The 72,089-nt window shown below is 45.7% G+C and overlaps 2 protein-coding genes across 6 annotated transcripts in view; one reads left to right on the top strand and one right to left on the bottom strand.

The window, feature by feature from the left end:
- The window catches only part of LOC115123072 (nucleoporin p58/p45-like), a 21,292-nt gene extending 3,230 nt beyond the window's left edge, over window positions 1-18,062 (bottom strand). For 2 of the 5 annotated variants that reach the window (XM_029652370.2, XM_029652368.2), the window contains exons 1-10: window positions 17,647-18,061; window positions 16,497-16,636; window positions 14,236-14,481; window positions 12,920-13,079; window positions 12,739-12,804; window positions 12,456-12,630; window positions 12,244-12,323; window positions 11,973-12,091; window positions 8,356-8,438; window positions 8,056-8,254 (exon numbers count right to left, since the gene is read on the bottom strand). In XM_029652370.2, coding sequence (XP_029508230.1) covers window positions 8,056-8,254; window positions 8,356-8,438; window positions 11,973-12,091; window positions 12,244-12,323; window positions 12,456-12,630; window positions 12,739-12,804; window positions 12,920-13,079; window positions 14,236-14,481; window positions 16,497-16,636; window positions 17,647-17,717 — 1,339 coding nt within the window. In that variant the 5' untranslated portion in view covers window positions 17,718-18,061. Of the gene's footprint in view, window positions 1-8,055; window positions 8,255-8,355; window positions 8,439-11,972; window positions 12,092-12,243; window positions 12,324-12,455; window positions 12,631-12,738; window positions 12,805-12,919; window positions 13,080-14,235; window positions 14,482-16,496; window positions 16,637-17,042; window positions 17,142-17,646 lie in introns of those variants that run through there. The other 3 variants (XM_029652367.2, XM_029652372.2, XM_029652369.2) reach the window with 3 other exon arrangements.
- Window positions 18,063-30,402: 12,340 nt separating this feature from the next.
- On the top strand, window positions 30,403-51,551 carry LOC115123073 (myotubularin-related protein 6-like). The gene is given in 15 exon segments (XM_065019285.1): window positions 30,403-30,662; window positions 41,807-41,926; window positions 45,137-45,299; window positions 45,725-45,882; window positions 46,025-46,153; window positions 46,869-47,003; window positions 47,100-47,232; window positions 47,313-47,422; window positions 48,294-48,419; window positions 49,004-49,147; window positions 49,228-49,334; window positions 49,452-49,586; window positions 50,147-50,273; window positions 50,995-51,263; window positions 51,265-51,551. Coding segments are annotated over 15 exon segments (1,914 nt in total). The 5' UTR covers window positions 30,403-30,638; the 3' UTR covers window positions 51,299-51,551.
- The last annotated feature ends 20,538 nt before the right edge of the window (window positions 51,552-72,089 follow it).

Raw genomic sequence — 72,089 nt, 5'->3', positions numbered from 1 at the left:
CTGACAGAGCTCCAGAGTTCCTCTGTGGAGATGGGAGAACCTTCCAGAAAGACAACCATCTCTGCAGCACTCCACCAAATCAGGCCTGTATGGTAGAGTGGCCAGAGGGAAGGCACTCTTCAGTAAAAGACACATGACAGCCCACTTGAAACAAGATTCTCTGGTCTGATAAAATCAAGATTGAACTCTTTGGCCTAAATACAAACCGTCAAATCTGGAGGAAACCTGGCACCATCCCTACGGTGAAGCATTGTGGTGGCAGCATCATGCTTTGGGGATGTTTTTCAGTGGCAGGGACGGGGAGACTAGTCAGGATCGAGGCAAAGATGAACGGAGAAAAGTACTGAGAGATCCTTGATGAAAACCTTATCCAGAACGCTCAGGACCTATGACTGGGGTGAAGGTTCACCTTCCAACAGGACAATGACCCTAAGCACACAGACAAGAGAATGCAGGGGTGGCTTCGGGACATGTCTTTGAGTGGCCCAGCCAGAGGCCGGACTTGAACCCGATCGAACATCTCTGGAGAGACCTGAAAATAGCTGTGCAGCGACGCTCCCCATCCAACCCGACAGATCTTGAGAGGATCTGCAGAGAAGAATGGGAGATACTAAGTACTTTTTACTGAGTTAATGGTCTGAATACTTATGTAAATGTGATATTTCAGTTTTGTATTTTTTTTAAATAAAAATTTCAAACATTTTTTTTTAAATTTCTTTGTCATTATTGGTGGGGTATTGTGTACAGATTAATGAGGGGGAAAAACAATTTAATACATTTTAGAATAAGGCTGTAACGTAACAAAATGTGGAAAAAGTCACACACAAAAAAAGTCAACTTTCCGAATGCCCTGTACTTGAAGAACAGTGGAGATGGTGGAAGTTGTTAAGTCGTCCTTGTGCAGAGAGTTGTATGGTTTGTTTAACTTTGCAATCAATGGTTTTTGTTTGACATCCATTTTGGAAAAATCAGAGTCTCAGCATCACCCTTACAATGGAATTGCCTTAAAGTAGATGTGATAGAAACATGGCAGTTAGGACCTTCACTCAAATCTCAGGGCACCAGTCTTGTTTCTTTTTAGCGGTTCTCAAATAGGATTTTAGAGATTCAGCCTCCGCTATAGTATTAGTTAATTCTCTGAAATCCAATTGGATTTCTAAAATGAGTGATTCACCAGTCAAAAAGAAACAAAGACAAGGTCGCTCCTTTAAAAACAAATTTATTGTCAAATGAAAGCAATTCCACTTACATAAACGAGACAAACAGTTGAAGGACACAACCGACTGTTAATTCCTAGCTGCTATGGTTGTATTTGATAAGTTCTCCAAAATGGTTCAAGATTCCACGAGGGAGGGAAAAAATGCAGCGCAAACAATTATTCATATATGTCAAGTTTCAAAAGGCACACAATAGTATTTAGTGTCAGATATATGCATCAACAATAACAAGCATTGGTTTAATATATAAATATAAACTGGGTGGTTCGTGCATTGAATGCTGATTGGCTGACAGCCGTGGTGAATCAGACCATTTACCACGGGTATGACAAAACAGCTAATTTTTACTGCTCCAATTACGTTGGTAACCAGTTTAGAATAGCAATAAGGCACCTCGGGGGTTTGTGGTATATGGCCAATATACCACGGCTAAGGACTGTGTCCATGCACTCCAGGTTGCGTCGTGTTTAAGTCGTAGTACATTGGACATATACCACACCCCCTCGGGCCTTATTGCATGCGCATATATATACAGTGGGGAGAACAAGTCTTTAATAACCTGCAAAATCGTCAGTGTTTCCTATTTACAACGCATGTAGAGGTCTGTAATTTTTAATCATAGGTACACTTCAACAGTGAGAGACGGAATCTAAAACAAAAATCTAGAAAATCACATTGTATGATTTTTAAGTAATTAGTTTGCATTTTATTGCATGACATAAGTATTTGATACATCAGAAAAGCAGAACTTAATATTTGGTACAGAAACCTTTGTTTGCAATTACAGAGATCATACGTTTCCTGTAGTTCTTGACCAGGTTTGCACACACTGCAGCAGGGATTTTGGCCAACTCCTCCATACAGACCTTCTCCAGATCCTTCAGGTTTCGGGGCTGTCGCTGGGCAATACGGACTTTCAGCTCCATCCAAAGATTTTCTATTGGGTTCAGGTCTGGAGACTGGCTAGGCCACTCCAGGACCTTGAGATGCTTCTTACGCAGCCACTCCTTAGTTGCCCTGGCAGTGTGTTTCGGGTCGTTGTCATGCTGGAAGACCCAGCCACGACCCATCTTCAATGCTCTTACTGAGGGAAGGAGGTTGTTGGCCAAGATCAAGCGATACATGGCCCCATCCATCCTCCCCTCAATACGGTGCAGTCGTCCTGTCCACTTTGCAGAAAAGCATCCCCAAAGAATGATGTTTCCACCTCCATGCTTCATGGTTGGGATGGTGTTGTTGGGGTTGTACTCTTCTTCTTCTTCTTCTTCCTCCAAACACAGCGAGTGGAGTTTAGACCAAAAAGCTCTATTTTTGTCATCAGACCACATAACCTTCTCCCATTCCTCCTCTGGATCATCCAGATGGTCATTGACAAACTTCAGACGGGCCTGGACATGCGCTGGCTTGAGCAGGGGGACCTTGCGTGCGCTGCAGGATTTTAATCCATGACGGCGTAGTGTGTTACTAATGGTTTTCTTTGAGACTGTGGTCCCAGCTCTCAGGTCATTGACCAGGTCCTGCCGTGTAGTTCTGGGCTGATCCCTCACCTTCCTCATGATAATTGATGCCCCACGAGGTGAGATCTTGCATGGAGCCCCAGACCGAGGGTGATTGAACTTCTTCCATTTTCTAATAATTGGGCCAACAGTTGTTGCCTTCTCACCAAGCTGCTTGCCTGTTGTCCTGTAACCCATCCCAGCCTTGTACAGGTCTACAATTTTATCCCTGATGTCCTTACACCCTCTCTGGTCTTGGCCATTGTGGAGAGGTTGGGGTCTGTTTGTTTGAGTGTGTGGACAGGTGTCTTTTATACAGGTAATGAGTGGAGAACAGGAGGGCTTCTCAAAGAAAAACTACAGGTCTGTGAGAGCCGGAATTCTTACTGGTTGGTAGGTGATCAAATACTTATGTCATGCAATAAAATGCTAAAATCATTTTAAAAATCATGCAATGTGATTTTCTGGATTTTTGTTTTAGATTCCATCTCTCACAGTTGAAGTGTACCTATGATAAAAAATTACAGACCTCTACATGCTTTGTAAGTAGGAAAACCTGCAAAATCTGCAGTGTATCAAAAAACCTTAGCCAAATACATTTAAACTGAGTTTCACAATTCCTCACATTTAATCCTAGTAAAAATTCCCTGTCTTAGATCAGTTAGGATCACCACTTTATTTTAAGAATGTGAAATGTCAGAATAATAGTAGAGAATGATTTATTTCAGCCTGTATTTCTTTCTTCACATTCCCAGCGGGTCAGAAGTTTATATACACTCAATTAGTATTTGGTAGCATTGCCTTTAAATAGTTTAACTTGGGTCAAACGTTTCGAGTAGCCTTCCACAAACTTCCCACAATAAGTTGGGTGAATTTTGGCCCATTCCTCCTGACCGAGCTGGTGTAACTGAGTCAGGTTTGTAGGCCTCCTTTCTCACACACTCTCAGTTCTGCCCACAATTTTTGTGATGGCCACTCCAATACCTTGACTTTGTTGCCCTTAAGCCATTTTGCCACAACTTTGGAAGTATGCTTGGGGTCATTGTCCATTTGGAAGACCCATTTGTGACCAAGCTGTAACTTCCTGACTGATGTCTTGAGATGTTGCTTCAATACATCCATGCAATATTCCTCTCTCATGATGCCATCTATTTTGTGAAGTGCACCAGTCCCTCCTGCAGCAAAGCATCCCCACAACATGATGCTGCCACCCCCGTGCTTCACTGTTGGGATGGTGTTCGTCGGCTTGCAAGCCTCCCCCTTTTTCCCTCCAAACATAACGATGGTCATTGTGGCCAAACAGTTCTATTTTTGTTTCATCAGACCAGAGGACATTTCTCCAAAAACTACAATCTTTGTCCCCATGTGCAGTTGCAAACTGTAGTCTGGCATTTCTATGGCGGTTTTAGAGCAGTGGCCTTTCAGGTTATGTCGATATAGGACTCGTTTAGATACTTTTGTACCTGTTTCCTCCAGCATCTTCACAAGGTCCTTTGCTGTTGTTCTGGGATTGATTTGCACTTTTCGCACCAAAGTAAGTTCATCTCTAGGAGACAGAACGCGTTTCCTTCCTCAGCGGTATGACGGTTGCATGGTCCCATGGTGTTTATACTTGTGTACTATTGTTTGTACAGATGAACGTGGTACCTTCAGGCATTTGGAAATTGCTCCCAAGGATGAACCAGACTTGTGGAGGTCTACAATTGATTTTTCTGAGGTCTTGGCTTATTTCTTTTGATTTTCCCATGATGTCAAGCAGAGGAACTGAGTTTGAAGGTAGGCCTTGAAATACATCCACAGGTACACCTCAAATGATGTCAATTAGCCTATCAGAAGCTTCTAAAGCAATGACATCATCTTCTGGAATTTTCCAAGCTGTTTAAAGGCACAGTCAACTTAGTGTATGTAAACTTCTAACCCACTGGAATTGTGATACAGTGAATTATAAGTGAAATAATCTGTCTGAACAATTGTTGGAAAAATGACTTGTGTCATGCACAAAGTAGATGTCCTAACCGACTTGCCAAAACTATAGTTTTCTAACAAGTAATGTGTGGAGTGGTTGAAAAACAAGTCTTAATGACTCCAACCTAAGTGTATGTAAACTTCCGACTTCAACTGTATGTATATATATATATATATATATATATATATATAAAATATGTCAAACCATCCAGAACAGGCCCCAGTACTGCCATCTGTGTTAGTAAAGTAATCCAATCGGGAAACTACACCTCTCCAGCCAATAACATCAGTGTTGTACATACTACATCCCAGAGCAGCTCCCTGGCTCTATGTAGCTAGCCCTGAGTCCGTACACTGAGTGGAGGGACTGTCTCAGCCAGTCAGTCCAACCACTACCAGTCTTCTGATCTCATTGAAGCCCTCAAAAAGGCCCAAGATTCATCATAGTCCTGTTAGCCATCACTGTTATACACTAACAGGAGTCTGCCATCTGCAGCAGCCCTATGAGTTCCAGAACCAATCAGAGTTCCAGTTCCACATTATGTACTCATTCTAGAATATTTCAGAGTGGTTCTGGAAGGTTAGCGTGAGAGGGTGGACAGACAGGTCAGAGCAGCAGTTGATTATCTCAGAGCACAAATTGTCACTCAGAATACAGAAAAATACTGATTCTTGGCACCAATGTTCCCACTGGCCTTCCCCAAGCAGTCGATACGAGCAGCAAGATCACGGTCTCTCCCTTGATAAACTAGTGAGTGATGTAATACTGAAGCCCTTCTATTGAATAGATAATGAAACTAAAGAAAACTAGGTTCTGTCTGTACAGAAGGGCATCAGCCCCTCTGCTATCCATTTCCTGGAGCCAGCTAGGCCTGCATGGTAGACCAACCGCCAGTGTTAAGTAGTGTGTGTAGGAAATACTGATAAATCATTCTCTCAAAAGGTTAATGGAGAACACACAGTGATACATTCAAAGTTGGATGGACTGTCAGGTAGAAGTGTGTATTTAGACCAGGGGTGTCAAACTCATTCCATGGAGGGCCTAGTGTGTCTGATTTTTTCCTTTCAATGAAGACCCAGACAACCTTGTGAGAGGAGTGCCTTACTAATCAGGGACCTTAATTCATCAGTCAAGTACAAGGGAGGAGTGAAAGCCCCGACACTCGGCCCTTCATGGAATGAATTTGACACGTGTTTTAGAATAGTGGATCCCAACCTTTTTGGGGTACTTTACCACCAACTGAATTGTGTTCTGCCCGGAGTACCCCTGAAGTACCCCCTCATGCATTTGACCAGTAACTCTATGGTCTCATGAGTCTTCCTCCAGTACCCCCTGTGGATAGTCCTAGTACCCCTGGTTAGGAAACCCTGGTTGGGATACTCTGGTTATACCCAATGACCATTACCAGCTACGGCAGTCAGTCAATGTTCTATCTACAATGCAAATAAAGTCATACATACATACATACATACAATACATCTGGCCACTTTGGTAACCAGAGCCTGCTATTATTGCCATGACAACTCCATGGTAACTTTAAGAAGCTGCCATGGTTACAAAAAGGGATTAATTTCATTAACACTTCAAATCTTTAAGTGAAATGAACACAGAAAACAACCTCTTCTGCATGACCTGTACAGTAAGTCAGTGTTCCCCCACTCTGGTACCCCAACAGTACATATTTCTGTCATGTCCCCGGACAAGCACACCAGATCCTACCTGTCAACTACTCATCAAGCCCTTGACCAGTAGAATCTGGTGTCCAGGACTACAACACAAGCGTACTGTTGTGGGCACTGAAGGAACGGAGTAGGGAACCACTGCAGTGAGTAACACTATGTTTGTAACACTAGGCTATACACCCATCAAATTACACTCTGGACCTTGAAGCCAGTCCCACTGCCTTGTTTCATTGTTGCCCTCTAATCAGGGACTGATTTAGACCTGGGACACCGGGACAATTAACTATCAGGGACTGATTTAGACCTGGGACACCGGGTCAAATAACTATCAGGGACTGATTTAGACCTGGGACACCGGGTCAAATAACTATCAGGGACTGATTTAGACCTGAGACACCGGGTCAAATAACTAATCAGGGACTGATTTAGACCTGGGACACCGGGTCAAATAACTATCAGGGACTGATTTAGACCTGGGACACCGGGTCAAATAACTAATCAGGGACTGATTTAGACCTGGGACACCGGGTCAAATAACTAATCAGGGACTGATTTAGACCTGGGACACCGGGACAATTAACTAATCAGGCAGAACAGAAAACCTGCAGACACTCGGCCCTGGAATGAGACTGACACGTCGGTCTAACTTGTAAGTGTGCATCAAGGCATACACACGCACACACGGTCCTCATCTAAACCAGTTGGTACAACACCCCCCCCCAAAAAAAACAAGTTGAGGCTCAGTTTTGGAACTAAAGCGATTGGACTCCTAAAGGATGCCAGAACACTCACTTGGCAGCACCACATACTATACGATGTGTTACTCTCAATAAAACCAAACTAATTCAGCTTCACCACAAAGCACCATCATTAAAACTATCTTCAAATAGAGACTGAACCGATAAGACATTCAGCCTCCAGGTTATTGAAGGGATTCTAGTCTGTCTGGGACAGATCTGAGAGCTGTGAATGAACACCCCAGTGTGTCCAGTAATCTGAACCCTCTACACTTCTTTATTCGTCCTTCAGGTCCCATCTCTCCTTGTTTCCAGTAGAGGAAGAGCCTTACTGAGATCATGTTAAGTGCTTCTATTTTAGATATAGATCGATAGAGAGAGATAGAGATAGAGAAGAAAAGCATAGCCATCTGAATATAATAATCATTTGGTGGATGCTTAGGTTTGTTCCATTTCATATATAGATCCCAACTCTCCCTGAGACACCCTCAGAGTAGAATCACAGCCAGGGAATGGCATTATCAAGTAGGGTCAGATTCCAACTAGCGACCTTTCAGTTACAGGCCCAACGCTCTAACCACTAGACTACCTGATGAATAAATGGTTGCTAGGTTTATGGACAGGCGGTTTCAACAAACAGCCTGCTAGAGACACTTCTGGTAACTTCTGACACATTTAGCGCCAAACCACAGAAAGAAATGACTAAAAATGGTTTGGCGCTGGCTATGCTCCTTTCATGTTTTCTTCCTCCAATCCTCCAGCTCTCCCCCTTTCCAGAGAAAGAAAAGAAACTAAACTAAATGTTTGGCACTGGCTACATTGCTTTTCATTCTCCACTTTCTCACTCCACCCCTCAGTCTCCCTCCTCCCCCTCCCTCTGTCAGACTGAGGGGTTGGTAAGGTGAAAGGTCAAATATGAAAGGTCAGGGTTCTAGAACTTGAAGGCGGAGTTCACACCTGGGCCGGGCTGCTGCTGGCTCAGCGTGGCTGCCATGGCGACCGCTGCTGCGTTAGGGACACTGCCGAACGGGGCGGGACCGATTGTGATGCGTGGGGCGCTCTTCCACTTCTTACTGGCCGCCCGCTTGGACTCGAAAACATCAGTGGAGTCCTCCAGGAAGGCCCGGCGGTATCCCAGGTACTGCTGCTTCAGGATCTACCATAGAGGAAGAACCCCAATCGCTTCATTCTAAATACTTTATATATAGCTCTTGGTGATTGGTCAAGGTGATGTTGTTAGCGGTCTGTAGGACTTACCTTGACGTTCTCGTGTACTGACTGGAGCTGAGCAGCCAGACAAACAAACGTCTGGTACAACTTCTGCATGGCCAGAGACAGATCTACACATGCAGTATGAAGAGAGACACACAACAAACACAGAGTGTCAAGTCAGGAGTCCTGTGGTGTGATGTGTGATCCACTGCCCTGTGTAGAGAGGTGATTCTCACCCTGTGGTGTGTGATCCACTGCCCTGTGTAGAGGTGATTCTCACCCTGTGGTGTGGTGTGTGATCCACTGCCCTGTGTAGAGAGGTGATTCTCACCCTGTGGTGTGATGTGTGATCCATTGCCCTGTGTAGAGGTGATTCTCACCCTGTGGTGTGATGTGTGATCCACTGCCCTGTGTAGAGAGGTGATTCTCACCCTGTGGTGTGGTGTGTGATCCACTGCCCTGTGTAGAGAGGTGATTCTCACCCTGTGGTGTGGTGTGTGATCCACTGCCCTGTGTAGAGAGGTGATTCTCACCCTGTGATGTGTGATCCACTGCCCTGTGTAGAGAGGTGATTCTCACCCTGTGATGTGTGATCCACTGCCCTGTGTAGAGAGGTGATTCTCACCCTGTGATGTGTGATCCACTGCCCTGTGTAGAGAGGTGATTCTCACCCTGTGATGTGTGATCCACTGCCCTGTGTAGAGAGGTGATTCTCACCCTGTGGTGTGATGTGTGATCCACTGCCCTGTGTAGAGAGGTGATTCTCACCCTGTGGTGTGGTGTGTGATCCACTGCCCTGTGTAGAGAGGTGATTCTCACCCTGTGGTGTGATGTGTGATCCACTGCCCTGTGTAGAGAGGTGATTCTCACCCTGTGGTGTGATGTGTGATCCACTGCCCTGTGTAGAGAGGTGATTCTCACCCTGTGGTGTGATCCACTGCCCTGTGTAGAGAGGTGATTCTCACCCTGTGATGTGATGTGTGATCCACTGCCCTGTGTAGAGAGGTGATTCTCACCCTGTGATGTGTGATCCACTGCCCTGTGTAGAGAGGTGATTCTCACCCTGTGGTGTGGTGTGTGATCCACTGCCCTGTGTAGAGAGGTGATTCTCACCCTGTGGTGTGTGATCCACTGCCCTGTGTGGAGAGGTGATTCTCACCCTGTGGTGTGATGTGTGATCCACTGCCCTGTGTAGAGAGGTGATTCTCACCCTGTGGTGTGGTGTGTGATCCATTGCCCTGTGTAGAGAGGTGATTCTCACCCTGTGGTGTGATGTGTGATCCACTGCCCTGTGTAGAGAGGTGATTCTCACCCTGTGGTGTGTGATCCACTGCCCTGTGTAGAGAGGTGATTCTCACCCTGTGGTGTGGTGTGTGATCCACTGCCCTGTGTAGAGAGGTGATTCTCACCCTGTGGTGTGATGTGTGATCCACTGCCCTGTGTAGAGAGGTGATTCTCACCCTGTGGTGTGATGTGTGATCCATTGCCCTGTGTAGAGAGGTGATTCTCACCCTGTGATGTGTGATCCACTGCCCTGTGTAGAGAGGTGATTCTCACCCTGTGGTGTGTGATCCACTGCCCTGTGTAGAGAGGTGATTCTCACCCTGTGGTGTGGTGTGTGATCCACTGCCCTGTGTAGAGAGGTGATTCTCACCCTGTGGTGTGATGTGATCCACTGCCCTGTGTAGAGAGGTGATTCTCACCCTGTGGTGTGTGATCCACTGCCCTGTGTAGAGAGGTGATTCTCACCCTGTGGTGTGTGATCCACTGCCCTGTGTAGAGAGGTGATTCTCACCCTGTGGTGTGGTGTGTGATCCACTGCCCTGTGTAGAGAGGTGATTCTCACCCTGTGATGTGTGATCCACTGCCCTGTGTAGAGAGGTGATTCTCACCCTGTGGTGTGATGTGTGATCCACTGCCCTGTGTGTAGAGGTGATTCTCACCCTGTGGTGTGGTGTGTGATCCACTGCCCTGTGTAGAGAGGTGATTCTCACCCTGTGATGTGTGATCCACTGCCCTGTGTAGAGAGGTGATTCTCACCCTGTGGTGTGATGTGTGATCCACTGCCCTGTGTAGAGAGGTGATTCTCACCCTGTGGTGTGATGTGTGATCCACTGCCCTGTGTATAGAGGTGATTCTCACCCTGTGGTGTGGTGTGTGATCCACTGCCCTGTGTAGAGAGGTGATTCTCACCCTGTGGTGTGATGTGTGATCCACTGCCCTGTGTAGAGAGGTGATTCTCACCCTGTGGTGTGATGTGTGATCCACTGCCCTGTGTAGAGAGGTGATTCTCACCCTGTGGTGTGTGATCCACTGCCCTGTGTAGAGAGGTGATTCTCACCCTGTGGTGTGATGTGTGATCCACTGCCCTGTGTAGAGGTGATTCTCACCCTGTGGTGTGATGTGTGATCCACTGCCCTGTGTAGAGAGGTGATTCTCACCCTGTGGTGTGGTGTGTGATCCACTGCCCTGTGTAGAGAGGTGATTCTCACCCTGTGGTGTGATGTGTGATCCATTGCCCTGTGTAGAGAGGTGATTCTCACCCTGTGGTGTGGTGTGTGATCCACTGCCCTGTGTAGAGAGGTGATTCTCACCCTGTGATGTGTGATCCACTGCCCTGTGTAGAGAGGTGATTCTCACCCTGTGGTGTGATGTGTGATCCACTGCCCTGTGTAGAGAGGTGATTCTCACCCTGTGATGTGTGATCCACTGCCCTGTGTAGAGAGGTTATTCTCACCCTGTGGTGTGGTGTGTGATCCATTGCCCTGTGTAGAGAGGTGATTCTCACCCTGTGGTGTGGTGTGTGATCCACTGCCCTGTGTAGAGAGGTGATTCTCACCCTGTGGTGTGATGTGTGATCCACTGCCCTGTGTAGAGAGGTGATTCTCACCCTGTGATGTGTGATCCATTGCCCTGTGTAGAGGTGATTCTCACCCTGTGATGTGTGATCCACTGCCCTGTGTAGAGAGGTGATTCTCACCCTGTGGTGTGATGTGTGATCCACTGCCCTGTGTAGAGAGGTGATTCTCACCCTGTGGTGTGATGTGTGATCCACTGCCCTGTGTAGAGAGGTTATTCTCACCCTGTGGTGTGTGATCCACTGCCCTGTGTAGAGAGGTTATTCTCACCCTGTGATGTGTGATCCACTGCCCTGTGTAGAGAGGTGATTCTCACCCTGTGGTGTGATGTGTGATCCACTGCCCTGTGTAGAGAGGTTATTCTCACCCTGTGATGTGTGATCCACTGCCCTGTGTAGAGAGGTGATTCTCACCCTGTGGTGTGGTGTGTGATCCACTGCCCTGTGTAGAGAGGTGATTCTCACCCTGTGATGTGTGATCCACTGCCCTGTGTAGAGAGGTTATTCTCACCCTGTGATGTGTGATCCACTGCCCTGTGTAGAGAGGTTATTCTCACCCTGTGGTGTGATGTGTGATCCACTGCCCTGTGTAGAGAGGTTATTCTCACCCTGTGGTGTGGTGTGTGATCCATTGCCCTGTGTAGAGAGGTGATTCTCACCCTGTGATGTGTGATCCACTGCCCTGTGTAGAGGTGATTCTCACCCTGTGGTGTGATGTGTGATCCATTGCCCTGTGTAGAGAGGTGATTCTCACCCTGTGGTGTGGTGTGTGATCCACTGCCCTGTGTAGAGAGGTGATTCTCACCCTGTGGTGTGATGTGTGATCCACTTCCCTGTGTAGAGAGGTGATTCTCCAGCTCCTCTATCTGCTGTCTGTACTGCTGCAGCTGGACCTCAAACTGATCCACTAAACACCGGAAATAACTAGAGAGAAAGACAGAGAGACACAGAAAGAGAGAATGACAGAAGAGAGAGACAGGATTCAACTTATTAGGGATAAAATGCAGTAGATGAATCTGTGTGGATCTAAAGGATAAGGTAAGTTCAGGGGGGGTGACGATGATGGGACTACTCACTCATAGGGAGCTGTGTTTTCATGTTGGAGTCCAGGGGGTGTCTTCTGAGTCCGTAGAGCTATGTCTGCATTCTTCAACTCCTACACACACACACACACCCACACACACACACACACACAGGGAGACCCCCACTATCAAGCCCAGCAACACTAAGGGCAATTTAGTTTTGATCCTGAATTCCTCAAAGGACAATGTGACTTCAGTGTGTGTACCAGCGCAGCCTCCATCTTCAGGTGACCTATAGCCAGGGTGTTTCTCTGTAGTCCCGAGGCGCTGACAGACAGCAGCTGTTTGAGACTCCTGATGTCGTCCTGAACCTTCAGCATGGCTTTAGATGACATCCTGCTGATCTCCTCGTGAACCTGCTTCTGCTCCTTCACAAACTTCCTACAGGACGGTAGAAACTCACACGTCAACACAATGGATATTCATGACCACCGTGTTAGAGATGTGCGTAGACACACGCACATGACGATGCACGACTTCTTCACTTACTGGAAATGGTCTACATCCTGACAGATGACTGGAGGCAAGTTTTCATCTTTCAACGCTTTACTGTCCCTGAAAGAGAGAGCGAGAAACTCATTATGACAACCATAAGGGGCAACTGCAATCCGTCATTGGTCACACTGCGGAATCTTATTGGTCCAGACAGGTGTCAGTCAGTAGTACTTACTGTGGGCTGGCCCCTAAGGATTTGTCGCTCTTTTTCTCTGAGGAAGTGCTGAAGTCAACTCCGCCCAGTCCAAGGCTGGGGGCTGTTGAGATCGCCGTCGAAGTAGAGACTAGAGAACCTAACGTCAACCCCCCTGAACCAAGAGTGGTCTGGGCCAAACCTGGAAACACACACAAGAGTTAACACAAATAAACCCGATGACACAAACACACATACAGAATCAAGCTCGCACACGTGTTAGTCCCATACAAGCGTAATGCTGACCCCAGTCCTCCCAGAGTGGACTGACACAGACCGAAGACTATTACATCACCAGAAAGGTGACACACACACAAAGAAAACAACTGACAGATCATACACTACCTCTAAATAAGGAGAGATAACAGGTCATACACTACCTCTAAATAAGGAGAGATAACAGGTCATACACTACCTCTAAATAAGGAGAGATAACAGGTCATACACTACCTCTAAATAAGGAGAGATAACAGATCATACACTACCTCTAAATAAGGAGAGATAACAGATCATACACTACCTCTAAATAAGGAGAGATAACAGATCATACACTACCTCTAAATAAGGAGAGATAACAGGTCATACACTACCTCTAAATAAGGAGAGATAACAGATCATACACTACCTCTAAATAAGGAGAGATAACAGGTCATACACTACCTCTAAATAAGGAGAGATAACAGGTCATACACTACCTCTAAATAAGGAGAGATAACAGGTCATACACTACCTCTAAATAAGGAGAGATAACAGGTCATACACTACCTCTAAATAAGGAGAGATAACAGGTCATACACTACCTCTAAATAAGGAGAGATAACAGATCATACACTACCTCTAAATAAGGAGAGATAACAGATCATACACTACCTCTAAATAAGGAGAGATAACAGATCATACACTACCTCTAAATAAGGAGAGATAACAGGTCATACACTACCTCTAAATAAGGAGAGATAACAGGTCAGGTCACACTACCTCTAAATAAGGAGAGATAACAGGTCATACACTACCTCTAAATAAGGAGAGATAACAGATCATACACTACCTCTAAATAAGGAGAGATAACAGATCATACACTACCTCTAAATAAGGAGAGATAACAGATCATACACTACCTCTAAATAAGGAGAGATAACAGGTCATACACTACCTCTAAATAAGGAGAGATAACAGAACGATGTAGTTAACCAACCAACTAACAGTAGGAGTCATGTTAGAGAACACACCGATGTAGTTAACTAACCAGTAGGAGTCCTGTTAGAGAACAGACAGATGTAGTTAACTAACCAACTAACCAGTAGGAGCCATGTTAGAGAACATACTGGAACCCAACGATAGACCTGTGGATGGGGCCACACCCCCTAGGTTGAGAGCAAATCCTGTGGCTCCTTGTTGTGGAGCGGTGGAGGTGAGGACGGAGCCTAGCGTCAGTCCTGCCCCTGAGGGGGCCGAGGAGGCAGCAGTGAGGGAGAAGGGTTGGGCCGAGGCAGACGGTTTATTGAAGGCCATACTAAAGCCCGTGGTAGAGGCTGCTGGGGCACCTGGGAGAGACCAGGAAAGAGCTGGGTTAAAGGTAGATTCAACCGTATGACATCAACGAGAACGAATTCATCTGCAGAGACTGCTACTATTGGTTTGTCATGCTAAGGCTCAAATTGGGATCAGCCAATGGTAGACGTGGACGTCATGACCGATGTGTCGCTACGTTGACAGAACATTTGCCTAGCGTACGGCCTTTAGTGGGGGCAGCAACACCTGCAGTGAAACAAGAACACAACTCCATAACTACAATAATCACCTACACCTATGGTGATGTCTGTGTATTTCTTTGTGCGTGGGTGAAAGAAACAAGCATGAGGCAGGTCTGCAGAGGGAGATAGACAGACAGTCGTAAAAACGTGTGTGTGTGGTGTATTAGAGGTCGACCGATTAGGATTTTTCAACGCCGATGCCAATTATTGGAGGACCAAAAAAAGCCGATACCGATTAATGAGACGATTTAAAAATAAATGTATTTGTAATAATGACAATTACAACAATACTGTGAATGAACACTTATTTTAATTTAATATAATACATCAATAAAAATCCATTTAGCCTCAAATAAATAATGAAACATGTTCCATTTGGTTTAAATAATGCAAAAAAAAAAAAAGTGTTGGAGAAGAAAGTAAAAGTGCAATATGTGCCATGTAAAAAAGCTAACGTTTAAGTTCCTTGCTCAGAACATGTGGTTCTTGGTGGTTCCTTTTAACGAGTCTTCAATATTCCAAGGTAAGATATTTTAGGTTGTAGTTAATATAGTATTTATAGTACCATTTCTCTCTATACCATTTGTATTTCATATACCTTTGACTATTGGATGTTCTTATAGGCACTTTAGTATTGCCAGTGTAACAGTATAGCTTCCGTCCCTCTCCTCGCCCCTACCTGGGCTCAAACCAGGAACACACCGACAACAGCCACCCTCGAAGCAGCGTTACCCATCGCTCCACAAAATCCACGGCCATTGCAGAGCAAGGGGAACAACTACTCCAAGGCTCAGAGCGAGTGACGTTTGAAAAGCTATTAGTGCGCACCCCGCTAACTAGCTAGCCATTTCACATCGGTTACACCAGCCTAATCTCGGGAGTTGATAGGCTTGAAGTCATAAACAGCTCAATGCTTGAAGCATTGCGAAGAGCTGCTGGCAAAACACACGAAAGTGCTGTTTGAATGAATGCTTACGAGCCTGCTGCTGCCTACCATCGCTCAGTCAGACTGCTCTATCAAATATCAAATCAGACTTAATTATAACATAATAACACACAGAAATGCGAGCCTTAGGTCATTAATATGGTCGAATCCGGAAACTATCATTTCGAAAACACAACAATTATTATTTCAGTGAAATACGGAACCGTTCCGTATGTTATCTAACAGGTGGCATCCCTAAGTCTAAATATTCCTGTTACATTGCATAACCTTCAATGTTATGTCATAATTACGTAAAATTCTGGCAAATTAGTTCGAAACGAGCCAGGTGGCCCAAACTGTTGCATATACCCTGACTCTGCGTGCAATGAACGCAAGAGAAGTGACACAATTTCACCTGGTTAATATTGCCTGCTAACCTGGATTTATTTTAGCTAAATATGCAGGTTTAAAAATATATACTTCTGTGTATTGATTTTAAGAAAGGCATTGATGTTTATGGTTAGGTACAGTTGTGCAACGATTGTGCTTTTTTCGCAAATGCACTTTTGTTAAATCATCCCCCGTTTGGCGAAGTTGGCTGTCTTTGTTAGGAAGAAATAGTCTTCACACAGTTTGCAACGAGCCAGACGGCCCAAACTGCTGCATATAACATTACCCTCAGTTGAAAGAGAAGTGACACAATTTACATAGTTAAAAAAGAAATTCATGTTAGCAGGCAATATTAACTAAATATGCAATTTAAAAATATATACTTGTGTATTGATTTTAAGAAAGGCATCGATGTCCAAAAATACCGATTTCTGATCGTTACGAAAACTTGAAATCGTTCTTAATTAATCGACCTCGTGTGTGTACCTACCTGAGGCAGGAGTGTTAAAGGAGAACCCCCCAGTAGGTTTCTGTGCGAACAGGGACCCCCCCAGGCCCAGAGAAGAGGTGGTGGTGGTGGAGGCTGTACCACCCAGAGTAAAGCCACCCATAACTGCTGCAGCTGGGGTACTAGAGAGAGGGGGTGAGAATGAGGGAGGTGAGAAGTACAAAATATTACTATGCAAATATGCCTCACCTGTTATATTACAGTTTTTATGACACTGTCACAAACAATGTATATCTGTTTTGATGTTGAATGGGTACAGTAAGGATGACAGCAAAGCCCCAAGTCTAAAACTCACACTGATTACAAACAATCACACAGCCTCCCTCTCTAGCAAACACACACATTCAGAAGAGAAACGCAAGTAGTTGATTCATCCATAGCACATGTGGTAGTTAGCAGTTGATCATGACTCTCAGTTCCATATTATATTACACATACGAGTCATGGTTTTGGAAGCATGAGGTCCTTATCTTTCATATCAGCTTGAAATACTTTTCTAAAAACAAAAAAAGGTTAAAGTGATACAACCTTTATAGGGTTAGGATTCCCACATGTCCATGTTACTGCGCTTGTTTACGGTAAACATACGGAAGACAGACGACCTGTGTGAATGAGGAAGACCTGTACTAATTAGCTATCTGCGTTTCTGAACGTCTGTGTAAAACGGAAGACAGGTGCCACAATTATGTTGTCACTGAAAAAAAATGTCGCTGCAACAGTTAAAACAGTGTACAGTATGTGTGTATTTTGCATTTGTGAAATTATTGCTGTGATATGAAAGTAGAGAGATTTATGTTTCTAAGAACCGTACCGCAATTGAGAATCGACTCGCGTTTAGATGGCGTATGTGGCTGTTTTGGCTTCCACTCCAGAGACAGTTCGGCATTTACACACAGCATGTAGCTAAAGAAGGTCCTTGGACTAAGTAGTAACGTTATGCTTCTTTAATCTAATATAGTTAGGGAACGTCACAATTTTAACAGTGGGGTTTATTACGATTACTACTGGATAGCTGACGTTAGTTAACTACCTAGTTAGCCAGTTGGTAACAATCCATGCTGGGTAAGTTAATTAACATAATAAATCGAGATAAATCAGCTAATTTCCGTGAGCCGTGGCCAACACTTCTTACCTGGCAGTGCCTCCAAACGAAAACCCTCCGCCAGTGTTCGTGGATCCAGACCCGAAATTAAAGCCTGACATCTTCTTTTATAACAACAGGCCAATATCTTGATATAACTTTTGTTAGCCGATTGTTCACTAGTTAGCAACTAGCTTTTGGATAATAAAAAACCCCTCACCCGCATGGAGGCCCAGTCTGACATCATGGTAAACTAAAATAATAACCACTATTCGGCTATTTCAACTCACACGCTTAGTAACGTATAACATTTGACAAAGATCGGAAACTTTGTCATTTATGCACAAAACCAGCACTAAAATGTTAACGTTCCGTCTGGACCGGTTCTGTTTTCCGTTCCGCGCTTCACCGGGAGTGGAGCTATATTTTCCAGTTACATTGGCCTACTAGAACAGTGGTGTCTGGGGGATTTAGCAGATTGGACGGTCATGTCAGGACATCTAGCGTTTGATAGTGGTAATGACCACAATGTACATTTCTCATCATGTGTGTGAATATGTTGAGAAAAAAAAGTGTTTTGCTAATTTGAGAACGGTTTTTAAATTATGTTTGTGTTAATAAATATTACAGTAAAATGGCAAAGAACGTACTCCGACTTGACGTCAGTGCTCTTCACGTCGGAGCTTTAGAAAAAAGGCCTGAGACTTAAGGAATAAGTCATTGTTCTGCCCCAGCTGGCATGAGAGGAATATTGACTTTGTTCTTGATGTTTTCGACAACAAGGGTAATATTTTCACATATGAACAAAATAGTTTCCAATACCTTTCAGAGAGTTTATTAATGTGATCAAAGCCGTTCCCAGTGGTCTAACTACACTAATGAAAACTCATCTTAGCTTTGGTAATGATCACAAAGTTGATCCAGGACCAGCGTTGTCAACTCATTTTCAGGGGAAGCGGCTTGAAGCACAAAAAGTTGCTAAATTACGTTGTGATGTCATTGCGTGATAACGTAAAACTGCGTCATTACGTAGAATACACAACGTTATTCAAATTGACTGGCCATCTCGAGAAAAAGCAAAAAAAAAGACTGGCCATCTCGGCAAAAAATATGATTTGACATTTGTTCAGGTACAGACTCCCACTGTACTTCTGGCTGTACAATTTTGATTGAGACATGTTGACTGATGTTCTAAGTTCTGTTCAAGATCAAACATTCGTGAGCAACTATATTCATTGGGTTTGGCTCGTCGAACCCTGCTGCTGCAGTCAGACAACAATGATTTACTGAAATTGCTGCTGGCCTGCTGCTGACGTCACTCACAATGCACGTTTGCAGCCAGGCACGTGCGTTGTGACTGAGTGTGTGACAGAGAAAATCGTTTTTGTGTCATTTAGAGGGAAAATGCATGCATTTTAGCGTTTGAGTCACTTTTCAAAAGTTGCTAAAAGTTTCAAATATATTTTTATAAATAGCTAAATTTGTTGCTAGGTGCTGTTTGAAAAACAAGTTGCCAGGGTAGTCAGAAACATCACTGTCCAGAACTCAGTTTGGAAGGTGTGGGCATACTTGAGAAATCTTGTAACAAATATATAAGACAAATTCTTCATTCACAAAACCAACTTACACCGAGAGGAAAGTTTTTCTGGAACATGCTTATTCCTGACATTGTCTGGAAAAATGCACGGTTAAGAACTTACAAATACTGTATACCAAACAAAGTTAAGGAAGTGCACTTCAACATTTTACATAAGATATATCCATGTAATTCTATGATATCCAAATTTGTGGCAATTGATGATATCTGTGTTTTCTGTGAAAAAAGTTGTTGTTCTTTGAATGTGTGTCAGAATTTTGGGAAAACCTTGCAAAATACTTATTTACCATTATGAACACTACCTATGTTTTTGACATGAAGGATATGATATGTTACTATTGCAATGATAACAAGACCACTGTTGTTGTTTTATTCTTGTTGCCAAATACTTCATACACAAACAAAAATTCCAAAATTCTTCACCAAAATTACACATCTTTTTAATTGAATTTAACTATTTTATTAAAACATTAACCCTAGTGAACAATAACCAGAATAACATTTTCCTCAATCATTACAATAAGATTTTTTCAGAGTGGCTACAATTGTACAATTGTACTACTTTTTTTTAAATATTTATTGTTTGTTTCAGTATTTTCTCGTTAATACCTGCGTTCTGTTCTGTAATCATGTAAGAATGTAAATTGTTGATCTGTATTTTGAATTTTAAAAATTAAAAGGCCAGAGTCCGAGTTGGAATTCCGTGGGAGGTGCCAAGATGGCGGCTTGAACATGCGCTTTTTTTTTTACCGAGCTCCGTACCAAACTTCAGAAAGATTGTGAGAAAAAAAACAAAGACAAGTTTACAGTCATTACTATTTTTATTTGTTCAAGATATAAGACCTTTCCTGTGACTGAAATAATAATTGGATAATTTATTTCAGCATGTCCATTTAAAGTCGTGACAAAAAAAGATAGGAAGAAGTTAGTCGTTCTATTGCTAATTAACAAGAGAAACGTGCTTATAGACAACTGCTATAACTACGCTTGGCCTATGGATAATATCATGCTTTCGAATGCTGTTGAAGATGATGAATTCCCCTTTTTACCGGTTACTCCATGCAAACCTCCACCCTCCAAAAAACCCAACATGAACTCTGACATCGTGGCTACCCTCTCCTTACTCATCAACTCCAGGTGTGACGCACATTGAGAAAATGGTAGGCGCGAACACCATGGTTATAGAAGGCTTGAAAAAGACTGGACAGCGCTTGCTGTGCCACCAGAGACTCTGGGTTCGAGCCCAGGCTCTGTCACAGCCGGCCGCGACTGGGAGGTCCGTGGGGAGGGTTTGGCCGGTAGGGATATCCTTGTCTCATCGCGCACCAGCGACTCCTGTGGCGGGCCGGGCGCAGTGCACGCTAACCAAGGTTGCCAGGTACACGGTGTTTCCTCCGACACATTGGTGCGGCTGGCTTCCGGGTTGGATGCGAGCTGTGTTAAGAAGCAGTGCGGCTTGGTTGGGTTGTGTTTCGGAGGACGCATGACTTTCGACCTTCGTCTCTCCCGAGCCCGTACAGGAGTTGTAGCGATGAGACAAGATAGTAACTACTAATAATTGGATACTACGAAATTGGGGAGAAAAAGGGGGGTAAAAATTTTTTTTTTTTTTTTTAAAGATAGACTGGAGTTTGCATGTGGTGAAATCAAGGATGTGAAAACGAGAGTGGCAAAAGTTGAAAAAAGGGTGGGAAGGGTGGAAAAGAATAACCATGTCTACCATAGACGTCTCACTGATCTGGAGCAATACACAAGGAAATGGAACCGGAGACTCTACGGCTTGCCAGAGGTGGAGAATGAAGATGTGTGAGGAGTGGCTATCTGCATCTGCCAAGAAGTTATGCCTGCAGAGAAGAACAAAGTTGGTGAAACCATCGACGTTGTGCATCGCCTCGACAAGAAGCAACAGCAAAACGATTCAAGACCAAGGGGTATCATCATCCTCTTCACTGCCAGGGATACTACAGGGATGCTGTCTGGAAAGCTGCTAGGAAGAACGCCTTCCTTCAGAGCCATGGTATGCGTTTCGCCGAGCATCTCAGCCCGGAGAACATAGATAGAAGGAACAAGTTGTGGCCAACGATCAAGAAAGCACGAAATGAGGGAAAGGCCGCTTACTTCGTCGGAGGACGAGGTTTCATCAACGGTTCAAAAATCCATATTCCTCCCTAAAATCTCACCAGAAGGAACAGGTTGATGGTTTCAGCCATGGTATTCTCATTTTCCTTATGTTGTTTACCTAACAAGCATCAGGGGACTATTTTTCAGGAATATGACCAGAAGATATATTTTGTTTACAAACTTACGAAGATTGAAAGCTGTATTTATTTATTATATATACAGTAACTAAGATAGTGTTTTAAAGGGCATACAGGTCTGCTCTGACTTTATACAGGTATTGTTCTATTTAGTTATTAATACTTATTTCCAAGTGAAAAAGGTCTTAGGAACGTTTATATGTAAAACATTTTTTATTCAATTATTTTATGATCAGTTTTTATATGTACTTAAAATAGAGGGACCCTTTTATTTAAATGATTATTTTTTATTTTTTTCTCAGAATAGTTCCTGATTACACTAAAGAGAACCTTGTAGTAAGCCGGATAACATCTAGCTCAAAGGTTATGGAATAATCTATTTTCACTTTAAATGGACTTAAATGGTGCAGATTTCGCTTCCTTATCGTTTACGTTCACTGCTCCTAGTCTTTGACTCAACCTACTACAGTTTATACTTTTATATAATATTTGTTGTTTTGTCTATAGTTTCTCTTAATGCTAGGGGGTTACGAAACAATGTGAAGCGCAAGGCCTTATTTTTATTTGCTGAACAATTTCGAACAGATGCCAACTTCTGGAGGTCACAGTGGGGCAAGGATATTTGGCTTTCCCATGGATCTGAACGCTCTGCTGGTGTCACTACAATGAAAAATACCTTTGGTGGTAATATTCTACACTCGGAATATGACCCCTTTGGTCACTTTATTTGTCTTGTCATCAGTTGCAATGACATTACGCTCATTACTGTAAACTTCTACAGGTACAACACCAAACATGGGAATGATGAGTTGCAATGACATTACGCTCATTACTGTAAACTTCTACGGGTACAACACCAAACATGAGAATGATGAGTTGCAATGACATTACGCTCATTATGTTACGCACGCCTCTATGAAGAGGGAACGCGACACCCTGCTACAACTAAACTCTCCGTGAAGTGAAAAAGGTATGGACTGTAGGTGCGAGTAAGGATGACAACAGACAGAATGTGGTACCGTTTACAAGGACTTTATTCCTTCACACGGTAATATGGGTAAAAGGGGCTGGACGGAACCAAAGCAAAGAAAGTAAATCTCAAAACCTCCCCCTCTCCTATCTTACCTGCCTACCCACTACTTACCTAATTTAGCACCACCTGGTGCCCTAACCAAAATACAGGGGGTGGTCCGCCCAGGTCTTACCTAGTGTGCCTAGACAGCGAATATGCTACGGGTATATGTATGCCCGCGGGCCTCTTGCCTAAGCACTCCCAAGGTGCCTTCCCCTTCCCCCCTGGGAACAAATGAAACAGAATATTAAACAATTTTCAAACAAACGACATCAAATAAGCTCTATCTGAGCAACAAACTCACAAAATATACCAACTCTCAGCAAAATCAACCTCTAGCAAAATCTCTCAGAAAATCTCTCTACAAAAAGCTCTCCTCCTCCTGAACAGAACTGGCTTTTATATAGCTTCAGATGGAATGGGTAATTGGAGACAGCTGTCTTGACGAGGGGGCGGGGTCAGCTCTCCAATTAGCCATGGAGTCGACCAATCAGCTGCTTGAGGGATTTCAGGAAGCCATTTCCTGAAATAAACACATGCTCAAACACAAACTACAACACATAAACTGGGGAACGTAACAGGGTACAACACCAAACATGAGAATGATCAGTTGCAATGACATTACGCTCATTACTGTAAACTTCTACGGGTACAACACCAAACATGAGAATGATCAGTTGCAATGACATTACGCTCATTACTGTAAACTTCTACGGGTACAACACCAAACATGAGAATGATCAGTTGCAATGACATTACGCTGATTACTGTAAACTTCTACGGGTACAACACCAAACATGAGAATGATCAGTTGCAATGACATTACGCTCATTACTGTAAACTTCTACGGGTACAACACCAAATATGAGAATGATGAGTTGCTTGAAACTATAGAGAAACATATACTTCATTGGTTATCTAAATTTCCCAATTCATTATTATTGATAGGAGGGGACTTTAATATTACTATAGATAATACAACTGATAGATGGCCCCCAGGTAGGCCAACCAATCAGAATTCGGGTTTAATACTTTTTATGGAATAGTTTGATCTTACTGATATATGGAGAGAGGTTTCCAGCCGACAGATCCTTCACTTGGAGTAACAAAACAGGTTCCAGACAATCCAGAATACATGTTTGGCTTATATCCAAATGTATTGATAGTGAGTGTGTTACTACAAATATTTGTACTCCTCCCCTCACAGATCATAGGGCTATTTACATTGATATCAAAATATTTACCCCTGATACTAACCTTGGTAGAGCATCCTACTGGAAGCTAAATAGCTCATTATTAAATAATGATATAGTTACATTTGAGGTTAAAGATCTGCTCTCACACTTTTGGGAAAGGGCTTGTGAAGAGAAATCTTATTGCAAGAACTGGGAGCTCTTTAAATTTGAGGTGTCCAAATACCTTAGAAAATATGGTAGTAATCTTGCTAAGACCAGAAGAGCTGAGGAGGAGAAGGTGATCATTAAGATAACCTCCCTTTCTCAGAGGTCCCCAGCTGACCTCTTGGGGGAGGAGAAGGTGATCATTAAGATAACCTCCCTTTCTCAGAGGTCCCCAGCTGACCTCTTGGGGGAGGAGAAGGTGATCATTAAGATAACCTCCCTTTCTCAGAGGTCCCCAGCTGACCTCTTGGGGGAGGAGAAGGTGATCATTAAGATAACCTCCCTTTCTCAGAGGTCCCCAGCTGACCTCTTGGGGGAGGAGAAGGTGATCATTAAGATAACTTCCCTTTCTCAGAGGTCCCCAGCTGACCTCTTGGGGGAAGAAAAGGTGATCATTAAGATAACTTCCCTTTCTCAGAGGTCCCCAGCCGACCTCTCGGGGAAGGAGGAGATGGAACTAATTGAGTTACAAAATAAACTGGATAATATATATAAATTAAAAGCAGAAGGAGCCTTTATTAGATCTAGGAAAAAATGGATTGAGGAGGGAGAACAGAATTCATCCTATTTCTTTAGACTTGAGAAATTTCACTCTAAAAATAACACTATCCATAAGTTAAACATTGATGGTGTTATTACAGATGACCAAAAATCAATCACTAAATACTGCAGCAATTTTTAAAGAAAATTGTATAGCTCTACGTACTGTCAGGAATCCACAGATATGTTTTTTAAACTCACTGAATAATGTTCACTCTATCAGTGATATAGAATCTAAACAGTGTGATGAACCCATCAAATATCTAAAGAACAATAAATCACCAGGTGTTGATGGAATTACATCAGAATTTTACAAATTATTTTCTGAACAAGTAGCTCCCTTCCTATTTTAAGTCTTTTTTAGAGAGTATTAAAAACAATGTTCTCCCTCCTACAATGAGTCAGGGGTTAATAACACTGATACCTAAGCCTAAAAAAGAACTGCTGCTCATCGATAACTGGCGTCCAGTTTGTCTTCTTAATAATGACTATAAGATATTAGCCTTACTACTTGCAAAAATAATTAAAGAAGTCCTGGATGAAATCATTGATGAAACACAGTCTGGCTTCAGGAGGAACAGACATATTTCTAACAATGTCAGACTAGTATTAGACATACTTGACTACTCAGACCTAGGACTGAGGATAGCTTAGCTTTTAGATTTTTATAATGCATTTGACAGAGTAGAGCATCAGTTTCTCTTCCACTCCCTTGAGAGACTTGGCTTTGGGGATTTTGTCTGTAAGGCTATTAAGACTCTCTATGCAAATGGTCTATCAAATTGAAATATGGCAGCTCACCTAGATTTGAGTAAAAGAGAGGAATTAGGCAAGGTTGTCCTATCTCTCCTTACCTGTTTTTATTAATCACCCAACTTCTTGCAAATTCTTTAAATAATAGTCCTGTACAAGGTATTTCCATCGCTAGTAAAGAAATTATTATAAGCCAGCTGGCTGATGATACTACACTTTTTCTGAAAGACGCTAACCAAATTCCCATGTTGATCAATGTGATACAATCCTTTTCCAAAGCGTCTGGTCTATATCTTAACATGAATAAATGTGAACTCATAGCTGTCAAATATTGTGTGACACCTTCATATTATGTTATTCCAGTAAAAGAAGAACTTACATATTTAGGCATAACCATTACAAAGGATCAGAAGTCTAGAGGCTTACTAAATTTGAACCCTCTTATTTAAAAAACCCAGAAGAAGCTAAATCAATGGCTACAGAGGGACTTATCTTTAAAAGGAAGAGTCCTAATAACCAAGGCTGAAGGTATCTCTAGACTAACATATGGTGCTCTATCTTTATATCTAGATAGTAAAATAAGCAAGGAGATAGACCAGATGCTTTTCAACTTTCTGTGGAGAAACCGTACCCATTACATTAGGAAAACTGTTGTAATGAACACTTATGAGAATGGTGGACTGAATTTTCTGGACTTTACTACTTTAAATTATACTTTTAAGATCAATTGGATAAAACAATTCCTAAGAAGACCCACTTCTATATGGAATTGTATTCAAATCAAATCAAATCAAATGTATTTATATAGCCCTTCGTACATCAGCTGATATCTCAAAGTGCTGTACAGAAACCCAGCCTAAAACCCCAAACAGCAAACAATGCAGGTGTAAAAGCACGGTGGCTAGGAAAAACTCCCTAGAAAGGCCAAAACCTAGGAAGAAACCTAGAGAGGAACCAGGCTATGTGGGGTGGCCAGTCCTCTTCTGGCTGTGCCGGGTAGAGATTATAACAGAACATGACCAAGATGTTAAAATGTTCATAAATGACCAGCATGGTCGAATAATAATAAGGCAGAACAGTTGAAACTGGAGCAGCAGCACAGTCAGGTGGACTGGGGACAGCAAGGAGTCATCATGTCAGGTAGTCCTGGGGCACGGTCCTAGGGCTCAGGTCCTCAGAGAGAGAGAAAGAAAGAGAGAATTAGAGAGAGCATATGTGGGGTGGCCAGTCCTCTTCTGGCTGTGCCGGGTGGAGATTATAACAGAACGTGGCCAAGATGTTCAAATGTTCATAAATGACCAGCATGGTTGAATAATAGTAAGGCAGAACAGTTGAAACTGGAGCAGCAGCATGGCCAGGTGGACTGGGGACAGCAAGGAGTCATCATGTCAGGTAGTCCTGGGACATGGTCCTAGGGCCCAGGCCAGTTGAAACTGGAGCAGCAGCATGGCCAGGTGGACTGGGGACAGCAAGGAGTCATCATGTCAGGTAGTCCTGGGGCATGGTCCTAGGGCTCAGGTCCTCCGAGAGAGAGAAAGAAAGAGAGAAGGAGAGAATTAGAGAACACACACTTAGATTCACACAGGACACCGAATAGGACAGGAGAAGTACTCCAGATATAACAAACTGACCCTAGCCCCCCGACACATAAACTACTGCAGCATAAATACTGGAGGCTGAGACAGGAGGGGTCAGGAGACACTGTGGCCCCATCCGAGGACACCCCCGGACAGGGCCAAACAGGAAGGATATAACCCCACCCACTTTGCCAAAGCACAGCCCCCACACCACTAGAGGGATATCTTCAACCACCAACTTACCATCCTGAGACAAGGCCGAGTATAGCCCACAAAGATCTCCGCCACGGCACAACCCAAGGGGGAGGCGCCAACCCAGACAGGCTGACCACAACAGTGAATCAACCCACCCAGGTGACGCACCCCCCCACCAGGGACGGCATGAGAGAGCCCCAGTAAGCCAGTGACTCAGCCCCGTAACAGGGTTAGAGGCAGAGAATCCCAGTGGAAAGAGGGGAACCGGCCAGGCAGAGACAGCAAGGGCGGTTCGTTGCTCCAGAGCCTTTCCGTTCACCTTCCCACTCCTGGGCCAGACTACACTCAATCATATGACCCACTGAAGAGATGAGTCTTTAGTAAAGACTTAAAGGTTGAGACCGAGTTTGCGTCTCTGACATGGGTAGGCAGACCGTTCCATAAAAATGGAGCTCTATAGGAGAAAGCCCTGCCTCCAGCTGTTTGCTTAGAAATTCTAGGGACAATTAGGAGGCCTGCGTCTTGTGACCGTAGCGTACGTGTAGGTATGTACGGCAGGACCAAATCAGAGAGATAGGTAGGAGCAAGCCCATGTAATGCTTTGTAGGTTAGCAGTAAAAACCTTGAAATCAGCCCTTGCTTTGACAGGAAGCCAGTGTAGAGAGGCTAGCACTGGAGTAATATGATCAAATTTTTTTGGGTTCTAGTCAGGATTCTAGCAGCCGTATTTAGCACTAACTGAAGTTTATTTAGTGCTTTATCCGGGTAGCCGGAAAATAGAGCATTGCAGTAGTCTAACCTAGAAGTGACAAAAGCATGGATTAATTTTTCTGCATCATTTTGGACAGAAAGTTTCTGATTTTTGCAATGTTACGTAGATGGAAAAAAAGCTGTCTTCGAAATGGTCTTGATATGTTCTTCAAAAGAGATCAGGGTCCAGAGTAACGCCGAGGTCCTTCACAGTTTTATTTGAGACGACTGTACAACCATTAAGATTAATTGTCAGATTCAACAGAAGATCTCTTTGTTTCTGGGACCTAGAACAAGCATCTCTGTTTTGTCCGAGTTTAATAGTAGAAAGTTTGCAGCCATCCACTTCCTTATGTCTGAAACACATGCTTCTAGCGAGGGCAATTTTGGGGCTTCACCATGTTTCATTGAAATGTACAGCTGTGTGTCATCCGCATAGCAGTGAAAGTTTACATTATGTTTTCGAATAACATCCCCAAGAGGTAAAATATATCGTGAAAACAATAGTGGTCCTAAAACAGAACCTTGAGGAACACCGAAATTTACAGTTGATTTGTCAGAGGACAAACCATTCACAGAGACAAACTGATATCTTTCTGACAGATAAGATCTAAACCAGGCCAGAACATGTCCGTGTAGACCAATTTGGGTTTCCAATCTCTCCAAAAGAATGTGGTGATCGATGGTATCAAAAGCAGCACTAAGGTCTAGGAGCACGAGGACAGATGCAGAGCCTCGGTCCGATGCCATTAAAATGTAATTTACCATCTTCACAAGTGCCGTCTCAGTGCTATGATGGGGTCTAAAACCAGACTGAAGCATTTAGTATACATTGTTTGTCTTCAGGAAGGCAGTGAGTTGCTGCGCAACAGCCTTCTCTAAAATTTTTGAGAGGAATGGAAGATTCGATATAGGCCGATAGTTTTTTATATTTTCTGGGTCAAGGTTTGGCTTTTTCAAGAGAGGCTTTATTACTGCCACTTTTAGTGAGTTTGGTACACATCCAGTGGATAGAGAGCCGTTTATTATGTTCAACATAGGAGGGCCAAGCACAGGAAGCAGCTCTTTCAGTAGTTTAGTTGGAATAGGGTCCAGTATGCAGCTTGAAGGTTTAGAGGCCATGATTATTTTCATCATTGTGTCAAGAGATATAGTACTAAAAGACTTGAGCGTCTCTCTTGATCCTAGGTCCTGGCAGAGTTGTGCAGACTCAGGACAACTGAGGTTTGGAGGAATACGCAGGTTTAAAGAGGAGTCCGTAATTTGCTAATAATCATAATCTTTTCCTCAAAGAAGTTCATGAATTTATCACTGCTAAAGTGAAAGTCATCCTCTCTTGGGGAATGCTGCTTTTTAGTTAGCTTTGCGACAGTATCAAAAAGTAATTTCGGATTGTTCTTATTTTCCTCAATTAAGTTATTATTCCTCATCATGTCTTCTTTACTTTTGGTGGCCTTAACTTCATGTTGTTTTGCAATTATAATATTGACAGAGTTCCAGTGAAACTTTCTGCTTTTCATCGTCAGGTTTTCATGTTATAAACACAATTTTTCTCCACAAAGATATTTTATATGGAATAATAAGGATATATTGTATAAAAATACTTATTTGTTTTTAGAATTTTGGTTCCAAAATAATATCCTATTGGTGAGCCAACTGGTAAATGCAGAGGGTCTTTTACTCAGTTATAAGGAATTCTTATCACTTTACAAGGTCCCTGTAACACCTAAAGATTTTGCAATTGTTTTAGATGCCATTCCTTCAGGTTTTGCTCTATTATTCAGGAACGTGTCAAGACCTGACCCTCAGAGGCTACCTTCTGTTGACCCTGTTGACTCATCCATAGGAAAGATTTGTTTCTCTTTTGGTCCATTCAACAACAGAGCGATACGAACCTTGTTTCAGCAGGATGTTGTATCTATACCTTATGTCATGCCTTATTGGAATGGATTTATTGATAATATCTGTTGGAAAAAAGTTTGGATATTGCCACACACATACCTACATGTTAACAAAATTAAGGAAGTTTCCTTTAAAATTATTCATAAATATTATCCTGCCAACCACTATATGAAGAAGTTTAAGGAAAACATATTTTTTTGGCATTGTATGCATGTAAGAAAACTGTGGCAAGACATCAGTAGGTTTATAATTGAACACATTTATGAAGATTGTACATTATTGTGGAGAGATGTACTGTTTGGATTCTTTACATACAATAGAAATAAGCTGAAACATTTTTATGTAATTAATTTCATTATTCTTTTGGCCAAATTTCATATACACAAATGTAAATTTACAAACAGAAAACCACATTTTCGTACCCTACAAAAAAATAAATTTAACTGTATTTTAAGACGGTTAAATGCTCTACTAACAAAAAAAAGCTGTTAAGAATTCTAAGTATATGTATGTCCCTTAAGGTCCTTGTGTAATTGTAATGTGATATTGTACCCCCTAGCTCGATTGTCCATTGTTTGTAATATATGTATGCTTGTGTTCCCTCATGTATTGATTTGTTGTTAATTTTTAAAAAAGAATTTAAAAAAGTTAGAATTCCGTGTTGGATGCATACTGATGTCGGAAGTCAGAGTTTTCCGAGTTCTCAGTTGTTGTGAACGCGGCATTGCTAATTACTGGTTAGAAACTTAATGTCCCATAATGCCTGGTGTGGTTGTAGTCCGTAGCGGAGAAGTACGTCCAAGCAGGAAGTGCTGTGAAGAGCCGATAGCTATAACATCTACTGAAAACATACACAATCGTGAACGCTCAACGAATGCCGGTAGCAAGTAAAAAAAGCAATCAAATAACATCAGCTTGCCGCACCTTGATAGTCGATGTGCGAATCATATCACCGGTCAACTGTTTATATCGTTGCTTGCACTGACAGCTGTCAGCGAAATGGAACATATCCGAACGCCAAAGGTAAGAAAGCTAACGTTAACTAACTTGCGTAGCTATTTTCTACCACCCAGCAAAAACATTTAAAATGCATGCTATGTAGTTAGCAAGCTAACAATAATGACTTGCTATGCAATAACGAATGGTGCGTTGACAGTGGTGTCCAAATAGATATAGGATAATGTTGCAGGAGTGGCTAGTTAGCCAGCCTGCTTTCTAATGTGTGTTCAGGGTTGGGGAGCAATGTAATCCGGTACATGTAAGGGATTACATTTTCTTATAAACGAATCAGTTACGTTACCAGCAAGATATTGTAATCTGATTACTAATACTCTTATAAAGCTAGAGGATTACTTTTAAATTCATAAAGGATGCGGAAGAACACAAATTATAGTAATCTGTTGTCAATGATGTCTTGTTTTGCACGCTTTGTACAAAATGATAAAATGCAGTACTACAGGATATTTCTTAACGTAGGTCTGTATTAGCTAGCTATAACTTGCATGTTCACGTATCTCCAACCATGATCAATTGCCCATGACCTAACCATCTGGGTGGTCTTAACCAATCATAGCACAGTATGATACGGTGGTAAAATGCATCCAATTATCATTCAGTATGTTTACACACATGAATATTACAAATGACATTCAAATCAGCATTGGAAAAAGGCGCAAGTTTAAATTTGTTCCACCTGAGCGAGTCTGACCTCAAGTCAGAGACCACTATGATGAGACACCAAATGTGTTTGATGGATTGCGGGAAAAGAGCAGGATTAGGGTTTTGTGGGCTACTGTCCAAGCTGTGTCTTCCAATGGTGTGACTGCTGTCGGCATCCAAAGATTATCCAATTTGAACAAACACTTAAGGATGACAGCAGTGGTGTAGTCTACAACGTTATTTGTCACATGCGCCGAATACAACAGTGAAATGCTTACTTACAAGCCCTTAACCAACAATGCAGTTTAAAAAGAAGAGATAAGAATGACAGATAATTAAAGAGCAGCAGTAAAAAACAGGTGCTATATACAGGGGGTACTGGTACAGAGTCAATGTGGGTAACTGAGGTAATATGTACATGAAGGTAGAGTTATTAAAGTGACTAGGCATAGATAATGACAGAGAGTAGAAGGGGGGGGGGTAGCACAATGCAAATAGTCTGCGTAGCCATTTGATAAGCTGTTCAGGAGTTTTATGGCTTGAGGATTCAATCTTGCAACCTCACAGGTTAACTAGTCCAACACTATAACCACCTGCCTTATATTGCACTCCACGAGGAGCCTGCTTGTTACGCGAATGCAGTAAGTTGCTAGCTAGCATTAAACTTATCTTATAAAAAACAATCAATCAATCATAATCACTAGTTAACTACACATGGTTGATGATATTAGTAGTTTATCTAGCGTGTCCTGCATTGCATATAATCGTTGCGGTGCGCATTCGCGAAAAATAACTTGTTGCTCCAACGTGTAACCATAAACATCAATGCCTTTCTTAAAATCAATACACAAGTATATATTTTTAAACCTGCATATGTAGTTAATATTGCCTGCTAACATCTTTTAACTAGGTAAATTGTGTCACTTCTCTTGCAACAGAGTCAGGGTAACGTTATATGCAGCAGTTTGGGCCGTCTGGCTCGTTGCAAACTGTGAAGACTATTTCTTCCTAACAAAGACAGCCAACTTCGCCAAACGGGGGATGATTTAACAAAAGTGCATTTGCGAAAAAAGCACAATCGTTGCACAACTGTACCTAACCATAAACATCAATGCCTTTCTTAAAATCAATACACAGAATTACATATTGTTAAACCTACATATTTAGCTAAAAGAAATCCAGGTTAGCAGGCAATATTAACCAGGTGAAATTGTGTCGCTTCTCTTGCGTTCATTGCACGCAGAGTCAGGGTATATGCAACAGTTTGGGCTGCCTGGCTCGTTACGAACTAATTTGCCAGAATTTTACGTAATTATGACATAACATTGAAGGTTGTGCAATGTAACAAGAATATTTAGACTTATGGATGCCACCCGTTAGATAAAATACGGAACTGTTCTGTATTTCACTGAAATAATAAACTTTTTTTTTCCTCGAGATGATAGTTTCCAGATTCGACCATATTAATGACCTAAGGCTCATATTTCTGTGTGTTATTATGTTACAATTACGTCTATGATTTGATAGAGCAGTCTGACTGAGCCATGGTGGGCACCAGCAGGCTCGTAAGCATTCATTCAAACAGCACTTTCGTGCGTTTTGCCAGCAGCTCTTCCATTGCGCTGACTTCAAGCCTATCAACTCCCAAGATTAGGCTGGTGTAACCGATGTGAAATGGCTAGCTAGTTAGCGGGGCGCGCGCTAATAGCGTTTCAAACGTCACTCGCTCTGAGACTTGGAATAGTTGTTCCCCTTGCTCCGCAAGGGCCGCGGATTTTGTGGAGCGATGAGTAGCGATGCTTCGAGGGTGGCTGTTGTCGATGTGTTCCTGGTTTGAGCCCAGGTAGGGGCGAGGAGAGGGACGGAAGCTATACTCTTACACTGGCAATACTAAAGTGCCTGTAAGAACATCCAATAGTCAATGAAATACAAATGGTATAGAGAGAGTCCTATAATAACTACAACCTAAAACTTCTTACCTGGGAATATTGAAGACTCATGTTAAAAGGAACCACCAGCTTTCATATGTTCTCATGTTCTGAGCAAGGAACTTAAACGTTAGCTTTCTTACATGGCACATATTGCACTTTTACTTTCTTCTCCAACACTTTGTTTTTACATTATTTAAACCAAATTGAACATGTTTCATTATTTATTTGAGGCTAAATGGATTTTTATTGATTTTATTATTATTATTATTTATTGATTGTATTAAGTTAAAATAAGTGTTCATTCGGTATTGTTGTAATTGTCATTATTTCCATAATCTGTATCGGCGTTGAAAAATCATAATCGGTCGACCTCTAGCTTGGACCATGTTAGTTTGTTGGTGATGTGGACGCCAAGGAACTTGAAGCTCTCAACCTTCTCCACTACAGCCCCGTCGATGGGATGGGGGCGTGTTCAGTCCTCTTTTTCCAGTAGTCCACAATCATCTCCTTTGTCTTGATCACGTTGAGGGAGAGGTTGTTGTCCTTGCACCACACGGTCAGGTATCTGACCTCCCTATAGGCTGTCCCATCGTTGTCGGTGATCAGGCCTACCACTGTTGTCATCAGCAAACTTAATGATGGTGTTGAAGTCGTGCCTGGCCCTGCAGTCATGAGTGAACAGGGAGTACAGGAGGGGCCCCTGAGGGGCCCCTTGTTGAGGATCAGCTTGGCGGCTGTGTTACCTACCCTTACCACCTGCGAGCGGTCCTTCAGGAAGTTCATGATCCATTTCCAGAGGGAGGTGTTTAGTCCCAGGGTCCTTAGCTTATTGATGAGCTTAGAGGGCGCTATGGTGTTGAACGCTGAGCTGTAGTCAATGAACAGCATTCTCACATAGGTGTTCCTTTTGTCCCGATGGGAAAGGACAGTGTGTAGTGTAATAGAGATTACATCATCTGTGGATCTGTTGGTGCGGTATGCAAATTGGAGTGGGTCTAGGGTTTCTGTTATAATGGTGTTGATGTGAGCCATGACCAGCCTTTCAAAGCATTTCATGGCTACAGACTTGAGTGCTACGGGTCGGTTGCTATTTAGGCAGGTTACCTTCGTGTTCTTGGGCACAGGGACAATGGTGGTCTGTTTGAAACATGTTGGTATTACAGACTCAGTCAGGGACAGGTTGAAAATGTCAGTGAAGACACTTGCCATTTGGTCAGCGCATGCTTGCAGTACACGTCCTGGTAATCTGTCTGACCCTGCGGCCTTGTGAATGTTGACCTGTTTAAAGGTCTTACTCACATCGGCTGCGGAGAGTGTGATCACACAGTCGTCCAGGATAGCTGATGCTCTCATGCATGCCCCAGTGTTGCTTGCCTCGAAGCGAGCACAGAAGTTATTTAGCTTGTCTGGTAGGCTCATGTCACTGGGCAGCTCGCGGCTGTGCTTCCCTTTGTAGTCTGTAATGGTTTGCAAGCCCTGCCATATCCAACGCATGTCAGAGCTGGTGTAGTACGATTTGATCTTTGTCCTGTATTGAAGCTTTGCCTGTTTGATGGTTCGTCGGAGGGCATAACAGGATTTCTTATAAGCTTCCGGGTTATAGTCCCGGAAGCAGCAGCTCTATCCTTTAGCTCAGTGCGAATGTAGCCTGTAATAGGATGGTCTGTAGAATGGTCTTTAGGATGGCCTGTAGAATGGTCTGTAGGATGGTCTTTAGAATGGTCTATAGGATGGTCTTTAAAATGAGTTGAATTGTCTATTAGGCTTGCGTTTTGGGGGGTGATTCAGAACAGGGGAGAGCGACTCGGTGAATCCACTGTGGACATAGATAATTTACACACTTTATCATGTAACTCAGTGGAGATGAACTTCTTGGTTTACGCTCGGTTGTCTCTCACTATGGCGCTTAATAACTGTGTGATGTGCCAGTGACCTGTTTTTGTAGCGAGCCGCCTCGTGTTTCTGTTTGTCCTCCTGGGCTCAAACACAATATTACATTTATTAGACTATCTTGCATGTTTCCTGGTAATGCATTTAGTGTGACCGATCATGGGGCCACCATTGTCCTTCAAACAGCTGCAGATTATCAAGATATCGAAGTGTCACCAACCTAAAGGTAAACAATAGGCCTACAGCAAATGCAGCATATGACCTTCATTTTACACATGTAAATAGCTCTGTTCAGTCGTGCTCACAGCAGGCCATTCCATGAACACGGCATTTATTTTTCAACTGGAGTCAATGAGCCCAATTAGTCCTCCATGACAAAGCAAAGTTGACAGTATTTTCTTCATGCTGTATTGAGTGACAACCACAGTTTTCTCAGGCTCAAAGCTTTCATGTGGGTGTAGCTTAATAAAAATCCGGATTGAAGAGCCAACTCAGTCCTTTTTGGAGGGTCATTTTTCAGCAACTCTATAAAAAAAAAAGTACTTCCGGGTCAATGATTCATATTTAAGTGACATTTGCATTACATTTGGGTTTTTAAACATGTTCCAAGGTCAAATGTATGCCCCCAATGTGATTTCAATAGCAGAAACTATTCTGGGTGCTGCAGTTGCAGTGTTGTAGGGAATAGTCTGTACAACATGATCCTGGGGGCAGTCCCCAACAGACTGCAGTCAGGGGACACCTGCAGGCAACCACACCCACCCTTTCACCTGAACAAAACAAAGAAGTATGTCTGTCAGAACTGACTCTCCTAGGGTGTGGTTGTTTTGTTCAGGTGAAAGGGTGGGAGGGGTTGTCTGCAGGGGTGTTTCGCATCTGTGGTATTTTGGACTCTGCCCCCAGAACCCTGTTTGATCTCTTAAAGCACACAGACAGTCAACCCCTGATATTTGGTTCATGGTTGCACTCAAGTGGATCATGCAAATATCCGGACCGGAGCGAGGAAATATAATGTATTAAATTGGGACGGCAATGTACTTAGGATAAATGGTAAACAGAACAGACCGAGTCATCAGCTTGACTTCAGGCCATTTCTTTCCTCATCCTCTTTTTTCCATCTCCTTTAGCCTACACACACACACACACACACACACACACACACACACACACACACACACACACTTCCTGTTCTTCTGTTTTCTGCCAGTCCTTGACTGAGTTGACTGATCGCCATCCTGTGGAGTTGCCTAGCGCCACGCTGGTTGCTGGGAGACAGAGAGAGACCTTTTCAAAGAGAGAGAATAGGCTATTTGTCTATATTCAGTCAAGGGTTCTAAATGATGTCATTAAGGTGAGACATAACCTACAGGGTGTGAAGACAAAAGGGTACAGAGTTAAGTTTGACTGGTTACAAGATGAATAAGTACTACCCTGGTCCCACTGACTCAATGTTCTGCTGATGTTAAAGCTGTGGCAGTGTTAACGAGGACGTGGTAGTAGGTATTTTCCAATACTAAAACCATGAAATTACTACATTGGAAGGACATTCCATGGAGCAAGTCAAAACCATTCAACAATCTGAGTTTAGGCGGATGAGAAGTTGAGCTTCACTAGCCACTTAGAGAACCTTGTCAGGAACAAGCTGTGTATTGGGTTTTATTACCAGCACAAGGCTCGTTTTTTCCTTTACTGCTTGAAAGGAGTTGATTCGTTGTACTTTTCCTCTCTGTGTTAGACTATGGTGAGACTATTTATGTACGAGTCTCCAGCTCTACGCTGCAGGCTCTTGACTCTGTGTATCATGTAGCCCCTTCGTTTGTCACCAGTCAGAGACGTCGAACTCACAGCTGTGATCTCTACAATGCTGTCGGGTGGACATCACTAGCATCACGCAGGCTCAAACACTGCTACATTCTTATTTTTTAAAACTGCCATTGTATCTATTCTCTCTTCTCGCTCGAAATGAAAAGCCATACAAGCTCAGATCTCATGCTAACTGTCCCGAAAATGTTACCAGAGCATGGAGAGAGGTCCTTTCATTACTCAGTCTGGAATTCCCTCCCAGCCAACCTACAACTACAGGTCCATTCATTACTTGGCCCTCTGGTCTGGAATTCCCTCCCAGCCAACCTACAACTACAGGTCCTTTCATTACTCAGCCCCCTGGTCTGGAATTCCCTCCCAGCCAACCTACAACTACAGGTCCTTTCATTACTCAGCCCCCTGGTCTGGAATTCCCTCCCAGCCAACCTACAACTACAGGTCCTTTCATTACTCAGCCCCCTGGTCTGGAATTCCCTCCCAGCCAACCTACAACTACAGGTCCTGGTATCCCTGGAGGAGGACAAAGGACAAATAGAGGAACAGGTTGTTGAGACATGTAGTTGTCACCTGATGTCACTAGTTTGTGTTGTCTTGCGTAAGGAAGCATGTTTTACTTTACACACACACACCACACACACACACACACACCACACACCACACACACACAGCCACTGTTTGTTTGCTGTTGTATTTGTGCTGTTGCCAGTATCTTCGGTCTGTGTTGTCCATTTTGTCTTACTTAAACAAATAATGTTATCTCATTCCCCATCCCCACAGGGGGCCTTTTGCCGTCATTGTAAATAAGAATTTGTTCTTAATTGACTTGCCTAGTTAAATAAATGAAAAATAGGGACAGTTAATTTTTTTCTTGGATCTATGTGTTTGAGTGAACGAGGGAGAGAGGAGGAAAGGGAGAGAGGGAGAGATTAACAGTGATCGAGGGAGAGAGGAGGGAGAGAGGGAGAGATTAACAGTGAGAGGAGGAGGAGGAGAGGGAGAGAGGAGGAGAGGGAGAGATTAACAGTGAGAGAGGAGGAGGAGAGAGGGAGAGATTAACAGTGAGAGGAGGAGGAGGAGAGGGAGAGAGGAGGAGAGGGAGAGATTAACAGTGAGAGAGGAGGAGGAGAGAGGGAGAGATTAACAGTGAGAGAGGAGGAGGAGAGGGAGAGAGGGAGAGATTAACAGTGATCGAGGGAGAGAGGGAGAGATTAACAGTGAGAGAGGAGGAGGAGAGGGAGAGAGGAGGAGAGGGAGAGATTAACAGTGAGCGAGGAGGAGGAGAGGGAGAGGGAGAAATTAACAGTGAGAGAGGAGGAGGAGAGAGGAGGGAGAGAGGGAGAGATTAACAGTGAGCGAGGAGGAGGAGAGGGAGAGATTAACAGTGATCGAGGGAGAGAGGGAGAGATTAACAGTGAGAGAGGAGGAGGAGAGGGAGAGAGGAGGAGAGGGAGAGATTAACAGTGAGAGAGGAGGAGGAGAGGGAGAGAGGAGGAGAGGGAGAGATTAACAGTGAGAGAGGAGAAGAGAGGGAGAGATTAACAGTGAGAGAGGGAGAGATTAACAGTGAGAGAGGAGGAGGAGAGGGAGAGATTAACAGTGAGAGAGGAGGGAGAGAGGGAGAGAGGGAGAGGAGAGGGAGAGATTAACAGTGATCGAGGGAGAGAGGGAGAGAGGAGGAGAGGGAGAGATTAACAGTGAGAGAGGGAGAGAGGAGGGAGAGAGGGAGAGATTAACAGTGAGAGAGGAGGAGAGAGGGAGAGATTAACAGTGAGAGAGGAGGAGGAGAGATGAGGGAGAGAGGGAGAGATTAACAGTGAGAGAGGAGGGAGAGAGGAGGAGAGAGGGAGAGGGAGAGATTAACAGTGAGAGAGGAGGAGAGAGGGAGAGAGGGAGAGAGGGAGAGATTAACAGTGAGAGAGGAGGAGGAGAGGGAGAGATTAACAGTGAGAGAGGAGGAGGAGAGGGAGAGAGTGAGAGAGGAGGAGAGGGGAGAGAGGAGGAGAGGGAGAGATTAACAGTGAGAGAGGAGGAGGAGAGGGAGAGATTAACAGTGAGAGAGGGAGGGAGAGAGGAGGAGAGGGAGAGATTGAGAGGGAGAGAGGAGGAGAGGGAGAGATTAACAGTGAGAGAGGAGGAGGAGAGGGAGAGATTAACAGTGAGAGAGGAGGAGGAGAGGGAGAGATTAACAGTGAGAGAGGAGGAGGAGAGGAGAGAGGGAGGGAGAGAGGAGGAGAGGGGAGAGATTGAGAGGAGAGAGGAGGAGAGGGGAGAGATTAACAGTGAGAGAGGGAGGGAGAGAGGAGAGGGAGAGATTGAGAGGTGAGAGAGGAGGAGAGAGAGAGGGAGAGAGGAGGAGAGGGGAGAGATTAACAGTGAGAGAGGAGGAGAGAGGGAGAGATTAACAGTGAGAGAGGAGGAGAGAGGGAGAGAGGAGGAGAGGGAGAGATTAACAGTGAGAGAGGAGGAGGAGAGAGGGAGAGATTAACAGTGAGAGGAGGAGGAGGAGAGGGAGAGAGGAGGAGAGGGAGAGATTAACAGTGAGAGAGGAGGAGAGAGGGAGAGATTAACAGTGAGAGAGGAGGAGAGAGGGAGAGAGGAGGAGAGGGAGAGATTAACAGTGAGAGAGGAGGAGGAGGAGAGGGAGAGAGGGAGAGATTAACAGTGATTGAGGGAGAGAGGAGGGAGAGAGGGAGAGATTAACAGTGTGTTCATGTGTGGGAGCTGAGATGAGCTGAGGGAAGTTTATTGAAATTCCAGTAACAAATGACATGCAAGTCACAGCCACTCCAGTAACAAATGACATGCAAGTCACAGCCACTCCAGTAACAAATGACATGCAAGTCACAGCCACTCCAGTAACAAATGACATGCAAGTCACAGCCACTCCAGTAACAAATGACATGCCAGTCACAGCCACTCCAGTAACAAATGACATGCAAGTCACAGCCACTCCAGTAACAAATGACATGCAAGTCACAGCCACTCCAGAGCTCTTCTATATATACAGCTGTAATTATAATTGCCAGCCTTTCTTTCTAGCTAAGTGGCTAATGCTCTGCTTGTTGTATAACTGACAACAAGTACTGTGTCTGACACATCTATATAGATCGACAGCTGCGTATCCTATTTCATTTCTGTGTGTGTGTGTGTGTGTGGGGTGGGGGTCATTGTTTACCTGGGTTCTAACTGTTGTTTACCTGTGTGTGGGTAGGGGTCATTGTTTACCTGGGTTCTAACTGTTGTTTACTTGTGTGTGGGTGGGGGTCATTGTTTACCTGGGTTCTAACTGTTGTTTACCTGTGTGTGGGTAGGGGTCATTGTTTACCTGGGTTCTAACTGTTGTTTACCTGTGTGTGGGTAGGGGTCATTGTTTACCTTGGTTCTAACTTGTTTACCTGTGTGTGGGTAGGGGTCATTGTTTACCTGGGTTCTAACTGTTGTTTACCTGTGTGTGGGTGGGGGTCATTGTTTACCTGGGTTCTAACTGTTGTTTACCTGTGTGTGGGTAGGGGTCATTGTTTACCTGGGTTCTAACTGTTGTTTACCTGTGTGTGGGTAGGGGTCATTGTTTACCTGGGTTCTAACTGTTGTTTACCTGTGTGTGGATAGGGGTCATTGTTTACCTGGGTTCTAACTGTTGTTTACCTGTGTGTGGGTAGGGGTCATTGTTTACCTGGGTTCTATCGCATCTCTGCATGTCTGGCAGACATATCAGTGTGGATGACGGATCATCACCTCAAGCTGAACCTCGGCAAGACGGAGCTGCTCTTCCTCCCGGGGAAGGACTGCCCGTTCCATGATCTCGCCATCACGGTTGACAACTCCATTGTGTCCTCGTCCCAGAGCGCTAAGAACCTTGGCGTGATCCTGGACAACACCCTGTCGTTCTCAAATAACATCAAGGCGGTGGCCCGTTCCTGTAGGTTCATGCTCTACAACATCCGCAGAGTACGACCCTGCCTCACACAGGAAGCGGCGCAGGTCCTAATCCAGGCATTTGTCATCTCCCGTCTGGATTACTGCAACTCGCTGTTGGCTGGGCTCCCTGCCTGTGCCATTAAACCCTACAACTCATCCAGAACGCCGCAGCCCGTCTGGTGTTCAACCTTCCCAAGTTCTCTCACGTCACCCCCGCTCCTCCGCTCTCTCCACTGGCTTCCAGTTGAAGCTCGCATCCGCTACAAGACCATGGTGCTTGCCTACGGAGCTGTGAGGGGAACGGCACCTCAGTACCTCCAGGCTCTGATCAGGCCCTACACCCAAACAAGGGCACTGCGTTCATCCACCTCTGGCCTGCTCGCCTCCCTACCACTGAGGAAGTACAGTTCCCGCTCAGCCCAGTCAAAACTGTTCGCTGCTCTGGCCCCCCAATGGTGGAACAAACTCCCTCACGACGCCAGGACAGCGGAGTCAATCACCACCTTCCGGAGACACCTGAAACCCCACCTCTTTAAGGAATACCTAGGATAGGATAAAGTAATCCTTCTCCCCCCTTAAAAGACCTAGATGCACTATTGTAAAGTGGCTGTTCCACTGGATGTCATAAGGTGAAAGCACCAATTTGTAAGTCGCTCTGGATAAGAGCGTCTGCTAAATGACTTAAATGTAAATGTAAATGTAAATGTTCTAACTGTTGTTTACCTGTGTGTGGGTAGGGGTCATTGTTTACCTGGGTTCTAACTGTTGTTTACCTGTGTGTGGGTGGGGGTCATTGTTTACCTGGGTTCTAACTGTTGTTTACCTGTGTGTGGGTAGGGGTCATTGTTTACCTGGGTTCTAACTGTTGTTTACCTGTGTGTGTGTGTGGGGGTCATTGTTTACCTGGGTTCTAACTGTTGTTTACCTGTGTGTGTACTTGTGCAGGTGGAGCAGGTGCGTCTGTTGGACCGTTTCAGTAACAAGTCGACCAGCGGGACGCTGCACCTGACGGCTACACACCTCATCTTCGTGGAGAGCAATGCCGACGTCGCCCAGGAGATCTGGGTGAGAAGGACTGGTATTCAGAACACACCTTATCTCACACAGAGCTCTGAGTTCAGAATGTAGCACTTCCTTTAACTCCTGCTTGACACACACATCTACACTACAGTGTACTTTGATACATGGGTGTTTCATTGTGTGGGTGTATTGTTGTCTGTCTAGCGGTGAAAGACAATTACTGTTGAGACACCGTGGCAACCGGGTTCAGCCTCCTCACGAGACAACTGTTGCTACAATAACCTGCCGGCCCAGCCTTGTCTCCCGTCGCCTTAGTAACCTGTTGACAGGGCTAGGTGGAAAGGGAAGTGTTCTTCACTGGTTGGCCTTTTCTTGTGGCAACAGGTCACACATCTTGCTGCTGTGATGGCACACTGTCGTATTTCACTTAACAGATATGGGAGTTTATCAAGCTTGGATTTGTTTTCTAATTATTTGTGGGTCTGTGTAATCTGAGAGAAATATGTGTCTCTAATATTGTCATACATTTGGCAGGAGGTTAAGAAGTGCAGCTCAATTTCCACCTCATTTTGTGGGCAGTGTGCACATAGCCTGTCTTCTCTTGAGAGCCAGGTCTGCCTACGACGGCCTTTCTCAATAGCAAGGCTATGCTCTCTGAGTCTGAACATAGTCAAAGCTTTCCTTAAGTTTGGGTCAGTCAAAAAATATGAAATATACTTATTCATGTTACTGAGAGGGAAACGTATAACATTTACGTTCTGTCTGGATATGTTACTGAGAGGGGAATGTTTACGTTCTGTCTGGATATGTTACTGAGAGGGGAATGTTTACGTTCTGTCTGGATATGTTACTGAGAGGGGAATGTTTACGTTCTGTCTGGATATGTTACTGAGAGGTAAACGTATAACATTTACGTTCTGTCTGGATATGTTACTGAGAGGGGAATGTTTACGTTCTGTCTGGATATGTTACTGAGAGGGGAATGTTTACGTTCTGTCTGGATATGTTACTGAGAGGGGAATGTTTACGTTCTGTCTGGATATGTTACTGAGAGGGGAATGTTTACGTTCTGTCTGGATATGTTATTGTTAGCCATCAGTGATCCTACAGGAGGTGAAAAGACAGTCTGGTACGAGTCAACATGACAGCTGTGAGTTGGGGAGGAGTGAGCACTTTGGGGTAGAGGTCAGGTCAGATGAAGTGAGGAAGAACAGATCTCACGATAAGGTTATGTCAAGTTACTGAGAGATGCATTGGTTCTGTCTGGATTGTTACTGAGAGGAGGAGACTCCTGGATATGGAGAAAGGGTTAAATATCAGTGCTTGTACAGATGTGGAGGAGGAATGTTTCCTGCCTAGGAGAAAGGGTTAAATATCAGTGCTTGTACAGATGTGGAGGAGGAGACTGACAGCCTAGGAGAAAGGGTTACATATCAGTGCTTGTACAGATGTGGAGGAGGAGACTCAGCCTAGGAGAAAGGGTTAAATATCAGTGCTTGGCTGTTCGGTTGTGGAGGAGGAGACTCCGCCTAGGAGAAAGGGTTAAATATCAGTGCTTGTACAGATGTGGAGGAGGAGACTCAGCCTAGGAGAAAGGGTTAAATATCAGTGCTTGTACAGATGTGGAGGAGGAGACTCCGCCTAGGAGAAGGGTTAAATATCAGTGCTTGTACAGATGTGGAGGAGGAGACTCCGCCTAGGAGAAAGGGTTAAATAACAGTGCTTGTACAGATGTGGAGGAGGAGACTCAGCCTAGGAGAAAGGGTTAAATATCAGTGCTTGTACAGATGTGGAGGAGGAGACTCCGCCTAGGAGAAAGGGTTAAATATCAGTGCTTGTACAGATGTGGAGGAGGAGACTCAGCCTAGGAGAAAGGGTTAAATATCAGTGCTTGTACAGATGTGGAGGAGGAGACTCAGCCTAGGAGAAAGGGTTAAATATCAGTGCTTGTACAGATGTGGAGGAGGAGACTCAGCCTAGGAGAAAGGGTTAAATATCAGTGCTTGTGTGAATGTTATGCAGCGGTATCGACCCAATGGGTGAATAAACTTGTTTTGAGCTTTATTAAGCCTCCGTGAGTTTTAATAGGTTCATTTAGAACCCGACAAAGGTTTGGGAATCGCTTCCTTTTAGTTGATTGTAGAATTTAGTGTCTCTTTTCTGGATTTGGATAATTAGTGGGTATCGGCCTAATTCTGCTCTGCGTGCATTATTTGGTGTTTTACGTTGTACACTGAGGATATTTTTGCAGAATTCTGCATGCAGAGTCTCAATTTGGTGTTTGTCCCATTTTGTGAATTCTTGGTTGGTGAACGGACCCCAGACCTTGCAACCATGAAGGGCAATGGGTTCTATAACTGATTCAAGTATTTTTAGCCAGATCCTAATTGGGATGTTTCTTTTGATGGCATAGAAGGCCGTTCTTGCCTTGTCTCTCAGATCGTTCACAGCTTTGTAGAAGTTACCTGTGGCGCTGATGTTTAGGCCAAGGTATGTATAGTTTGTGTGCTTTAGGGCAACAGTGTCTTGATGGAATTTGTATTTGTGGTCCTGGCAACTGGACCTTTTTTGGAACACCATTATTTTGGTCTTATTGAAATGTACTGTCAGGGCCCAGGTCTGGCAGAATCTGCTCAGAAGATCTAGGTGCTGCTGTAGGCCCTCCTTGTTTGGTGACAGAAGCACCAGATCATCAGCAAACAGTAGACATTTGACTTCAGATTCTAGTAGGGTGATGCCGGGTGCTGCAGACTGTTCTAGTGCCCTTGTCAATTCGTAGTTAAGTGTTGATGAGTGTGGGGCTTAAGCTGCACCCCCCCAGCACTGAGGAAATCTGTTTTTGTTTTTCACATAATAACGGCACATTTCTGGTTTGTGTACATGAATTTTATAATGTTGTATGTTTTCCCCCCAACACCACTTTCACTCACTTGTCTCACACACACCTCCGTCTGTGCTGGAACGTTCTGCTAGTGATTAACTATGCTGATGAATGCGCATTGAATAACTTCCCAGGATTAAAGTCCCAATAGAGTTGTGGGTTATCTAATATGCATTCACACACTGCTGGCATACAGAAAGATATATATGATGATTTTGTGTGTGTGTGTGTGTGTGTGTGTGTTCAATAGAGCGAGAGAATAAAATAAATAATTTTCCACCTGTATAAATGACATCAGACTGAATGTCCAGTATATAGGCCATGTGTCATGATCAGTCTATCAGGTGTCATGTCTGTTTTGTGTTCCCCTCCAGATCCTGCACCACCACATCGGGTCAGTGGAGAAGCTGTCGTTGACCACCAGCGGTTGTCCCCTGGTCATCCAGTGTCGTAACTTCAGAGTGGTCCACTTTGTGGTCCAGAGAGAGAGAGACTGTCACGACATCTACAGCTCACTGCTCGGACTGCTACGACCAGGTACCTAATGTGTGTCTGGGTCTCTGTCTTTGAGTGTGTGCAGGATGCTTGAGTCAAGTGAAGTTTCAAAAGAATGTTCACATTTTCTCTCTCTCTTCCCCTTCTCCTCTCCCTCTTCTCCTTCCCTCCCTCTCGTCCTATTCCCTCCCCTTTCTCCCTCCCCCTTCTCCTCTCCATCTCCCTCCCTCTCTTTCCTCTTCCCTCTTCTCTCCCACCCCTCCTTCCCTCCTCTCTCCCCTCCCCCTTCTCCATCTCTCCTCTCTGCCTCCTCCTCTCTTCTCCATCTCTCTCTCCCTTCTCCTCCCCATCTCCCTCCCTCTCTTTCCTCTTCCCTCTTCTCTCCCACCCCTCCTCTCTCCCCTCCCCCTTCTCCATCTCTCCTCTCTGCCTCCTCCTCTCTTCTCCATCTCTCTCTCCCTTCCTAGTATCCTATGAGGAGCTCTATGCGTTCTCTTACAACCCCAAGCAGAACGAGCAGCAGAGGGAGGAGGGCTGGCAGCTCATTGACCTGGGGGCAGAGTTTGAGAGGATGGGCGTCCCCTGCGACCAATGGCAGCTCACTGATGTCAACAGGAACTACAAGGTGGGGGGGTCTATCAATAGTAAATGTTAGGCGTTGGCCCTGTCCAGAAACAAACCTTTGGTTTCTGCAGATCTAATGGAATAGTATTGATTGGATGTTTTACAACCTGTCCTAGGTAATATTCCCTCTGGTTGTGTTGTAGATATGTGAGACCTATCCCAGGGACCTGTATGTGCCCATCACAGCCAGTAAGCCCATCATCGTCGGCAGCTCCAAGTTCAGGAGCAAAGGACGCTTCCCTGTCCTCACATACTTCTACCAGGAGAAGAAGGTAACACCTAACCCTTACCCAGCTTCCTCCTAACCCTTACCTTACCCAGCTTCCGCCTAACCCTTACCCAGATTCCTCCTAACCCTTACCTTACCCAGATTCCTCCTAACCCTTACCTTACCCAGATTCCTCCTAACCCTTACCTTACCCAGATTCCTCCTAACCCTTACCGTACCCAGATTCCTCCTAACCCTTACCTTACCCAGATTCCTCCTAACCCTTACCTTACCCAGATTCCTCCTAACCCTTACCTTACCCAGATTCCTCCTAACCCTTACCGTACCCAGCATCCTCCTAACCCTTACCCAGCATCCTCCTAAACCTTACCCAGCTTCCTCCTAACCTTACCTTACCCAGCTTCCTCCTAACCTTACCTTACCCAGCATCCTCCTAACCCTTACCCAGCATCCTCCTAACCCTTACCCAGCGTCCTCCTAACATCTTACCTACATCCCAAACCTACATATAACCCAGTGGAGGCTGCTGAGGGGAGGACGGCTCATAATAATGTCCAGAGCGGAGCAAATGGAAAGGCACCACACTTCTGTAGACCAGGTGTTTGATGTATTTAATATCATTCCACTGATTCCATTCCAGTCATTACCACGAGCCCATCCTCCCCAATTAAAGTGCCACCAACCTCCTGTGATATAATCGCTAAAACATCATCAGGTATGTGTGGCCTAATCTGCATGCTCGTCTCTGCCCCCTGCAGGCAGCGGTGTGTCGGTGCAGCCAGCCTCTCTCTGGGTTTAGCGCGCGATGCCTGGAGGATGAGAGCATGCTGCAGGCCATCAGCAAAGCCAATCACAACAGCCGGTTTGTCTACGTCATGGATACCAGGCCCAAGGTACCCAATCTCGACATGGCTGGCTATCTCCTCCCACAGAAGTATGTGGACATTCTCAGTCCCTCTGTGTGTGTTAATTTTCCTCCCTCTCTGCAGTTGAATGCCATGGCCAACAGAGCAGCTGGTAAAGGCTATGAGAATGAAGATAACTACTCCAACATCCGCTTTCAGTTTGTGGGGATCGAGAACATCCACGTGATGAGGACCAGCCTACAGAAACTACTGGAAGGTTAGTTACGCTCAAACTCACTCACTCACTCACTCAGCACAGACACACTCAGACTCCCTCTACCTCTCTCTCTCTCTTAGTGGTGGGAACTCGTTCTCTGTCAGTGAATGACTACCTGCTGGGCTTGGAGAGCTCTGGTTGGCTACGACACGTCAAAGCTGTGGTAGATGCAGCCATCTTCCTCACCAAGGTAAGGCCCTGGGCCTCCAATCCCCTTCTGCTCTTCAGATCTAGTTAGTCCCACCCCTTCTGCTCTTCAGATCGAGTTAGTCCCGCCCCCTTCTGCTCTTCAGATCGAGTTAGTCCTGCCCCCTTCTGCTCTTCAGATCGAGTTAGTCCCGCCCCCTTCTGCTCTTCAGATCGAGTTAGTCCCGCCCCCTTCAGCTCTTAGTTAGTCCCACTGATGTTGGAATGTCTTCCCTGGACTGCATCCAACATCTGTTCCATGTTTTGATAATGACAAGGGAAGTGGTTAACCTTTCACTCTCACAATTCAGTTCAAGGGGCTTTATAGGCCTTGGAAACATATGTTAACAAGTGAAATAGATAATAAAAAAATAACAGTAAACATTACCCTCACAAAAGTTACAAAGGAATAGACATTTCAAATGTAATATATTTTTTTATTTATTTCACCTTTATTTAACCAGGTAGGCCAGTTGAGAACAACTTCTCATTTACAACTGTGACCTGGCCAAGATAAAGCAAAGCAGTTCGACACAAACAACAACACAGAGTTACACATGGGATAAACAAACATACAATCAATAATACAATATAAAGTCTATATACAGTGTGTGCAAAAGAGGTAGGATAAGGGAGGTACGGCAATAAATAGGCCATAGTGGCGAAATAATTACAATTTAGTATTTCAACACACTTCCATAGTATGTCTATATACAGTGTTATAACAATGTGCAAATAGTTAAAGTACAAAAGGGAAAATAAATCAACTTAATATGTTGTATTTACAATGGTGTTTGTTCTTCACTGGTTGCTCTTTTCTTGTGGTAACAGGTCACAAACCTCTTTTCCTCCTCTCTCCCCTCCTCCCTCCATAGGCAGTAACAGTAGAAGGAGCCAGTGTGTTGGTCCACTGTTCAGACGGCTGGGATCGGACAGCCCAGGTCTGCTCTCTGGGAGCTCTGCTCATGGACCCCTACTACCGCACCATCAAAGGCTTCATGGTAGGTCTGTGTACCTCCGTACCATCAAAGGCTTCATGGTAGGTCTGTGTACCTCCATACCATCAAAGGCTTCATGGTAGGTCTGTGTACCTCCGTACCATCAAAGGCTTCATGGTAGGTCTGTGTACCTCCGTACCATCAAAGGCTTCATGGTAGGTCTGTGTACCTCCATACCATCAAAGGCTTCATGGTAGGTCTGTGTACTACCACACCATCAAAGGCTTCATGGTAGGTCTGTGTACTACCACACCATCAAAGGCTTCATGGTAGGTCTGTGTACCTCCATACCATCAAAGGCTTCATGGTAGGTCTGTGTACTACCACACCATCAAAGGCTTCATGGTAGGTCTGTGTACTACCACACCATCAAAGGCTTCATGGTAGGTCTGTGTACTACTGTACCATAAACAACTTAATGGTAGGTCTGTGTACCTCCGTACCATCAAAGGCTTCATGGTAGGTCTGTGTACTACCACACCATCTAAGGCTTCATGGTAGGACACAACACAACTTCCCTATGCCTGTAGAGATGGGTAAAATGAATATCAGGCCATAAAAAACTCTGTTCTCTCTCTCTGGTTCAGGTCCTCATAGAGAAAGACTGGATCTCATTTGGACACAAGTTTGCAGACAGATGTGATCAGTTGGATGGTGACCCCAAGGAGGTGTCCCCCGTCTTCACACAGTTCCTGGAGTGTGTGTGGCAGCTCACAGAACAGTTCCCCCAGGTAGGTGTGTGTGCCAGAATACTCAGAATACCACATAGCAGCCATGAGTGATGATGGTGATGATGCCTACTCTTCCTCAGGCGTTTGAGTTCAATGAGTGGCTGCTGCTGCAGATCCATGAACATGTTCACTCCTGTCAGTACGGGAACTTCCTGGCCAACAACCAGAGGCGGAGAGAAGAGCTGCAGTGAGTAACATACACATGCATTCACACACACACACACACACACACACACACACACAAACACACACACACACAAATACACACACAGTATACATATTAAGCACTCTCTTCTCCCACCAGACTCAAAGACAGGACTCACTCTCTGTGGGCGTTTCTGTTGAGTGAGGGGCAGAACTACCTAAACCCCGCCTACTGCCACACCTACGCAGAGACACACCCTGTCCTAGAACCCTCCACCCTGCCCTGCCACCTCAAGTAAGATCTAGTTGTTTACCTCATCTCGCTCTCTCTCCTCATCTCTTTCAATCTCATCCACTCTACCCTAAGCATTAGTCCTCTTTCTCTGTCTTTCCCTCAGCTTTGTTACTCTTCTCCTCTCTCCTCTTCCTCCTCTCTCTTTTCTCCTCTCTCCTCTTCCTCCTCTCTCTTTCTCCTGCTCTCTCTCTCTCCTCATATCTCATCCACTCTACCCTAAGCATTAGTCCTCTTTCTCTGTCCTTCCCTCAGCTTTGTTACTCCTCTCCTCTCTTTCTCCTCCTCTCTCTCTTTCTCCTGCTCTCTTTCTCCTGCTCTCTTTCTCCTGCTCTCTTTCTCCTGCTCTCTTTCTCCTGCTCTCTTTCTCCTGCTCTCTTTCTCCTCTCTTTCTCTTGCTCTCTTTCTCTTGCTCTCTTTCTCCTCTCTCTTTCTCCTCTTTCTCCTCTCTCTCTCTCTTCTCTTTCTCCTCCTATCTCTCTCATCAACCCTGCCCTACAACCTCACGTGAATGTTACTCCTTAATGTTCCTAATTTCTCTCACTCTCTCACCCCCCTGCCAGGTTCTGGAGGAATATGTACCACCAGTTTGATCGTTCCATGCACCCCCGTCAGTCTGTCCTGAAGAACGTTCTCACCCTGAAAGAGAGCAACCGCCAACTGGAGGACACAATAAAAGACCTGGAGGCTGTGAGTACACTCCTTGTTCTCTCTCTCTCTCTCTAGCACTCTCACCCTCTCTCTCTAGCACTCTCACCCTCTCTCTCTCTAGCACTCTCACCCTCTCTCTCTCTAGCACTCTCACCCTCTCTCTCTCTAGCACTCTCACCCTCTCTCTCTCTAGCACTCTCACCCTCTCTCTCTAGCACTCTCACCCTCTCTCTCTAGCACTCTCACCCTCTCTCTCTCTCTCTAGCACTCTCACCCTCTCTCTCTCTCTCTCTCTAGCACTCTCACCCTCTCTCTCTCTAGCACTCTCACCCTCTCTCTCTCTAGCACTCTCACCCTCTCTCTCTCTAGCACTCTCACCCTCTCTCTCTCTAGCACTCTCACCCTCTCTCTCTCTAGCACTCTCACCCTCTCTCTCTCTAGCACTCTCACCCTCTCTCTCTAGCACTCTCACCCTCTCTCTCTAGCACTCTCACCCTCTCTCTCTCTAGCACTCTCACCCTCTCTCTCTCTCTAGCACTCTCACCCTCTCTCTCTCTCTCTCTCTCTCTCTCTCTAGCACTCTCACCCTCTCTCTCTCTCTCTCTCTCTCTAGCACTCTCACCCTCTCTCTCTCTCTCTCTCTCTAGCACTCTCACCCTCTCTCTCTCTCTCTCTCTAGCACTCTCTCACCCCTCTCTCTAGCGCTCTCACCCTCTCTCTCACAACCTAATTTAACCCTGTCTTCTCTCTGTTCCTCCAGAGACTACAGAAGCATGGCATCAGCCCCCCCACCACAGACCCCCAGGCCCCCCCTAAAGACCAACGCACCATCCTTAACCACACACGGCCCCACTCCCTCATCCTGGCAGCCCCCCTCAGCCTTAAGGAGGCGCAGCATCAGGAGGAGGTGGGAGAGGAGGCAAACAAATGCTGCAGTGACACAGAGCGGACAGTAGAGGGAAGCAGCGGCTCAGAGCGCAAGGAGAGCTACGGAGACCTGCAGGGGACATACGGGGATAAGGTGGAGCCCGCTGGAGTTTGGAGTAGCCCACATGACATGCTGAGGCATTGTGGGATACTGGAGGAGGAGGAGAGATTGGACTGGAATGGAGGGAGAGATGGGGGGAGACACTGAGCGATGCGGTGACTGAAGGACGGGTGTGTGTTGTGTTCAGCCATATTCCTATGAGGGTGTACTGTATGCCTGTAATGTACGTCTCTGTGGAAAGAGACACTATGGCATTTACCCTACTTAGAAAGGCTGTTTTATGAATGATGAAAAGCTCTAAAGAGAATAAATGAGAAGATGAAACCGTTTGTTCTATGTATTATTCAAGTCAGTAACTAAAGCACTGTATGACCCCTTCCTAACATCAGACTGTCTGCTCTGATCTCTTGATGTTTAAACCATCAGATCCGAGCCGAGTCCTTGTGAACATCCCATATTTAATGTTCTCAATATTGAGATCCTCCCAATGGGACCACAGCCAGGTACAGATTTTAGTCCTAAAACTCTTCCATCCTCTGTCAACGCCAGAACACCTGTTGGATAACTCTGTTTTAACATGTGGATGGCAAGATTCCTCTTTAATCTGAATGAGGATGGATTCTGAACGTCAAGGTTGCTGCATCAGGTCCAACATTCGGCCACGGACATGGCATTGATGAGATAATCCCACTGGTTCTCTTGCATTGATCGGATAATCCAATTGGTTACCTCTGTCTGACTGGATGAGGTCATGACCCCATTTTGAAGTCATTTCCATGGTAACTCTGGGGTCATGGAACATTAGAGGGGTCACACGGGGTCAGCAAGAGAGCAAGGAGGCTGTGTGTGTGCGACCGATTTGACAGACTTTCTTTATACGATCAGAGTTATTGACCAATCGGTCCCAGTTTCTAAGAGGAGAGACACATCAAGATTTTTCAGACAGTTCTAGACAGTTTTCAGACCATGTTAAATGAATGAAAACAGCCATCGTTCCCTGACATCCAGCAGGTGGTCACTATAACACACTGTGGTGACAGCAGTCAATAAGACCGTCATTATAGTGCATCTGACCTCTTGGGTCGGCAGGGTAGCCTAGTGGTTAGAGCGTTGGACTAGTAAGCGGAAGGTTGCGAGTTCAAACCCCCGAGCTGACAAGGTACAAATCTGTCGTTCTGCCCCTGAACAGGCAGTTAACCTCTTAGTCCGCCCCATCCCGCATGCGGTATCGTTACTACAGCCTCAAGCTCATTAGCATAATGCATCATTAGCGATTTTTAAAAATCGCAAATGAAACGAAATAAATATGCCTGTTCTCAAGCTTATCCTTTTCTTAACAATCCTGTCGTCTCAGATTTTCAAAATATGCTTTAGAACCAGAGAAAATCACTAATTTGTGTAAGAGTGGTGATAGCTAGCTTAGCGTTAGCATTAGCATTTAGCACGCAACATATTCACAAAAACCAGCCAAGCAATCAAATAAAATAATTTACCTTTGAAGAACTTCAGATGTTTCAATGAGGAGACTCTCAGTTACATAGCAGATGTCCAGTTTTTCCTGAAAGATTCTTGTGTAGGACATATCGTTCCCTTTTGTTACTATGCATATGGCTACCGAAACTAACCGAAAATTCAGTCACCTACATGTCGAACTTTTTTCCGAATTAACTCCATAATATTGACTGAAACATGGAAAACGTTGTTTGAATCAATCCTGAAGGTGGTTTGTCATATTTCTCTCCGTTGAAAGCACCGTCCTTGTAGCCTGGTTTGTTCTGAGATTTGAATGGAAAAATACCGGGACCTGACTTTTGCGCACCAATTGGCACGCAGACACCTAGCGGGACACCTGGTAAATGTAGTCTCTTATGGTCAATCTTCCAATGATATGCCTACAAATACGTCACAATGCTGCAGAGACCTTGGGGAAACAAGAGAAAGAGTCCGTTGATTCCTGTCGCATTCACAGCCATATAAGGCGATCATGGAAAACGTAGCCTCAGAAATCCTGTGCATTTCCTGGTCGGTCATACATCTTGGTTTTGCCCGAAACATTTGTTCTAAGGGACTCACAGTGAAAATCTTTGCATTTCTGGAAACGTAAGACTGTCTTCTTTCCAAAGCTATCAATTCCAAGCATATTCGAGCATCTTTTCGTGACAAAATATTGCGCTTAAAACGGGCACGTCTTTTTATCCAAAAATGAAATACTGCCCCTATAGGACTAACAGGTTAACCCACTGTTCCTAGGCCGTCATTGAAAATAAGAATGTGTTCTTAACTGACTTGCCTGGTTAAATAAAGGTAAAAGAAAACAACAAAAAGCAGATCCCTGACTACTGTCACTATAGGACTAGGTTAACAGACCCCTGACTAGTATCACTATAGGACTAGGTTAACAGACCCCTGACTAGTATCACTCTAGGACTAGGTTAACAGACCCCTGGTCACTATAGGACTAGGTTAACAGACCCTGACTAGACACTATAGGACTAGGTTGACCCCTGACTAGTATCACTATAGGACTAGGTTAACAGACCCCTGACTAGTATCACTATAGGACTAGGTTAACAGACCCTGACTACTGTCACTATAGGACTAGGTTAACAGACCCCTGATCACTATAGGACTAGGTTAACAGACCCCTGGTCACTATAGGACTAGGTTAACAGACCCCTGACTACTGTCACTATAGGACTAGGTTAACAGACCCCTGGTCACTATAGGACTAGGTTAACAGACCCCTGGTCACTATAGGACTAGGTTAACAGACCCCTGATCACTATAGGACTAGGTTAACAGACCCCTGACTACTGTCACTATAGGACTAGGTTAACAGACCCCTGACTAGTATCACTAGAGGACTAGGTTAACAGACCCCTGACTAGTATCACTATAGGACTAGGTTAACAGACCCCTGACTAGTATCACTATAGGACTAGGTTAACAGACCCCTGATCACTATAGGACTAGGTTAACAGACCCCTGATCACTATAGGACTAGGTTAACAGACCCCTGATCACTATAGGACTAGGTTAACAGACCCCTGACTACTGTCACTATAGGACTAGGTTAACAGACCCCTGACTAGTATCACTATAGGACTAGGTTAACAGACCCCTGACTAGTATCACTATAGGACTAGGTTAACAGACCCCTGACTACTGTCACTATAGGACTAGGTTAACAGACCCCTGATCACTATAGGACTAGGTTAACAGACCCCTGACTACTGTCACTATAGGACTAGGTTAACAGACCCCTGATCACTATAGGACTAGGTTAACAGACCCCTGACTAGTATCACTATAGGACTAGGTTAACAGACCCCTGACTAGTATCACTATAGGACTAGGTTAACCCCTGACTAGACACTATAGGACTAGGTTAACAGACCCCTGACTAGTATCACTATAGGACTAGGTTAACAGACCCCTGACTAGTATCACTATAGGACTAGGTTAACAGACCCCTGACTAGTATCACTATAGGACTAGGTTAACAGACCCCTGGTCACTATAGGACTAGGTTAACAGACCCCTGATCACTATAGGACTAGGTTAACAGACCCCTGACTACTGTCACTATAGGACTAGGTTAACAGACCCCTGACTAGTATCACTAGAGGACTAGGTTAACAGACCCCTGACTAGTATCACTATAGGACTAGGTTAACAGACCCCTGACTAGTATCACTATAGGACTAGGTTAACAGACCCCTGATCACTATAGGACTAGGTTAACAGACCCCTGACTAGTATCACTATAGGACTAGGTTAACAGACCCCTGACTACTGTCACTATAGGACTAGGTTAACAGACCCCTGACTACTGTCACTATAGGACTAGGTTAACAGACCCCTGACTACTGTCACTATAGGACTAGGTTAACAGACCCCTGACTAGTATCACTATAGGACTAGGTTAACAGACCCCTGATCACTATAGGACTAGGTTAACAGACCCCTGACTACTGTCACTATAGGACTAGGTTAACAGACCCCTGACTAGTATCACTATAGGACTAGGTTAACAGACCCCTGACTAGTATCACTATAGGACTAGGTTAACAGATCCCTGACTAGTATCACTATAGGACTAGGTTAACAGACCCCTGGTCACTATAGGACTAGGTTAACAGACCCCTGACTAGTATCACTATAGGACTAGGTTAACAGATCCCTGACTAGTATCACTATAGGACTAGGTTAACAGACCCCTGACTACTGTCACTATAGGACTAGGTTAACAGACCCCCGATCACTATAGGACTAGGTTAACAGACCCCTGCTCACTATAGGACTAGGTTAACAGACCCCTGACTAGTATCACTATAGGACTAGGTTAACAGACCCCTGACTAGTATCACTATAGGACTAGGTTAACAGACACCCTACTAGTATCACTATAGGACTAGGTTAACAGATCCCTGACTAGTATCACTATAGGACTAGGTTAACAGACCCCTGATCACTATAGGACTAGGTTAACAGACCCCTGACTAGTATCACTATAGGACTAGGTTAACAGACCCCTGACTAGTATCACTATAGGACTAGGTTAACAGATCCCTGACTAGTATCACTATAGGACTAGGTTAACAGACCCCTGGTCACTATAGGACTAGGTTAACAGACCCCTGGTCACTATAGGACTAGGTTAACAGACCCCTGGTCACTATAGGACTAGGTTAACAGACCCCTGATCACTATAGGACTAGGTTAACAGACCCCTGATCACTATAGGACTAGGTTAAGAGACCCCTGACCCTAGGTTAAGAGACCCCTGACTACTGTCACTATAGGACTACGTTAACAGACCCCTGACTAGTATCACTATAGGACTAGGTTAACAGACCCCTGATCACTATAGGACTAGGTTAACAGACCCCTGATCACTATAGGACTAGGTTAAGAGACCCCTGACTACTGTCACTATAGGACTAGGTTAACAGACCCCTGACTAGTATCACTATAGGACTAGGTTAACAGACCCCTGGTCACTATAGGACTAGGTTAACAGATCCCTGACTAGTATCATTAGATGACAAGGTTAACAGACCCCTGATCACTATAGGACTAGGTTAACAGACCCCTGACTAGTATCACTATAGGACTAGGTTAACAGACCCCTGACTAGTATCACTATAGGACTAGGTTAACAGACCCCTGACTAGTATCACTATAGGACTAGGTTAACAGACCCCTGACTAGTATCACTATAGGACTAGGTTAACAGACCCCTGATCACTATAGGACTAGGTTAACAGATCCCTGACTACTGTCACTATAGGACTAGGTTAACAGACCCCTGACTAGTATCACTATAGGACTAGGTTAACAGACCCCTGACTAGTATCACTATAGGACTAGGTTAACAGACCCCTGGTCACTATAGGACTAGGTTAACAGACCCCTGATCACTATAGGACTAGGTTAACAGACCCCACTATGACTAGTTAACAGACACTAGGTTAACAGACCCCTGATCACTATAGACTAGGGACTTTAACAGACCCCTGACTACTGTCACTATAGGACTAGGACTAGGTTGGACTAGGTTAACCCCTGACTAGTATCACTATAGGACTAGGTTAGACCCCACTGACTAGTAACAGACCCTGTCACTATAGGACTAGGTTAACAGACCCCTGACTACTGTCACTATAGGACTAGGTTAACAGACCCCTGACTACTGTCACTATAGGACTAGGTTAACAGACCCTGACTAGTATCATAGTACAAGGTTAACAGACCCCTCACTATAGGACTAGGTTAACAGATCCCTGACTAGTATCACTATAGGACTAGGTTAACAGACCCCTGACTAGTATCACTATAGGACTAGGTTAACAGACCCCTGGTCACTATAGGACTAGGTTAACAGACCCCTGACTAGTATCACTATAGGACTAGGTTAACAGACCCCTGACTAGTATCACTATAGGACTAGGTTAACAGATCCCTGACTACTATCACTATAGGACTAGGTTAACAGACCCTGACACACTATAGGACTAGGTTAACAGACCCCTGGTCACTATAGGACTAGGTTAACAGACCCCTGACTAGTATCACTATAGGACTAGGTTAACAGACCCCTGACTAGTATCACTATAGGACTAGGTTAACAGACCCCTGACTACTGTCACTATAGGACTAGGTTAACAGACCCCTGACTAGTATCACTATAGGACTAGGTTAACAGACCCCTGACTAGTATCACTATAGGACTAGGTTAACAGACCCCTGATCACTATAGGACTAGGTTAACAGATCCCTGACTAGTATCATTAGATGACAAGGTTAACAGACCCCTGATCACTATAGGACTAGGTTAAGAGACCCCTGACTACTGTCACTATAGGACTACGTTAACAGACCCCTGACTAGTATCACTATAGGACTAGGTTAACAGACCCCTGATCACTATAGGACTAGGTTAACAGACCCCTGATCACTATAGGACTAGGTTAAGAGACCCCTGACTACTGTCACTATAGGACTAGGTTAACAGACCCCTGACTAGTATCACTATAGGACTAGGTTAACAGACCCCTGGTCACTATAGGACTAGGTTAACAGATCCCTGACTAGTATCATTAGATGACAAGGTTAACAGACCCCTGATCACTATAGGACTAGGTTAACAGACCCCTGACTAGTATCACTATAGGACTAGGTTAACAGACCCCTGACTAGTATCACTATAGGACTAGGTTAACAGACCCCTGACTAGTATCACTATAGGACTAGGTTAACAGACCCCTGACTAGTATCACTATAGGACTAGGTTAACAGACCCCTGATCACTATAGGACTAGGTTAACAGATCCCTGACTACTGTCACTATATGACTAGGTTAACAGACCCCTGATCACTATAGGACTAGGTTAACAGACCCCTGACTACTGTCACTATAGGACTAGGTTAACAGACCCCTGACTAGTATCACTATAGGACTAGGTTAACAGACCCCTGACTAGTATCACTATAGGACTAGGTTAACAGACCCCTGACTAGTATCACTATAGGACTAGGTTAACAGACCCCTGACTAGTATCACTATAGGACTAGGTTAACAGACCCCTGGTCACTATAGGACTAGGTTAACAGACCCCTGATCACTATAGGACTAGGTTAACAGATCCCTGACTAGTATCACTAGAGGACTAGGTTAACAGACCCCTGATCACTATAGGACTAGGTTAACAGACCCCTGACTAGTATCATTAGAGGACTAGGTTAACAGACCCCTGCTCACTATAGGACTAGGTTAACAGACCCCTGCTCACTATAGGACTAGGTTAACAGACCCCTGGTCACTATAGGACTAGGTTAACAGACCCCTGGTCACTATAGGACTAGGTTAACAGATCCCTGACTAGTATCACTATAGGACTAGGTTAACAGATCCCTGACTAGTATCACTATAGGACTAGGTTAACAGATCCCTGACTAGTATCACTGTAGGACTAGGTTAACAGACCCCTGATCACTGTAGGACTAGGTTAACAGACCCCTGAGCACTATAGGACTAGGTTAACAGACCCCTGATCACTATAGGACTAGGTTAACAGACCCCTGACTAGTATCACTATAGGACTAGGTTAACAGACCCCTGACTACTGTCATTATAGGACTAGGCCCTCCTTGATTTCCCTTGGGCCCCCGGGACCAGTGGAGCCTCACTACAGTGTAGTGTAGTCATACTATGGCCCATGCTGAGAGAACAGGACATTTCTGTCCTCCAGCAGTCGCTACCATCGTGTAACGGGGTAAGACAGACCGGAATGGGTTTATACAGCTGGACCTGAACCATTTCTGTCCGATCCATATGAACACCATACCGGAGGAACGCCATACACCATACCGGAGGAACGCCATACACCATACCGGAGGAACGCCATACACCATACCTGAGGAACGCCATACACCATACCTGAGGAACGCCATACACCATACCTGAGGAACGCCATACACCATACCTGAGGAACGCCATACACCATACCTGAGGAACGCCATACACCATACCTGAGGAACGCCATACACCATACCGGAGGAAGGCCATACCTGAGGAACGCCATACACCATACCTGAGGAACGCCATACACCATACCTGAGGAACGCCATACACCATACCGGAGGAACGCCATACACCATACCGGAGGAACGCCATACACCATACCGGAGGAACGCCATACACCATACCTGAGGAACGCCATACACCATACCTGAGGAACACCATGTAAGCTCACACACACTAGGGTACAGATGGTGTGTAGCTCGTTTACAGTTCTTTGAGCTGCGTATATGTGCATGTTAGAGTGTGAGTCTACTTGCTCCTAAACTGTTTATGAATATGCCCGGCATGAGCATTTAACTCTTTTCACCAGTTCTCTACAAACCTCAATAAAGACACTCGCCGGCTATTTTCTGCTACCAAACTCTCACAATCTCGCGTCAGAATTAGACGTTCGTCCATGTTAATCAAATGTCAATTTTCAAAGATGTTCCAAACCGTCAAATTTCTAAGTGTTTTATATTCAGGCGTTCACTCTGAATGGTTAAGGTTGGAGATGGGCTTTGTTTTTTTTTCTCTTGTAAAAACAACTTTCTATTGCTGGATTCAAACTTGCAACCTTCTGAATCAGAGGCCAATGCTTACGCCCATCTCTGTCCATAACAACCTAGCCAAACCAAAACATTCTTACAAGTAAAAAGCTCTCAATCTTGCCCCCAAGTGGCCGGTTTCCACGTAATCTCCCAACGTCCTCAGACATGGATGGGCATTGGAAACTGACTTGTATTACCGGTGACCTGGCTGGTTTTATTCCTAGCCTGGCTAGCTGATTGTCTCTGCTTTCACTAATACACCGTTGGCTTCTGAAGAAGGCTACTCTATAGTTGTGTGTCAGCTTTCTGTAAAGACCAGCTAAAGCCCTGTGGCCTGAGACAAAGAACTCCTTGTACTTTAAGAGCTGTGGAGGTCATTGTTACTACACAGACACAGACACACACATTCTGTATTTGCACGCTCACTCCATCAATAGTGTCTGGTGAAGGGTTGGACTGCATAGACAAGACCCCCACCCCCCCTTTCCCCACACACTTCTCCTTCTGCGTGGTGAACTGGGACTCTCCTTAATCCATTTTGTACCGTTGCACTTTACCTTCCATTAAACATTAACAGGTATTTTAGATGACATGGTTCCCCTACTGTCTCCCAGAGCGCTCCAACATCCTGCCATGCTCTATACCTCAACCAGCCATGACACTACAGAGGTACGCACACACACACTAGTCCTAGTCTTGGTCAGAGAGGCAGCCATGACACTACAGAGGTACGCACACACACACACACACTAGTCCTCGTCTTGGTCAGAGAGGCAGCCATGACACTACAGAGGTACGCACACACACACTAGTCCTCGTCTTGGTCAGAGAGGCAGCCATGACACTACAGAGGTACGCACACACACACACACACACTAGTCCTCGTCTTGGTCAGAGAGGCAGCCATGACACTACAGAGGTACGCACACACACACTAGTCCTTGTCTTGGTCAGAGAGGCAGCCATGACACTACAGAGGTACGCACACACACCCTAGTCTTGGTCAGAGAGGCAGCCATGACACTACAGAGGTATGCACACACACACTAGTCTTGGTCAGAGAGGCAGCCATGACACTACAGATGTACGCACACACACACTAGTCCTCGTCTTGGTCAGAGAGGCAGCCATGACACTCCAGAGGTACGCACACACACACTAGTCCTAGTCTTGGTCAGAGAGGCAGCCAAGAACCCGATGGTAACTCTTGACGGATTTCCAGAGTTATTCTGTGGAGATGGGAGAACCTTCCAGAAGGACAACCATCTCTGCAGCACTCCACCAATCAGGCCTTTATGGACTAGTGCCCAGACAGAACCCACTCCTCAGTAAAGGCGCATGACAGCCCGCTTGAAGTATGCCAAAAAGGCACCCATGAGAAACAAGATTCTCTGGTCTGAATGCAAACTGTCACATCTGGAAGAAACATAGCACCATCCCTATGGTGAAGCATGGTGCTGGCAGCATCAAGCTGTGGGGATGTTTTTCAGCGGGCGGGACTTCAATACTAGTCAGGATAGAGGGAAAGATAAATGGCGCAAAGTACAGCGAGATTCTTGATGAAAACCTGCTCCAGAGCACTCAGGATTTCAGACTGGGGTGAAGGTTCACCTTCCAACAGGACAACAACCCTGGCACACAGCCAAGCCAATGCAGGATTGGCTTCGGGACAAGTCTCTGAATGTCCTTGCGTGGCCCAGCCAGAGCCCGGACATGAATCCAATCGAACATCTCTGGTGAGACCTGAAATTGTTTTATTGCAGAGACACTCCCCTTCCATCCTGACGAAGCTTGAGATGATCTGCAGAGAAGAATGGGAGAAACTCCCCAAATACAGGTGTGCCAAGCTTGTATTGTCATACCCAAGAAGACTCGAGGCTGAAATCGCTGCCAAAGGTGCTCCAACAAAGTACCGTAATTGCTGGACTATTAAGCGCACCCGAATATAAACCGCACCCACTGAATTATAAAAAAATATGTATTTTGTACATAATACACCGCACATGTCTATAAGCCGCAGGTGCTTACCGGTACATTGAAACAAATTAACTTTACACAGCCTTTAAACGAAACACGGCTTGTAACAAAAATAAATAGGCTTTAACGAAACACGGCTTGTAACAAAAATTAAAAGAGTAGCCTACCAAGAAAGTCATTGGTCACTATCTTCCTCCTCCTGTGCACTGAAACCACTGAAGTCATCTCCTTCGGTGTCGGAGTTGAATAGCCTCAGAATTGCTTCATCCGATGTTGGATGGTTTTCATTGTCGCTCTCATCACTTTCATCCGGAGGCAAATACCCCGCTGAGCTCATGCTGCCCCTTCAACACGCAGCAGTCCAGCCTTTCGAAACCCGTTGATGATAGTGGATTTTTTGACAATGCTCCACGCTGTCAGAACCCACTGGCAGACTTGACCATAAGATGCTCTTCGCATGTGGCCCGTTTTAGTGAAGGATTTCTCCCCACTTGTCATCCAAGCCTCCCACTGAACAAGGAGCGCCACCTTAAATGCACGATTTACACTGATGTCGAGTGGCTGCAAATACTTTGGGCCATCTGCTTTTCTTCCCTCTGAAAGGTTTGTTGTCTTTTTGCACTGAGTCAGTTCCTCACGCTGCTGTTTACAAAGTCTTATCATCGACTCATTAAGGCCAAGCTCCCGTGCAGCAGCTCTATTTCCTTTCCCAACAGCCAGATCGATCGCCTTCAACTTGAAAGCTGCATCATATGCATTTCTCCGTGTCTTTGCCATGATGAAGGTGACAAAATGACTACCGTAATCAGAATGATGGGAAGTTTGAACGTGCTCGATTTACGTCACATTATGTGACGGTGCTCAGTTTTTTGGCGGCATGAATCTTGTGAAAGCGGGAAAAATCCATAAATTAGCCGCGTCATTGTATAAACCGCGAGGTTCAAAGTGTGGGAATAAAGTAGTGGCTTATAGTCCGGAAATTACGGTACTGAGTAAAGGGTACTTTGAATACTTAAGTAAATGTGATATTTCAGTTTTTGTTTTTAATAAATTAGAAAACTTCTAGAACAGTTATTTTCTGTCTCATAATGGGGATTTGTAGATTGAGAAAAAAAAATTGAATCCATTTTAGAACAAGGCTGTAACAAAATGTGGAAAACGTTCAGGGGTTTGAATACTTTTCAAATGCACTGTATGTGTGTGTGTACTTATTATGTTACAGTGTGGGGAGAGTCTCTGCCAGTTCATAAGATGTAAAGCTGCTCTCTGTTCATTACAGGAACTACATTACACAAGGAGTAATCCTGGGGGAGTACACACAGGTTTAGTCTAATCCTGCCCCAGACACACTGGGGAGATGGACCTCTCGGAGCCCCTACTCCCCCCACAATCCTCCTTACAGGACACCGCGGCTACAGAGGGGTGACCAGTGTGTTTTCTGTCTGCATGCACATGTGTGTGTGTTCTTAATTCACATTAGAAGAAAGGTTGTACATAGTGTATAGTTCACCTTTCAGAGCGGAGGACATGACCTGTTAAATCCCTCATCTGTCCTTGGACAGATGTCTGTCCAATAAGGTTTTGGGGCGGCAGGTAGCTTAGTGGTCCAGTAATCGAAAGGTTGCTGTATCGAATCCCTGAGCTGACAAGGTTTAAAAATCTATTGTTCTGCCCCTGAACAAGGCAGTTAACCAACTGTTCCCCCGGTAGGCCGTCATTGTAAATAAGAACTTGTTTGTAACTGACCTGCCTAGTTAAACAAAGTTCGATATCAATAACATGGCAGTTCATTGCCCTGATCCATCCAACAACCATTACCATGCCAACCACTCCACTGTACTTCAGCCCATCAATGGATTGAGTCTTTGGTCTGAGTACATTGTCTCTCTCTCTCTGCTCGCATGCACACACACACACAGTAACACTCTATAATGTCCTCTAACTGTCCCATGTAGTGACGAGACCTACCCAGGGGGCCTGTGACAAAACACTCAATGACAGGGAGCAACATAGTATTTTCTCAATCACATGAACTGTATACCACAACGTTGGTTCAGTTCAACCATGGGAATATCACCTTTCAAGTGTGTGTCTCAATGTTCCTGTTCCAGAAAGACAAACGGACAGTAAACCGGAGTTGACCTGGTAACATGGCCTCCAGGCAGACAGATGACTTGACCTGGTAACATGGCAGACAGATGACTTGACCTGGTAACATGGCCTCCAGGCAGACAGATGACTTGACCTGGTAACATGGCCTCCAGGCAGACAGACGACTTGACCTGGTAACATGGCCTCCAGGCAGATAGACGACTTGACCTGGTAACATGGCAGACAGATGACTTGACCTGGTAACATGGCCTCCAGGCAGACAGATGACTTGACCTGGTAACATGGCAGACAGATGACTTGACCTGGTAACATGGCCTCCAGGCAGACAGATGACTTGACCTGGTAACATGGCCTCCAGGCAGACAGATGACTTGACCTGGTAACATGGCCTCCAGGCAGATAGACGACTTGACCTGGTAACATGGCCTCCAGGCAGATAGACGACTTGACCTGGTAACATGGCCTCCAGGCAGACAGATGACTTGACCTGGTAACATGGCCTCCAGGCAGACAGATGACTTGACCTGGTAACATGGCCTCCAGGCAGACAGATGACTTGACCTGGTAACATGGCCTCCAGGCAGACAGATGACTTGACCTGGTAACATGGCTCCAGGCAGACAGATGACTTGACCTGGTAACATGCTCTCCAGGCAGACAGATGACTTGACCTGGTAACATGGCCTCCAGGCAGATAGACGACTTGACCTGGTAACATGCTCTCCAGGCAGGCAGATGACTTGACCTGGTAACATGGCCTCCAGGCAGACAGATGACTTGACCTGGTAACATGGCTCCAGGCAGACAGATGACTTGACCTGGTAACATGCTCTCCAGGCAGACAGATGACTTGACCTGGTAACATGTCTCCAGGCAGACAGACGACTTGACCTGGTAACATGGCCTCCAGGCAGACAGATGACTTGACCTGGTAACATGGCCTCCAGGCAGACAGACGACTTGACCTGGTAACGACTTGACCTGGTAACATGGCCTCCAGGCAGACAGACGACTTGACCTGGTAACATGGCCTCCAGGCAGACAGACGACTTGACCTGGTAACATGCTCTCCAGGCAGACAGACGACTTGACCTGGTAACATGGTCTCCAGGCAGATAGACGACTTGACCTGGTAACATGGCCTCCAGGCAGATAGACGACTTGACCTGGTAACATTGATTAGTGTAGTGTCAACAACGCAGCCAATGCCAACTAGCCTACTTAGTCAACAACGCAGCCTCTGCCAGCTAGCCTACTTCAGCAGTACTGTATCATTTTAATCATTTTAGTCAATAAGGTTCTTGCTACGTAAGCTTAACTCTCTGAACACTCGTGACGTGTAGTCCACTTGTCACTCCAATCTCCTTTGCATTAGCGTAGCCTCTTGTGTAGCCTGTCAACTATGTGTCTGTCTATCCCTGTTCTCTCCTCTCTGCACAGACCATACAAACGCTCCACACCGCGTGGCCGCGGCCACCCTAATCTGGTGGTCCCAGCGCGCACGACCCACGTGGAGTTCCAGGTCTCCGGTAGCCTCTGGAACTGCCGATCTGCGGCCAACAAGGCAGAGTTCATCTCCGCCTATGTCTCCCTCCAGTCCCTCGACTTCTTGGCACTGACGGAAACATGGATCACCACAGACAACACTGCTACTCCTACTGCTCTCTCTTCGTCTGCCCACGTGTTCTCGCACACCCCGAGAGCTTCTGGTCAGCGGGGTGGTGGCACCGGGATCCTCATCTCTCCCAAGTGGTCATTCTCTCTTTCTCCCCTTACCCATCTGTCTATCGCCTCCTTTGAATTCCATGCTGTCACAGTTACCAGCCCTTTCAAGCTTAACATCCTTATCATTTATCGCCCTCCAGGTTCCCTCGGAGAGTTCATCAATGAGCTTGATGCCTTGATAAGCTCCTTTCCTGAGGACGGCTCACCTCTCACAGTTCTGGGCGACTTTAACCTCCCCACGCCTACCTTTGACTCATTCCTCTCTGCCTCCTTCTTTCCACTCCTCTCCTCTTTTGACCTCACCCTCTCACCTTCCCCCTACTCACAAGGCAGGAAATACGCTCGACCTCATCTTTACTAGATGCTGTTCTTCCACTAACCTCGTTGCAACTCCCCTCCAAGTCTCCGACCACTACCTTGTATCCTTTTCCCTCTCGCTCTCATCCAACACTTCCCACACTGCCCCTTCTCGGATGGTATCGCGCCGTCCCAACCTTCGCTCTCTCTCCCCGCTACTCTCTCCTCTTCCATCCTATCATCTCTTCCCTCTGCTCAAACCTTCTCCAACCTATCTCCTGATTCTGCCTCCTCAACCCTCCTCTCCTCCCTTTCTGCATCCTTTGACTCTCTATGTCCCCTATCCTCCAGGCCGGCTCGGTCCTCCCCTCCCGCTCCGTGGCTCGACGACTCATTGCGAGCTCACAGAACAGGGCTCCGGGCAGCCGAGCGGAAATGGAGGAAAACTCGCCTCCCTGCGGACCTGACATCCTTTCACTCCCTCCTCTCTACATTTTCCTCTTCTCTCTCTGCTGCTAAAGCCACTTTCTACCACTCTAAATTCCAAGCATCTGCCTCTAACCCTAGGAAGCTCTTTGCAACCTTCTCCTCCCTCCTGAATCCTCCTCCCCCCCCCCTCCTCCCTCTCTGCAGATGACTTCGTCAACCATTTTGAAAAGAAGGTCGACGACATCCGATCCTCGTTTGCTAAGTCAAACGACACCGCTGGTTCTGCTCACACTGCCCTACCCTGTGCTCTGACCTCTTTCTCCCCTCTCTCTCCAGATGAAATCTCGCGTCTTGTGACGGCCGGCCGCCCTACAACCTGCCCGCTTGACCCTATCCCCTCCTCTCTTCTCCAGACCATTTCCGGAGACCTCCTCCCTTACCTCACCTCGCTCATCAACTCATCCCTGACCGCTGGCTACGTCCCTTCCGTCTTCAAGAGAGCGAGAGTTGCACCCCTTCTGAAAAAACCTACACTCGATCCCTCCGATGTCAACAACTACAGACCAGTATCCCTTCTTTCTTTTCTCTCCAAAACTCTTGAACGTGCCGTCCTTGGTCAGCTCTCCCGCTATCTCTCTCAGAATGACCTTCTTGATCCAAATCAGTCAGGTTTCAAGACTAGTCATTCAACTGAGACTGCTCTTCTCTGTATCACGGAGGCGCTCCGCACTGCTAAAGCTAACTCTCTCTCCTCTGCTCTCATCCTTCTAGACCTATCGGCTGCCTTCGATACTGTGAACCATCAGATCCTCCTCTCCACCCTCTCCGAGTTGGGCATCTCCGGCGCGGCCCACGCTTGGATTGCGTCCTACCTGACAGGTCGCTCCTACCAGGTGGCGTGGCGAGAATCCGTCTCCACACCACGTGCTCTCACCACTGGTGTCCCCCAGGGCTCTGTTCTAGGCCCTCTCCTATTCTCGCTATACACCAAGTCACTTGGCTCTGTCATAACCTCACATGGTCTCTCCTATCATTGCTATGCAGACGACACACAATTAATCTTCTCCTTTCCCCCTTCTGATGACCAGGTGGCGAATCGCATCTCTGCATGTCTGGCAGACATATCCGTGTGGATGACGGATCACCACCTCAAGCTGAACCTCGGCAAGACAGAGCTGCTCTTCCTCCCGGGAAGGACTGCCCGTTCCATGATCTCGCCATCACGGTTGACAACTCCATTGTGTCCTCCTCCCAGAGCGCTAAGAACCTTGGCGTGATCCTGGACAACACCCTGTCGTTCTCAACTAACATCAAGGCGGTGGCCCGTTCCTGTAGGTTCATGCTCTACAACATCCGCAGAGTACGACCCTGCCTCACACAGGAAGCGGCGCAGGTCCTAATCCAGGCACTTGTCATCTCCCGTCTGGATTACTGCAACTCGCTGTTGGCTGGGCTCCCTGCCTGTGCCATTAAACCCCTACAACTCATCCAGAACGCCGCAGCCCGTCTGGTGTTCAACCTTCCCAAGTTCTCTCACGTCACCCCGCTCCTCCGCTCCCTCCACTGGCTTCCAGTTGAAGCTCGCATCCGCTACAAGACCATGGTGCTTGCCTACGGAGCTGTGAGGGGAACGGCACCTCAGTACCTCCAGGCTCTGATCAGGCCCTACACCCAAACAAGGGCACTGCGTTCATCCACCTCTGGCCTGCTCGCCTCCCTACCACTGAGGAAGTACAGTTCCCGCTCAGCCCAGTCAAAACTGTTCGCTGCTCTGGCCCCCCAATGGTGGAACAAACTCCCTCACGACGCCAGGACAGCGGAGTCAATCACCACCTTCCGGAGACACCTGAAACCCCACCTCTTTAAGGAATACCTAGGATAGGATAAAGTAATCCCTCTCACCCCCCCCCCTGAAAAGATTTAGATGCACTACTGTTCCACTGGAGGTCATAAGGTGAATGCACCAATTTGTAAGTCGCTCTGGATAAGAGCGTCTGCTAAATGACTTAAATGTAAATGTAAATGTATGTAACATGGCCTCCAGGCAGATAGACTACTTGACCTGGTAACATGGCCTCCAGGTAGATAGACGACTTGACCTGGTAACATGGCCTCCAGGCAGACAGATGACTTGACCTGGTAACATGGCCTCCAGGCAGACAGATGACTTGACCTGGTAACATGGTCTCCAGGCAGACAGAGGACTTGACCTGGTAACATGGCCTCCAGGCAGACAGAGGACTTGACCTGGTAACATGGCCTCCAGGCAGACAGACGACTTGACCTGGTAACATGGCCTCCAGGCAGACAGATGACTTGACCTGGTAACATGGCCTCCAGGCAGACAGATGACTTGACCTGGTAACATGGCCTCCAGGCAGACAGATGACTTGACCTGGTAACATGGCCTCCAGGCAGACAGACGACTTGACTTGGTAACGACTTGACCTGGTAACATGGCCTCCAGGCAGATAGACGACTTGACCTGGTAACGACTTGACCTGGTAACATGGCCTCCAGGCAGATAAACGACTTGACCTGGTAACATGGCCTCCAGGCAGATAGACGACTTGACCTGGTAACATGCTCTCCAGGCAGACAGACAACTTGACCTGGTAACGACTTGACCTGGTAACATGGCCTCCAGGCAGACAGATGACTTGACCTGGTAACATGGCTCCAGGCAGACAGATGACTTGATCTGGTAACATGCTCTCCAGGCAGACAGATGACTTGACCTGGTAACATGTCTCCAGGCAGACAGACGACTTGACCTGGTAACATGGCCTCCAGGCAGATAGACGACTTGACCTGGTAACATGCTCTCCAGGCAGGCAGATGACTTGACCTGGTAACATGGCCTCCAGGCAGACAGATGACTTGACCTGGTAACATGGCCTCCATGCAGACAGACGACTTGACCTGGTAACGACTTGACCTGGTAACATGGCCTCCAGGCAGACAGACGACTTGACCTGGTAACATGGCCTCCAGGCAGACAGACGACTTGACCTGGTAACATGCTCTCCAGGCAGACAGACGACTTGACCTGGTAACATGGCCTCCAGGCAGATAGACGACTTGACCTGGTAACATGGCCTCCAGGCAGACAGACGACTTGACCTGGTAACATGGCCTCCAGGCAGACAGACGACTTGACCTGGTAACATGGCCTCCAGGCAGACAGATGACTTGACCTGGTAACATGGCCTCCAGGCAGACAGATGACTTGACCTGGTAACATGGCCTCCAGGCAGACAGACGACTTGACCTGGTAACATGGCCTCCAGGCAGACAGACGACTTGACCTGGTAACATGCTCTCCAGGCAGACAGACGACTTGACCTGGTAACATGGTCTCCAGGCAGATAGACGACTTGACCTGGTAACATGTCCTCCAGGCAGACAGAGGACTTGACCTGGTAACATGGCCTCCAGGCAGACAGAGGACTTGACCTGGTAACATGGCCTCCAGGCAGACAGACGACTTGACCTGGTAACATGGCAGACAGAGGACTTGACCTGGTAACATGGCCTCCAGGCAGACAGATGACTTGACCTGGTAACATGGCCTCCAGGCAGACAGATGACTTGACCTGGTAACATGGCCTCCAGGCAGACAGACGACTTGACCTGGTAACGACTTGACCTGGTAACATGGCCTCCAGGCAGACAGACGACTTGACCTGGTAACATGGCCTCCAGGCAGACAGACGACTTGACCTGGTGACGACTTGACCTGGTAACATGGCATCCAGGCAGATAGACGACTTGACCTGGTAACATGCTCTCCAGGCAGACAGACGACTTGACCTGGTAACGACTTGACCTGGTAACATGGCCTCCAGGCAGATAGACGACTTGACCTGGTGACGACTTGACCTGGTAACATGGCCTCCAGGCAGATAGACGACTTGACCTGGTAACATGCTCTCCAGGCAGACAGACGACTTGACCTGGTAACGACTTGACCTGGTAACATGGCCTCCAGGCAGACAGACGACTTGACCTGGTAACATGCTCTCCAGGCAGACAGACAACTTCACCTGGTAACATGGCCTCCAGGCAGACAGACGACTTGACCTGGTAACATGGCCTCCAGGCAGACAGATGACTTGACCTGGTAACATGGCCTCCAGGCAGACAGATGACTTGACCTGGTAACATGGCCTCCAGGCAGACAGACGACTTGACCTGGTAACATGGCCTCCAGGCAGACAGACGACGTGACCTGGTAACGACTTGACCTGGTAACATGCTCTCCAGGCAGACAGACGACTTGACCTGGTAACATGGTCTCCAGGCAGATAGACGACTTGACCTGGTAACATGGCCTCCAGGCAGATAGACGACTTGACCTGGTAACATGGCCTCCAGGCAGATAGACTACTTGACCTGGTAACATGGCCTCCAGGTAGATAGACGACTTGACCTGGTAACATGGCCTCCAGGCAGACAGATGACTTGACCTGGTAACATGGCCTCCAGGCAGACAGATGACTTGACCTGGTAACATGGCCTCCAGGCAGACAGATGACTTGACCTGGTAACATGGTCTCCAGGCAGACAGAGGACTTGACCTGGTAACATGGCCTCCAGGCAGACAGAGGACTTGACCTGGTAACATGGCCTCCAGGCAGACAGACGACTTGACCTGGTAACATGGCAGACAGAGGACTTGACCTGGTAACATGGCCTCCAGGCAGACAGATGACTTGACCTGGTAACATGGCCTCCAGGCAGACAGATGACTTGACCTGGTAACATGGCCTCCAGGCAGACAGATGACTTGACCTGGTAACATGGCCTCCAGGCAGACAGACGACTTGACTTGGTAACGACTTGACCTGGTAACATGGCCTTCAGGCAGACAGACGACTTGACCTGGTAACGACTTGACCTGGTAACATGGCCTCCAGGCAGATAGACGACTTGACCTGGTAACGACTTGACCTGGTAACATGGCCTCCAGGCAGATAGACGACTTGACCTGGTAACATGCTCTCCAGGCAGACAGACGACTTGACCTGGTAACGACTTGACCTGGTAACATGGCCTCCAGGCAGACAGATGACTTGACCTGGTAACATGCTCTCCAGGCAGACAGATGACTTGACCTGGTAACATGTCTCCAGGCAGACAGACGACTTGACCTGGTAACATGGCCTCCAGGCAGATAGACGACTTGACCTGGTAACATGCTCTCCAGGCAGGCAGATGACTTGACCTGGTAACATGGCCTCCAGGCAGACAGATGACTTGACCTGGTAACATGGCCTCCATGCAGACAGACGACTTGACCTGGTAACGACTTGACCTGGTAACATGGCCTCCAGGCAGACAGACGACTTGACCTGGTAACATGGCCTCCAGGCAGACAGACGACTTGACCTGGTAACATGCTCTCCAGGCAGACAGACGACTTGACCTGGTAACATGGCCTCCAGGCAGATAGACGACTTGACCTGGTAACATGGCCTCCAGGCAGACAGACGACTTGACCTGGTAACATGGCCTCCAGGCAGACAGACGACTTGACCTGGTAACATGGCCTCCAGGCAGACAGATGACTTGACCTGGTAACATGGCCTCCAGGCAGACAGATGACTTGACCTGGTAACATGGCCTCCAGGCAGACAGACGACTTGACCTGGTAACGACTTGACCTGGTAACATGGCCTCCAGGCAGACAGACGACTTGACCTGGTAAC

This window comes from Oncorhynchus nerka, linkage group LG6, assembly GCF_034236695.1.
Source record: "Oncorhynchus nerka isolate Pitt River linkage group LG6, Oner_Uvic_2.0, whole genome shotgun sequence".
NCBI lineage: Eukaryota > Metazoa > Chordata > Actinopteri > Salmoniformes > Salmonidae > Oncorhynchus > Oncorhynchus nerka.
The sequence above is the reverse complement of the archived record's forward strand: the minus strand, read 5'-3'. Positions and strand labels throughout refer to the sequence as shown.